The sequence below is a fragment of the Chiloscyllium punctatum genome, chromosome 36 (assembly GCF_047496795.1).
Source record: "Chiloscyllium punctatum isolate Juve2018m chromosome 36, sChiPun1.3, whole genome shotgun sequence".
Lineage (NCBI taxonomy): Eukaryota > Metazoa > Chordata > Chondrichthyes > Orectolobiformes > Hemiscylliidae > Chiloscyllium > Chiloscyllium punctatum.
In genome coordinates this window covers 7,921,062-7,979,683 of record NC_092774.1, presented here as the reverse complement: position 1 = coordinate 7,979,683, position 58,622 = coordinate 7,921,062, and the positions used below count along the sequence as shown (strand labels likewise).

The 58,622-nt window shown below is 43.0% G+C and overlaps 3 gene segments (V, D, J or C); all 3 read left to right on the top strand.

The window, feature by feature from the left end:
* Window positions 1-16,404: 16,404 nt before the first annotated feature.
* On the top strand, window positions 16,405-16,773 carry LOC140459963 (T cell receptor alpha variable 26-2-like). The segment is given in 1 exon segment: window positions 16,405-16,773. A coding segment is annotated over 1 exon segment (369 nt).
* Window positions 16,774-24,228: 7,455 nt separating this feature from the next.
* On the top strand, window positions 24,229-30,840 carry LOC140459962 (T cell receptor alpha variable 26-2-like). The segment is given in 2 exon segments: window positions 24,229-24,296; window positions 30,522-30,840. Coding segments are annotated over 2 exon segments (387 nt in total).
* Window positions 30,841-51,075: 20,235 nt separating this feature from the next.
* Window positions 51,076-52,015, top strand: LOC140459961 (T cell receptor alpha variable 19-like). The segment is given in 2 exon segments: window positions 51,076-51,127; window positions 51,654-52,015. Coding segments are annotated over 2 exon segments (414 nt in total).
* The last annotated feature ends 6,607 nt before the right edge of the window (window positions 52,016-58,622 follow it).

The window sequence follows — 58,622 nt, the reverse complement described above, 5'->3', positions numbered from 1 at the left end:
TCAGTCCGCAGTAATACACCGCGCTGTCAGACAGCTGCAGCTCACTAATGGTGAAATTGCCTTGGCTGTTCGAAGTATCCAGAGACGATGAAAATCGAGTCCCCACTCCGTCTGCTCTGAAAGGATCTCCATAGTTTGGGATGGATATCAAGAACGTGAGAGCTTTTGCGTGGTACTGACGATACAGCTGTAAGGAATATGACGTCAATTTGGTCGAGTATCTGAAATTAATGGTCACTGAGTTTCCTTCGAATACTTTTGTTGCAGTCAGCTCTTCTGAAATCCAGTCTGCACAATTAACACCTGAAGCAAAATTGAAAAGCAACAAAAATTAAGCTTCACATTCACGTGTTAACCAAATAATGTCAACAAGATGCGAAAATACATCGCACCTACAGAGGAAACAGTAGTTACATGGAAGGTCACCATGTATTGACATTCTCAATTATCAGCAACATTTTCAACTTCTTGTACATACCAGTTAAGAATGCTGCACATGTCATCAATGCATAAAATGTAACACACAACATGTTTGCCAAGCAAATGGTAAGTTTGAACAGTGGGAACTGGAACTGAATTATCTCTGCTCTGTGGTGGGATTGAACAATCCGAAATGAAGTTAAGGGACTTTAACAGTTGATATTCTGTCATATCCGGTCTTACTGCCGACTGGTTCTTTCACATAAGCGTCGCCAGGCAGCATCCAATAAGCTCAAGGCATTTCGTTCTCCTGCCTTGATATCAGAGAGCTGTTCACTTCGAATGTTTCCACGACTTAATTAGACCATGATTCGCCACCAAGCATTCATTGCGCAGCACAAATCGCAAATATATATTTTTCCTCGAAGACACACTAACCTTTCAAAATCATTGAGAATGAAATTCAAAGACAATGCAATGGCTCCTCTTCTGATGTACTGAATATAAGTAAAATAGGTTCTTAATCTAATTATGGGGCGTTTACCGGAGACAGTCTTTAATCTCAATCAATGATTTGTGATAGCTTATCGTAACAGTGCCCTAGCTCGCCATTAAGAATATTGCTTGCCAAGTACGAACAACACTTAAACCCAAACTAAGGAGGGATTTAGGGCAGAACACAAAGTTGAAGTTCAGAAGGAAATCATTCTCAACAGCTGATCTTTGTAGTTTGCATTTGAATGTATTAAGAGCTTACAATAGTGCTCATAGATCTGTTTGTATGTGTGCATTGGGGGTGGGGTAGAGTATGATTGCTTTGTCGGTTTTTGTCCAGAGTTCCAGTGACTTCCTGTCAGTATGGGGTCAGCACACAGTAATATACAACAGCGTAAGAGACACGCGCAGAAGCGATGTTTAAAGAACATGTTTTGTTTTCTTTTTCAAGAGTAGCAGAAATCCTGTGTGAGCAATCTGGAGACCGATCGCCCTGTTCATTGTCGAAACTTCTCAGTAAATATCTCGGAGTTTCCACAGGAAACTGAATGGACAATTTGGCTGATGATGTACTGTATTTTGTTGGGTAAAGATATTTCAGAACCTAGTCTGACCTTCCTGAAACGTAGATTCCAGGAAAGCGAATTTAGGCAACACCTTCCTCTAAAAAAGTATAAGGTGTCAAACATCAGCCATGCAACTGATGAAATGCATTTTGACCTAATTAACTCAAACTAAACAGTTAGCACAGCCATTATCATCAGCAGCAAGATATATATGGAATACGTGGATAATGCTCGAGAGTAAACCATTCATTTCTTGATTTATTTTGACGTGACTGAGCCCAGATCAAAAATAGGCTTCAATTCCGAGGCAATTGAGGATTCTTTTCCTTGTTCCGATTGACTGGTTTTTCTTACCTCAACAATATATGACTCGAAGTTAGTTCATGGTGAATTGCAGTTGAATGTCTCCAGTCATTTTCCTGATATCGTTATGGTTTTCTCACCCCCTTGTTCAGTCTCAAACTATCAGACATTATGTTTCTGTCTTGGTTCATTTCAATTCCATTTCAAGCTTAATGGCTACGTCCTCAAGGAAGCAAATAGCTCTCTGTAGGTAAACTGAAACAGGAAGTAATGCAAAATTTATTAAATACTCAGGTCTAAGTCAACGTCTGCAGCAAAGGTGCTCAATTAAGCATTACAGTGAAAAGACCAGGAAGGAAATGAAAATTCGTCATGCTCCTCCAAACTGTGGAGTCTTACACATGGAGCCACCTTGCTGTGGAAAGTTCATAACTTCTACCAGTCTCTACTGTGACCCCAGAGGTTTGAAATCCAATGTCCCTAGTCATGCTTTAGAATTACATCACTTTCAAAAGATTGCAGACTTTTGATGGAACATGATCCAGACGTTTTAGAAATTTTAAAAAAAGCTTACTCACACCAAAGTTCTATAGAAGTCGGAAAGGCGCAGCAGTATGTCATTCATCCCTTTGACCCCCCTTCACCATTTCAGAATATCACAGCTGCTCTGATTGTGACCTCAGCTCTTCTTCCGTGTCTGGTCCCAGAATACATTTCTCCCTCATAAATCAATTTTCAGTGTAATTCCACCTTGAATACATTCAATGGCCCAGCAGCAATTTTATGACAAATATGAATTCCAAAGAGAAACGACGCTCTAACGTAGAAGTAAAACATGTCATCATCTCCATTTTAGTGGCGGTGTGGAAATTTTAAAAGGATTGCCTCATATTTCCATTGTCGCCAAGAAGTAATTTCATCTACTCAACATCCAAAGGTTTTTAACCACTTAGGATATTTCATGTTCGACACTAAACCCCGCCTATGAATCTCACTGTTTTTCCAATGCGTTCGTATTTTTCTCTCCTGGTGCCCTTGATTGTCAACCTGACACAGTTTTTGTGCAGGGCACTAGGCACTCCCATTCACTGTGGGTCGAAATGCACAGTAATACACGGCACTGTCTGTCAGCTTCACATTTTTCACTGATAAGTGGAAAGTGCCTTTGTCCCGGTTGAGATTTCCATGGAAGCGTTCAAAACCGTGAACGGTCTCATTATATCCAAAACTATCGGCTCTGAGCAGATATCGAGGAGCTTCCTGTGAATACTGGTAGTACCAGAACATGCCGTAGCTTGCAGTTGCAGCAGATACCGAGTAATTACAGGTTATTGCTGAGTCTTCACCCGTTAATGCTTCGACTCGTTGTTGTGACTGGGACACTGAGTCTGCATTACTCAACTCTGAAATTAAAAAGCGGACACACAGTGGGTTAGAGACAGAATGGGAAAGGGCTAATCCCCTGTAGATTGAATGTGTACAATGTGTATTTGGGCATGTCGTCTGTAGATTCAGCTGAACAAACCTGTGAATAAGAGAATACCCAGAGCCAGGCAGAGTTTTAATCCCATTATTCCCATCTGATCTCCAGAAGTTGCGACACTAATCACTCTCCGTACCATATCTGGAAGTGGAGAAATTCAAACAGCCGGGGATGTGGTGTTTGATTAGCCTTTATCACCCCGCCCATTTTCATTTTTTTCGAACAACCACATGACGGGAAATAATGATCTTCAACAAATAATCATAGAGTGCCCTCCTGTGGCCAGCAGCCAACCTTTGGTAAACACTCAGACACAGTCATGACCAAGTGACAGATACGTATCGACGCATTCATGCATGCAGCCACAAATATAAAATAAGGCACCAACATCAAATGTGCTATCGAATTTTATAAGGTGGTAAAGGAACCTTTTACCTGAGCAGTATATCAGTGCTAGTCAGTACCTCATGTTCAATGAATGTCTCCTTGGAAAAACTGAGTACTTGTTTCAAATTGAATTCATCAGAGAGTTTCAGCCCCATCCCCACTCGCTCACGTTTGTGAGAGTCCCTTTATACCATATTCTATCAAATACCTTCCTGATGTGCAGGAAAACAATTTTCACACCCTGTCTGTTATTTTTGTACATTTGGAAAAAGGATGCAATAGGTTAAGGAGCCGAGTGGACCTGGTGGAAGGCACTTGAGCATCATCTTCATGGCCAGCAGAGCCCACAAGACTTTCGGATGTATTGAGAATCGACAAGACACCGGCAGGGCATCCATTATCTTGCCCTTCGCAATTTCATGCAGATTTCCACTACGGGTTAAACTATACCAGATGTTTCCTCCACGTGCGGGTTTCAGATGTTATTAATCTTTTGAACTCACATCCTGAACAACCGTCAGACGCTGTGTATTTGAACGTTTACAAGGCTCAAGTAGATAGGTTATTGATAAACAAGAGTGTGAAAGGTCTGAGAGGTTAAATTGGAATGCGATGTCTGGTTGCAATCAGAACAGTCATGATTTTATTTAAAAGGGAAGCACACTCTACGTGTCACGTAGTCTAATCCTGGTCCTTGTTCCAATGTTCCCTCATTCATATTACAAATAGACATCGCACAGTAATGCACCATGGTGTCAGACAGCCAGGGCGCCGATTTTTAAAATCAGTACATTGGATGATATTCCCAATTATCAATTGGTCTGATCCGTGGTGGTGTTCTTTTAATTTAAACTGCAACAAAGATAAATGAAGGCCCGATTGCAGGTCACAGGCAAAAGAGGTATCATGAGGAATAAACCCCACAACGTCCTAAAAATCTATTCCTTCTGTTTGACCAGTTAATTCGCATGAAATAAATGTAAACTCTGATTGCTATAAATCTTTGTTGTTAGTTGCGAAGTAATTAATTTTGATAATGATAACGTTGATTAGTCTTCTTTGAAGATTTTATATCACGTGATGAAGTAGCATAGCACGTGATAAATGAAAAACAAAATGAATATTTTAACACTAACCAAGCTTATGGTAGGCAATGGCCTGCCGATTCTAATTGCTTGGTGCAATATCTCGCACTTCTAAGCAATAATTGAATACAATGGCGTTTATATTTGTGTAGGGATTCTGCTACATCTTGAATGCACTGTGAGATGCATAGCACAGAATTAGACTAGAGTCAGAAGTAAGTGTATTGTTGATTGTCAGTTTGGTCGTGTTGACACTGCTCTCAAACGTTGACGAGAAACATTCAGTGACGTTTGGATTTCTTTTTATATTCCTTCCTAAAATATGAATAACATTCCGTAGAGGTTGTCTAAGATGAAGACATATTTAGTACATCTACATTTGATTACAACTTTTTTTTGAAGCTGCAGGTTACTGCGACCCTTCTTCCAACTTGAACCATCATTTCAGGGACCAGCAGTTCCAAAGTTGCTTGATGGTTCCACACAAAGCGAAAACCACGTCCAATAATCATCATGGTCGTCACTATTTACTACGTTCATATCCAACCTGCAACGATACTTTCGTCACAACACTCGAAGAGAATGGATATATGCTGGAAAGGAGATACTTACTGGGAAATAACAAAATGGTCAGGAGCAGAAAAAGAAGCTTCTGCATATTGCGGTGTGATTCCAGAGTGCCGTCCAAATTGCCCATTGTCAGAAGAAAAGTACATTCGCTCACCCAATTCATGTCTAATCTAATGAATGACAAACTGAGTTGGCAATCTGGCCAGACCGAGGACAGCAAAGGGAAGCTGAAGAAGAGACTGGCGATGTTTTGCTGCTCGACTATTAGCTGAGAGAATGTGATATATGCGTGACTGTGGCGTCCTCTTGTGTTGTCTCTGTGCAAATTATGCTGCACGACAAAGCATGAAGTATTGGTGAATATCGTTATCTGTAGAGTAACTGAGAGAAGACATATGTTTTTTTGGAGATTGTAGAAGCAATTGTGTTTTCTGCTCACTATTTTCAACCATTTTATGCTTATTTCTCCAGTCGCATTTTTTGTGATCCTTTTGCAATTTCTCCTTATTGGTATGCGTTGCTTGCTTACCTTCGGATCCCTCAGTTTGTGATTTCTCAGTCTATTTATTTCAGGTTGAATCTAAATGTCTATTTTCTGATTTCTTTTTCTTTCTCTATATCTTTCAGCGACTTGATTTGCCCCCTTTCAAACACCTCTGATTTTTATTTGGAGAGACAGTTGATGGTTTCAGGACGTACCAAAGAGAGTTGGCTGACAATGTCCGTCACTTGGTCGTCTCTCAATCGGTACCTTTCTTCATAAACCCAAATGCATATTGCAATGTAAATCAAAATAAAATTCATGATCTGAATTAGGTTTGTGCGATGAAAACGAAAAGAGTGATGCTCAAGGTGATGGTCATGTTCCCCAAAAGACTTACGTTTCAATCATCTTCCTGTACAATAGCATTCAGATTAGAATTTGCCACTACCTTAATTTAATCGAGTGAAAACATCAATCCATTGTCCTTTCTTTTTATCCATGTGGAAATACGTTCGTAAGCACAACACAGCTTTCTGAAGCTGACATTATTAAGACACGTACTTCATTAAGTACGTATTTCATTCATCTCATTTTGTGCTTTATTTCTTGTTTTATTGTTCTCTAAAGGCACTTAGTAGTGAGATACCCCTTTTATATTTGCGTGTTATTTGGAGCTTGTCTACAATATTTTTGCTTATCCGTTTGCCTTGTAAAATTCCTCATTTCGTCTTTATTTCTGACGATGAAGATGTCAACACTTCGTAATTGCTGTGCAATTATAATCTCTGCATGCTGAGGAAAAATGGCATCAACAACTTCGAAAATGACATCTTGATTGAGCGACAATTTCTGGTTTTGTTTATGAGATCATAATTCTGGAATTTAGTATTGATGGCTTGTGATTGATGCATGCATCGGAAGAGATTGATGTTTACATTGTTTGATGTAGCATCGAAGAGCCTGGAATTACTATATGAACATTTTGATGACATTTTTGTGAATTGAGTTCTCTATTGTGCAAACAATAACAGCAATGAAACAGTGGCAGCAAAATTGCCAGTAATGCAAGCGGGTCAAAATGACATCAGCAAACGGATGGTGTAGCCAGAATAACTGCCGACTCAAAGCTTAATGAATTATTGTGATGGCTCCCAGATGTGCTTGGAGTACATGGATTAGAAAGAACGAAGGTTAAACCTCGAGGTCTGTGTCCACCCTGCACGTGCTTCCTGTTCAATTGATTGCAAAGATGCTTGGAGGAATCAGAATACCGAAACATTTCGTTTGGAGTGAGGCACATCAAACTCCTCTATGCTTTTGAAAGACTTGTCGATTTCTTTTAACCCTAACTGCAGCCTGATGCTAGGAAATTCACTGCCAGATACCCTCTAGCATGTTTCTGATCATATTGGTGCTTGTGTTGGAAAGTAAGAAAATTTTAACCAATGTTGTCATGCGCATTTATACTTAGATTACTCGAAAACCTAGTTATTTTAATCGTATTTGATGAAATTAGCGATCAGTCCTAAATATAGGTATAGAGGAATGTCATAGAAATACAGATAATATGCATATACAATGTCTATCAGAACGAGCCAACGCACTATGACGGAGGGAACAGTAAGTAATTCTAGGTAGTATTCACTGAAATGATGGTAGGTCCTTTTCACATACTGTAACTTCCTGTAAAATAATTGACGGAAGGATCAGGCCTGTGAAGTTAATAAATGGCTAACTGAGACATGAACTTATAGCGAAAACACAAGCGAAAATGCAGAAACAGATTTACTGGCCTGGACTACACAACGATGTAGTGGAATTTTTCCCAGGCGTGTCATAAATGTCAGATAATTGAAAAACCACAGCTTGTAATAAAACCCGCACGTTTAATATCTATTTGTGCATTTGAGTAACCTTTTTAAATAAATATTTCGAATGAAAATATTTTAAAAACTTTTACAAAACATTTCCTATTACCAGTGTCTTTTTTGATTGTGCGGGTCCCCGACCAAAGACAAAATGTGGGAATCAGTATTTGCTCACGATAATGCATGTGTCGGCTAGATTCCCAAGGGTGTTCCAGTAAGCAATATCATATGTAAAAGTATTGGAAAGGAATTACTCAAATTTTTCATGGGTTACGGACTACCAACAGAAATACAATCAGACCACGGGTAAAACATCACATCAAAATTATGTAAGGAAGTTATGGACAATTTAGGAGGTTGTTTTCGTGGATTTTGGAAATTGAAGGTTGTACATCAGCAGTTTATGATACTATTTCAACTCAATGTCCATTTCAAACCTGAATTCACAGCAACAGGTCATATTGTCTGTAGAAGTCACTTGTGCTCCACCGATTTTTTTTAATGTCAAAGAAATTGGTGTCTTGGGACTGGGAGATCACATGAAGAAATGACACAATTCGGATCTTAAGGCTTGAGGTCAACATCATTGCCTTTGTCAAGATTCAGTGTTTGGATCGCCAGGGCCTGAGTATAATTCCCTGCCACAGAAGCCATGGTCACGTGTATCAGGCATTTTTGAAATTGGGTATCAGAGTAGCACATCAAAGGCTACAGCGCCATCAGCTTTTTTTTTGCTGTTCTCAGTCTGACCACATTGCCCATTCTATGTGGATTGTCATTAGTTGCACTCCGCTGCAGGAGGGCAGTTATGTGTATGTTTGCTCCAAAGGGAATAGTGTGGATTGCAATGCTTCGCAATTACGTCGCACTACCTCTTTCTTGTCTCTCACTGCTCCTTAACATGCTATAATTTCACAGTAGGTATCTCCTTTCCAGCATATATCCGTTCTCTCCGAGTATTGTGACAAAGTTATTGCTCCCATTGAGATCGTAACCGATGTCCTGGTGATAACGATGATGTTTATTAGACCAGGTTTTCTATTTGAGTGGAGCCACCAAGCAACATTGGCACAGCTGGTTCCTGAAATTATGATTGAAGAGGGAAGAAATGTCACAGTCACCGACATGTTAGGAATAAGTAGCAATCAAATGTATCTACTGCTGTCGTAATCACGTGGACAATCTCCACGGAATGTCATTCATATTGTAGTAAGGAATTCAAAAATACATTCAGACATCCCTGAACGTTTCTCTTCAACATTTGACAGCATTGGCCAGATTGCCTAATGCATGATCAGCAATACACCTACTTCTGACTCTGCAGTGCAGTGCTGTGCTATGGAACCCACGGTACTCCACAGATTTAGCAGATTTCGTGCAAGTAAATGCACACCAAACCCTTCTGGTTAATACTCAGTATATCGGGATCTCACAATGGGAAACACAATAGACGGGTCATTATTTACTCTAAGTTTTCTTAGTGTTAAAAATAATCTTAATATGTGTAATTTGCCGCTGGACCATTTGCGTTAAATCTTGATGTAAACTATTCCAAGATGACTAGACAGCGTTATCATTGTCACCATTAATCATATCGTAAATAACAATGAAGATTTACAGTAATAAAAAGGAGGACGTGATTTACATTTATTTCTTGCGAATTGCTTGTTTACTGAGAAGCAACGAATGCAAAACAGTATATTAATGGCAAGTTGTGGGGCGTCCCCTCATGGAATCCCTTTTTCCTGTGAACCTGCAACTGGGGTGTCCTCCTTCCAAGCTGCAGTTTAGATTCCCAGAACATTCCTCTGTCGATCAGACCAATGTCAAATGGGGAACAATATGGCTTACCGTCTCGGAGCTTCAGCTATCTGACACTGTGGTACGTCACTTTGCACTGATTCTCTCAGCAACAAGAAAGAGGTAGTATTGAAACAAGGTACAGCAATAGAACGTGGGTCCCCTCAAGTCTGCTTTGCTATTTACTGAAACTATGGCTGATCTGTTTGAAACCAAACGTAGCATTCCCGTTTATCCCCGATGATCTTTCATCCTGTTGTTTAGCAGTAATATTTTTACTTCCTTTGAAAAATATTCGAAGAATTCACTTCTATCACCTTTTCTGAAAATGAGTCCTCATGACCCACCCATAGAGAATAATATCTAAATATATCATATCTTTTATGAGTGGGCGTTACACTCCTTTTAAGAAGCGGCCTCTCCTTTTGCACTTTCCAATCAGAGAAAACATCCTCCACATGTCTACCCTCCAAACGACCCCTCAACAGAAACCTGTGCAGGAAATGCTTCAGGTTCCAGGGTCATAAACGTTTGGCACAGATGTGAACACTGTTCTGTTTCTGAAAACATGACCATGGGACATATTACGTTTCACTGGACAGTTTTAATGCAAGTTGGGATTAAGTAACTCATCCATGAATGCAGCGCCTTTTACATTCCAGTGTTCTTTTAATATGGACCATGGAGAATCATGCAGCTTGAGACTTAGGATTCGAAATCCAATCTTTTAGATTTAGGTTTGAAGGAGTTTCATATTTACTCTGAAGTTCTAATGGAGTATCATGATCAGAATATTACGTTCAGGTTATCATTCACGGACTAAATTACTCCTTATAGAGGGATACAACATCGACCTATTCAGTTCTTTGCCCAGAGTGTAGTTCTGGAAAGGCACTGCAGGTCAGGCAGCATCCAAGATGCAGGAGAATCGCGGTTTCGGGCATAAGGCCTTCATTCAGATCGAGGCTTATGCCTGAAACTACGATTCTCCTGCTCCTTGGATGCTGCCTGACCTGATGTGTTTTTTTTTCAAGCACCACACTCTTGTATCTCATCTCCAGCATCTGCAGTCCTGACTTCCTCCTTCTTCAGTTCCTCGCTAAACTTGTGAGATACCATGTAAATAAGGGCGTTGATTCAGAAACTGAGCAACTGGAGAAGATCCATCATTTCTTAAAGGATGTACCACGTCTCACTGAAATGAGGTCAGTGAGGTTTCACTTACCTGAAATCCGAGGAGCAGGAAACGTCTGACATAGATCACTTCACAGGAGGAAGCTTCATGAGATGGGGAAGAGCAAGATAATGGACGTCCTGCGATTTGACAGTTCTATATCTTGTCACTTCTCGTAACACCTCAGCCTCTTATAGGTTCTGCTGGCCTTTAAGGTGATGCTCAGGTGCGTTCTGTTCTATCCATTAGGCTCCGAATCTTATTACATCCTTTGTTCAAACTTGCAAAAATGCAGAAATGTACTGAGAGTCATATTGCTTCACCTCAGGAAGGCAATTGGTCGAGTAAGGTCTAAACAGGCACTCGTAAATGGGAAAGGTAAAAGGTAAAAACAATGTCAAAAAACACCTTGCTCCCCTTCCTGGAATTCTCCATCTCCATTAGTGACGACCGACTTGACACTGACATTTTTTACAAATCCACCGACTCCCATAGCTACTTGGATTACACCTCGTCCCACTCTATCTCTTGCAAACAAATGCCATCCCGTATTCCCAATTTCTCTGCCACCGCCGTATCTGCTCCCAGGAGGACCAGTTCCACCATAGAACACACCAGATGGCCTCCTTCTTTGGAGACCGCAATTTCCCTTCCCACGTGGTTAAAGATACCCTCCAAAGCATCTCGTCCACATCCCGCACCTCCGCCCTCAGACCCCACCCCTCCAACCGTAACAAGGACAGAACGCCCCTGGTGCTCACCTTCCACCCTACAAACCTTTGCATCAACCAAATCATCCGCCGACATTTCCGCCACCTCCAAAAAGACCCCACCACCAGCGATATATTTCCCTCCCCACCCCTTTCCGCCTTCCGCAAAGACCGTTCCCTCCGTGACTACCTGGTCAGGTCCATACCCCCCTACGACCCACCCTCCCATTCTGGCCCTTTCCCCTGCCACAGCAGGAACTGTAAAACCTGTGCCCACACCTCCTCCCTCACCTCTATCCATGGCCCTAAAGGAGCCTTCCACATCCATCAAAGTTTCACCAGCACATCCACTGATATCATTTATTGTATTCGTTGCTCCCGATTTTGTCTGCCTCCTAGCAGAGCGCTTTAGGGAACATCTCCGAGACACCCGCACCAATCAACCAAACAGCCCCGTGGCCCAACATTTCAACTCCCTCTCCCACTCTGCCGAGGACATGGAGGTCCTGGGCCTCCTCCACCGCCGCTCCCTCACCACCAGACGCCTGGAGGAAGAACGCCTCATCTTCCGCCTCGGAACACTTCAACCCCAGGGCATCAATGTGGACTTCAACAGCATCCTCATTTCCCCTTCCCTCACCTCCTCCTAGTTTCAAACTTTCAGCTCAGTAACTATCTCCTTGACTTGTCCGGACTTGTCCGACCTGCCTATCTTCTTTTCCACCTAGCCACTCTACCCTCTCCTCCTTGACCTATCACCTTCACCTCATCCCCCACTCACCCATTGTACTCGATGCTGCTTTCTCCCCACCCCCACCCTCCTCTAGCTTATGTCTCGACGCTTCAGGCTCACTGCCTTATCCCTGATGAAGGGCTTTTGCCCAAAACGTCGGTTTCTCTGCTCGTTTGATGCTGCCTGAACTTCTGTGCTCTTCCAGCACCACTAATCCCGTACTTGGTTTTCAGCATCTGCAGTCATTGTTTTTACCTTATTGATTTTAACCCTACTGCGAATCCTCTTGCAAGGATGCCTGCCTTGAAGAAGTTTTCCTCCTCTCTCTACAAGAATCTCAGGGAGTCCCTTTCCCACTGCAACTCCCAGGTCATTTCCTCTGCTCTGAAGCTCTTCAACCATGTTGTGAAACAAACTCAGTACCACAGCCACATTTGCTTCCTCAGTGCATGCCTCCGAAACCAACTCATCCCACACGGACTCCAGACCACCTTTATACCAGCAGATTTCGGACCCGAACAGGACAAACAGTACAGACTACAGATTCAAAAACACCAGCAACAGTTCTCCTTCAAGATCCTCCGCTCCACGCTTGCAGCAATGCACCGTCACCTAACCTCTCTACAGTCAGTCCAGCCTTAGCTGAGGGCAACACTCTCTCAGAATTGCAAAGGACCCACTCTTTACTACATCCTCAGGAGAATACATACTCTCAACAAACATTATTTCAATTCTATCTCAAACATCAAAAACTGTAAGTACAACAAACTTTTATCCACCCACCTCCACAACCAGCGCTCCTCAAACATTCCAGAAGATTCCCCTGGCCTCGGAAATGCCATTAGCCATGCGGCTGACGCAGCTACCACCCCCACGCTGAGTGATGTTGTCACTTCCGCCCACATCATGGCCACTCCCACATCCACTTCCGGCCCTCACATCATCGCTGATGCCACACGCTCAGTGACTTCTGCCACCCCTTCTGCCATGATCAACACCACTTCCGCCTCCACCTGCGCCACTCACCTGCATTCTTCTGACACGCCCCCCACAGACCCCACTGTCACTATCCCCACACCCCAGAACCCCGAGGGCAACATTACCCCAGTTCATGCCTCCACCCCCATTCCCCCCACCATCACACCCACTCCAGGTACTGGCTCTGACCCCAATTCCACCTCCACACCCACACCAGATCCCAGCTCCCGGCCCTGCCGAGTTTTCACCATTCCTCCAGACCTCCCACTCACTGAGGACGAACGATCAATCCTCAGCAAAGGACTCACCTTCATCCCCCTCCGTCCACGTATCAATGAATTTAATACACGATGTGGCATCGAACAATTCTTCCGTCGCCTCAACCTCCGAGCTTACTTTCACAATCAGGACTCCCGCCCACCTTCCGAGGACCCCTTCGCCCACCTCCAACACACTGCATCCAGCAGGACACCTCGCGCTGGCCTATTACCTGCCTTTGACTTCTTCATTTCCAACTGCCGCCGGGACATTAACCGCCTCAATCTGTCGTCCCCCCTCCCCCACACCAACCTCTCACCCTCACAACGCGCAGCCCTCCAATCCCTCTGCTCCAATCCCAACCTCACCATTAAGCCAGCGGATAAAGGGGGCGCAGTGGTAGTCTGGCGCACTGACCTCTACACCGCTGAAGCCAAACGCCAACTCGAGGACACCTCTTCCTGCTGCTCCATCGACCATGACCCCACCCCCCATCACCAAACCATCATCTCCCAGACCATACAGAATCTCATCACCTCAGGAGATCTCCCACCCACAGCTTCCAACCTCATAGTCCAGGAACCCCGCACTGCCCGGTTCTACCTCCTTCCCAAGATCCACAAGCCTGACCACCCTGGCCGACCCATTGTCTCAGCATGATCCTGCCCCACTGAACTCATCTCTACCTACCTTGACATGTCCTATCCCCCCTAGTCCAGGAACTCCCCACATACGTTGGAGACACCACCCACGCCCTCCACCTCCTCCAAGACTTCCATTTCCCTGGCCCCCAACGCCTTATCTTCACCATGGATATCCAATCCCTCTACACCTCCATTCGCCATGACCAGGGCTCCAAGCCCTCCGTTTTTTCCTCTCCAGACGTCCCCAACAGTACCCTTCCACTGACACTCTCATTCGTTTGGCCGAAATGGTCCTCACCCTGAACAATTTCTCCTTTGAATTCTCCCACTTCCTCCAGACCAAAGGCGTAGCCATGGGCTCACGTATGGGCCCCAGCTATGCCTGTCTCTTTGTTGCCTATGTGGAACAGTTGATCTTCCGTAATTACACCGGCACCACTCCCCATCTCTTCCTCCGCTTCATTGATGACTGCATTGGCGCCACCTCGTGCTCCTGCGAGGAGGTTGAGCAATTCATTAACTTCACCAACACATTCCACCCTGACGTTAAATTTACCTGGACTATCTCTGACACCTCGCTCCCCTTCCTGGACCTCTCCATCTCCATTAGTGACAACCGACTTGACACTGACATTTTTTACAAACCCACCGACTCCCATAGCTTCCTGGATTACACCTCTTCCCACCCTATCTCTTGCAAAAATGCCATCCCGTATTCCCAATTTCTCTGCCACCGCCGTATCTGCTCCCAGGAGGACCAGTTCCACCATAGAACACACCAGATGGCCTCCTTCTTTGGAGACCGCAAATTCCCTTTCCACGTGGTTAAAGATGCCCTCCAACGCATCTCGTCCACATCCCGCACCTCCGCCCTCAGACTCCACCCGTCCAACCGTAACAAGGACAGAACGCCCCTGGTGATCACCTTCCACCCTACAAACCTTTGCATCAACCAAATCATCCGCCGACATTTCCGCCACCTTCAAAAAGACCCCAACACCAGGGATATATTTCCCTCCCCACCCCTTTCCGCCTTCCGCAAAGACCATTCCCTCCGTGACTACCTGGTCAGGTCCACACCCCCCTACGACCGACCCTCCCATTCTGGCACTTTCCCCTGCCACAGCAGGAACTGTAAAACCTGTGCCCACACCTCCTCCCTCACCTCTATCCAAGGCCATAAAGGAGCCTTCCACATCCATCAAAGTTTTACTTGTCCATCCACTAATATAACTTATTGCATCCGTTGATCCCAATGTGGTCTCCTCTACATTGGGGAGACTGGACGCATCTTAGCAGAGCGCTTTAGGGAACATCTCCGGGACACCCGTACCAATCAATCACACCACCCTGTCGCCCAACATTTAAACTCCCCCTCCCACTCTGCCGAGGACATGGAAGTCCTGGGCCTCCTTTACCACCGCTCCCTCACCACCAGACGCCTCATCTTCCGCCTCGGAACACTTCAACCCCAGGGCATCAATGTGCACTTCAACAGTTTCCTCATTTCCCCTTCCCCCACCTCACCCTAGTTCCAAACTTCCAGCTCAGCACTGTCCCCATTATTTGTCCTGGCTGTCTATCTTCTTTTCCACCTATCCACTCCACCCTCCTCCCTGACTCATCACCTTCATCCCCTCCCCACTCACCTATTGTACTCCATGCTACTCTCTCCTCACCCCCACCCTCCTCTTGCTTATCTCTCCACGCTTTAGACTCTCTGCCTTTATACCTGATGAAGGGCTTTTGCCCGAAACGTCGATTTTGCTGCTCCTCGGATGCTGCTTGAACTGCTGTGCTCTTCTAGCACCACTAATCCAAAATCTACCTCAAATTGTCTAGAACAATGTGGCCATGAGCCATTTACTTGACAAACTGCAGTGCAAGTGAGAAAGATATAGGAGTTACTTTTACAATAAGGTAAAGTGAAGGTAAATAAATGCGATTGCAATGTATCTGCTAACATTCGAATCTACTGCTTCATTCATCAAAAATTGCCTTGAGTAATAAAGCTTTGGTTACAATGCAGGAGGAACATCGTCTGAAATCATTGGATTCTGCAAATGAAATTGAAATGTAGATTCTCAGCTGCTCACAGTGTTCTCCTGGGGAGGAGGACAGATCTGCTTTTATTGAGCAGTTTCGCATGAAGTGTGATTGGATGTCGCAACGATTTGTACTTGCAACGAGATGGCAGTGTGAACCTGGGATAAATATTAACGAAGTCGGCTGAAGGAGGAGTGACCTTCCAGACATTGAGCAACTTTCAATGTGAGAGGCTTGTTCCAGGAACAAAAACCAAGACTCAGCTTTTTCTGCAACTCCATTCGCAAGGCTTGTCTGAGATAGATGTCAAGAGTTACTTGTGTAAATGTAACAATTGCGTCCAGTTCCTCAACAGAACCTTGCGGACAATTGCTTTTGCCACTGTTCTTGCAATCTGATAATGTTCCGAATTTGCAGAATACTCCTGGTGTTTTCTGCTCTGACTTCCACGGATGTGACTGGAGAAAGTGATGTAATGCAACTTCCTCCGTGGATGGTTGTTAGTGAAGTTGGAATTGTGTCCATGAATTGCTCCATTGCCACTATGTTGGGCGCAATACACTGGTACAGACAGGTCCCGAATCAACCACCCCAGTATCTGGTTATGTCCAAAAGGGAAAATGAACAGCCCGAGAGGATCACTGCTTCGATCAGTGGAGATTACAAATTCAGCACCCTGACTGTGAAAGACGCCAGACTGAATGACACTGCCATCTACCTCTGTGCAATGAAGGCACAGTGTGGCAAACAGATGGAGAGCGCGTCCTAAAACCAGCACAGAGTGGGAGTTCCAGTCTGGTGAGTTTGAAGAATCGGTGTTACTAATTCTGGGCGCCAAAATCTGAGATAATGGAAATGAGAGCAAAATACACCAGAAAGTATGGAACAGGTTAATTTAAAGATGGCCAGAAGTGAAGGCAATTGGAGAAGCTGATGGAGGTGAAGGAAGTATATGATTGCAAACCTGAAAGAATGATGGAGAAAAGGAGCACGGGAGAGATATTTCAATAATACTTGCAGAGGACAGAACGATGAGAAACGATTGAAGAAGAAATGGAAGAAAGAGAAAAATAACAAGGATGATGTGAAAGATCAGGTCAAATCACAGGTGAAGGAAACATGAAGGAAAAATAGTAGAATTTCCTTTCATGCAACGTAACTTCACCGAATCTCCCGCTTTCTACCTCGTGCGGGTTTTAAAGAATAAGAGCTCAACTGGACACAACACAGAAACGTAGTAACAACAAGAGCAGAGACTAGGATTAATGCAGCGAGTAACATATACCTCCTGCCTCCTGAAAGCATGTCCACTATCGACAAGGCACAAGTCTGTAGTGTGATGGAATACTCCCCACTTGTCTGGATGAGTGCAGCTCCAAATATTCTGGAGATTCTTGACACCATCCAGGGCAAAGCAGCCTGTTTGATTGGCACAACCTTCACAAGCATCTACTGCCTCCACCAGCTTTTAGCTAAGATCCTCAGATAGCACATTCTAACCTGCAACCACTTCCACCTAGAAGGACAAGGATCAGCAGACATATGGGAACACCACCGTCTTAAAGATTCTGTCTCAGCCAATCACCATTGTTATGGACTAGGCCAGTCCGCTCAAAACATTCTTAAGCAGGCAGCCCAGACCAAAACTTTACAATTTGCTTCGATAAGCGATCAGTGAAATCTACACGGAGTGAGTTAGCTAGGTTGACTGCCAGGTTTTAAAACAGGCAGAACTTTATTCACAACATTACGGAATGCATCACAAAGAAGAGAATATGGATGACCCACCGCAGTCTGTCTATCCAAACTAAATTAATTATGCTTTTCCAAATATACACAACAGTCCCAAGATACAACCCCCTTCAACATAGAGTAAAATAAAACAGAGACTTTCAGATCGAAGTTAGAAGGGCGAAGGAAAGAGAAATTAGCAGCCTGTTTCCAAACAGTTCACTACTGCTAAACTGACGAACACCAAGAATTCAGCTTCCAGGACTGACCAGTACCCTTTCATAATACGTGCCACTTCTAAAACATAAAAGCTTAGGCCTAAAGTCTTATTTGTTTACAGATAAACAAAAAGGCCACCACCCGCCACCACCCCCCCCCCCCCCCCCCCCGCCCTCCACACCACAAAATCCTTTTTATCTCTGTACCAATTAGGTCCATTTGGAGCCCGGACAGTTTGACAGAAACTCTGAAAAAAAAGCAAGGACACAGGTTGAGAACAGGAACAGCTTGTAGAAAAAAATGACCACCTTTGTGACATCATCCTGACTTGAAAATATATTGCCATTCCTTCACTGGGTCTGCATAACAATCTTGGATTTCCCACTGTGGCAATGTGGGTCAACCCACAGCAGGTTGACTGCGGTGGTTCAAGAAGGCAGCTCACACCACTTTCTCAAGGGCAACAAGGAATGGGCAATAAATGCTGGCGAACCAGGGATGGCCACGTCTCACAAATGAATAATAAGTAAAAATATCATTAGTTATAGAATCTAAGCATAGTCCAAACAGTATGGCAGTGGGGCATCCGGCCCACTCAATCTCAGTTGGTCATCACACCAGATCGACCCTCACCCGACATCTCGTGTTGCTAATATTCCTGTCCGATCCATTATTGGACCGTGGGAGAATTCCGGAGCAAATATAGGAAACTCATGCAGACAGGGAAAAGTTTAAATTTCATGCAGACTGTCACCTGAAGCTGAAATCGAACCTGGCTCTTTGGTGTTCGGAGGCAGGAGTGCCAACCACTGAGCCAGCATAACGACAGCACGCGAATGCTTCCTTTAATTCATGATTTGGTATTGCCGCACTCAGAAAGTGTTCATTTCTTGGCACTGTAAATTTCCTTGAGATGTCGCCAGAGTACGATATAGTCACACTCACTGGGACAGTCTCCAACGTGGTCTTCTTGTGAGCTGTTTGAATCATCAAGGCCACTTGCCTTCTCGTTTACTTTCGTGTCATCTATGGTACATTCACTTCAATCAGGATTTGGTTGGTCTGTTGACATGTATCTCTGCTCTTCCACCATTCCCATTCAAATGAAGACGGCTTACAACAATTCGTTTCCTTTTTCTTCAGAACATTTGATTACCTTGTATGGGTGCTGCTGGCAATGCTAGCATCTACCAGTAATCGTGCATGACAATGTGGCGGCAAGCGCTAGATCTAACACACTGCAGGGCATCTGATATAAACACAGTAGTTTTGTGAATAATGAGACACGGTAAAGTTAACTAATTCCAGTTACAATGGATCGCATCAGTAAGTGTAGGAGCAAAAACATTTGATTTCACTGCTTCACTCATTGGAAATTTCGTTGTGGAATAAAAACTAGTTACAATGCAGAAGGAACACAGTCTGAAATCGGTGGATGTTGCACATGAATTTGAAATGCAGGGTCTCACCTGTTCTCAGTATTATACGGAGAAGGAGGCCACGTCTGTTGTTTTGAGCAGTGTCCAGTGAACTGCAGCTGGTGTGAGAAGTTGAAGATTGCAATTACTTATCAGCACCACTAGATGTCAGTGCGAATCCATGATAAATATCGAAGATGAGGGCTGGAGCAGGAATGAACTTCCAGACAATGTGAACCACTGTCAGTGTGAGAGGCTTGATACAGAACCACGCATCAAAATTCAGATTCTTCAGCAACTCCAACAGGTTAAACGTGAGATCGTCGTCAACCGTGCATTTTTCTAGTTATTTACTTGTATGAATATAATAATTAATTGCAGTTCCTCAACAAAACTACATGGACAATTGCTTTCACCATTATTCTTGCAATCAGATGATGTTCCGAATTTGCAGTGTCCTCCTGTTGATTTCCACTCTGATCTCCGAGGTGGTGACTGGAGAAGGCGAATTGAAACAACTTCCTCCCTGGATGGTTGTTACTGAAGTGGGAATTGTATCGATGAATTGCTCTTTTGCCACTACATTTAACACAGTGCGTTAGTACAGACAGCTCCCGAATCAGCCACCCCAGCATCTGATGATAGCGAAAAGGGAAGGTAACCTTTCCGAGAGGATCACCGCTTCAATCGGTGCAGACTACAAAGTCAGTGTCCTGACTGTGAAAGACGCCAGACTTAATGACACCGCCACTTACCTCTGTGCAAAGAAGGCACAGTGTCACAAACAGTGGGGGAGTCTGTACGAAAACTTGCATAGTTTCGGGGATTGAAGATTCAGTGTTTCTCCACAATCAGAGATAAGGGAAATAATTGCAAATTACACTGGAAAGTATGGAACATCAAAATGTAAAGATAGTCAGACGTGATGACAATTGAATATGCGGATGGAGTTGAAGAAAGGGTATATGTAGAAATCAGAAACATTAATGGTGAAAAAGAAAAGAGGATGGGTGCAGTAATAATATTTGCAGAGGGCCTTATGGGGAGTAACTGTTGATGACGAAATGAAAGTAAGTGAAAAATAACGAGCATGATGCACAGAGGTTAAAGATCAGGATAAAGCACAATTGAAGCAAATTTGATGAACACATGTTGTTAGCATCATTTAATTCACCACTGTCAACATCCTGGAGGTTTTATTGACCAAAGACTCATCTGAACCCATCACATAAAAACAGTAGCGACAAGAGTAGGTCAGAGACTTAAACATTGCCGCCAGTAATATACTTCCTAACTCCCCAAAGTCTGCCACCATATGCATGGCAGAAGTCCGGGATGTGAGATGAGAGCAGTCTGAACAACCCCCAGGAGACTGACACCATCCAGAAAAAAAGCAGCTCGCTTGATTGGCACTGCATCCAACAGCACCCACTCCCTCTACCACCACAGCTCAGTCTGTACTACCTACAAGATGCAATGCAGACGTATGCCGAAGATAATCATACACAACCTTCCAATCCCACGACCACTTCCATTTCGAAGGACGAGAGCCGGGAGATATATGGGAACGCCACCACCTTCAAATCAAATTCCCTTTCAAGCCAGTCACCACCTTGATTTGGAAATAAATTGATATTCCTTTACTGTCACTTGGTCAAACTCCGATAATTCCCTCCCTCATGGCAATATAGGTCAACCGAGAAGAGGTGAATTGCAGCAGTTCAAAAAGTCAGCTCAACTCCACCTTCACAAGGGCAACTAGCGATAGGTAATAAATACAAGCTAGCCAGTGGTGCCTACACCCTACAAATAAAGTCATTTTTAAAATGTCAATAATTACACAAACTAAAAATAGAATTTGTGCAGTGTGGGTGCATGCCATTTGCCCCATCGAATTCACACCGAGCCACTGAAGAACATTATACCCAGACCCAACCTACTCCTGCATCTCCTACGTCTAATTTACCTAACCTCCCGTCTTTTGACTGAAGTACGAAACCAGAACAACCTCATGAAACCCATGCAGACGCAGGGAGATTGTGCAAATCCCATTCTGAGTGTGAAATCAAAACTTTGTCTTTGCTGCTCTGAAGCAGCAGTGGTTCAGACTAAGCGTCCGTGCCTTCATCTCGAGAACAGTGGATGAAAATTCATGACTTGCTTTTTCCCCATTCAATAATTGTTTATTTCTCTTTGCTGCAAATTTCTGGGACATCTCGCGAGAATATGTCACTGTCACACTCATTAAACAGCCTGTAACTTGGTTTCCTTATAGACTCTTTGAATCATTATCACCAATTGCTATGCCATTTATTTTTGTGCCATTTGTAACCCTGGTCATCATATATCGACTTCAGTCAGGATACAGAATTTGCATTGGGATGTACCTCTGCTGTTTCACCATTTCCATTGAAATGAGGGAAGCTTTGACGGAATGTCTTTTGTTTTCTTTGACAAATCCGTCAGCCTTGTATAGTCTGAGACAATGTGGTAGTGAGCTGTGTGTTCGATCTGATATCCACACAAGAGTCATGTTTACAATGACACAAAGTAAAGTCAGTTACACGGATCATACCATTAAATGCATCAGAAGCAACATTCGATTCAATGTTACATTCTTTGGAAAGACAACAAAAGGCCAGGTATTTGGCTGCCCTTGAATCGCTTTCTCTCATCTCTGTTTTAAATTACTTTTAATCCATGGATCATAGTTTTAGCTCCGCTGCCCCCAAAAATCCGAAATATAATCCACGTTAAATTCCCACCAGGAGCCCTCATAAAAATTCCTGACTAAGCATGCGTCACTTGTACAGTAGCGTCGATCCTCCAGCAGGTGGTGACATTATGACATTTATTTTGAGGCGACGAGATCAACAGGGAGATAATTCATCCAACGTGCACCGACATTTCTCCAACTAAGCGCAGAAATGAATACACAGACAGAAACGCACGATGACAGATACACGGAGAAAGACAACCATACACAGATGAATGCACACAGGCAGAAACACAGATAGAAACCTAAAGACCCATACATACAAGCACACAGAGATAATATGCACAGAGGTGCGCGCACCTACACACTGGCACACGTATTCAGCTTAGCACGTACCTACGGGAGACTCGATCAGATTGGGATAGCTGTACTGCACAGCTGGGTTGGACTGAAGGCCCTGTTTCAGTGCTATATGATTGTATGAGTTCGCATTTAGAAAGACAAATTAAATATTGGCATTCATATTGAGAGCACCAGAATTCAAGAGTAGGGATGCATGATTGAGGCTGTATAACACTCTAGTCAGAAAGCAGTTGGAATGTTGTGAGCATCCTTTAGCCCGATTTCTACGGAAGGGTGTGCTGGCCCTGGAGGGGATTCAGAGGAAGTTTCCAAAAATCATCAGAGGATGAATAGCATGTCATATGAGAGATGGTTGAAGTCTCTGGATCTGAACTCGATAGAGTTTAAAAGGATGGGAATCTGATTGAAACTTCCAGAATACCGAGAAGACTGAATAGCGTGACCCTTTAGAACTGAAATGAGGAGGAATTTCTTCAGCCAGAGGGTGGAGAATCTGTGGAACTCATTGCTGCAGAAGTAGTGGAGACCAACTCATCGGGTGTATTTAAGACAGAGATAGACAGCTTCTTGGTTAATAAGGGAATCGAGGGTTACAGTGAGAAGGCAGAAGAATAGGTCTGAGTAACATGATCAAATGGCAGGAGAGATTCGATAGGCCAAATGGCCTGATTCTGTTCCTCATACCCTACACCCTTCCAGTTTCCACACTAACCATGAGTCCATTTCTACTCCAAGCTTCAGATTCCACGTCCTTGCAGACACCGTTATAAAGTATGCATTACATCCTTTAGCAGAAGGAGATGAATGAAGTGTGTGTGCATATGAGAGAGACAGAGTAGAGTGAGTTCTGACAGATCCGAACAGAGTGATTCACTGGAACGAGCTGTCAATGTAGCTCTTCCTATTGTACACAACAGAAATAAATAAACATTCGTTATATTTCAAAATATTCTTCATTCATTCAAAATCTCTGTCTGTATGCATTATCACAAAAGCAATTCAGTTCTATACAGTTGCACATCAAGTAACAATAACGAAAAAAAAATTGAATCTATCAAAACAAAACCCAACACTTGTCTTATTCGTTAATTACTAATGTTTACTCATTCTGAAGTCATGGGTAGGCTCCAATAACAGAACAGACCCCCATTGACCTTCAGCAGAAAGAGCGCAGAAGTGGTCTTTCCCCAGTGCACCTCGGCAGCAGCTGCCTCAAGCTTGAGTGCATCCCTTACCATGTAAAGGATGTGTCAGTCTGCAATACTCAGTCGGGGGCAATTCCTTGTTCTGGAAGACCAACAAGTTTAGGGCAGAACAAAGAGCATCGTTCACTGACCTGACGGTCCTCCGTGTGTGTCCCTGCGTTATGGAGCTGCTCTGGGCGAAGTTGTCACAAATCATTGCAACTTCCTCCAGACTTGCTTTGCAAAGGCACATTCCAAAAGGAGAGGTATAAGAGTAAAAACCCTCCACAACCACTTCAAAGGCAGCGTGCGGTGATGCAGGCTGACCGGGTGTGCAATGTGGATCTGACAGTTAGTGTCCTTCTCTCCACCAGACTACTTGTGATGTTTCGGTGATTGTTAGAATGTTCTGGTGATGAGGAATTTTGCCAAATTACTTGAAAGTCTGCTCAGTGAGGCCCCCCCCCCCCCTCAGGATCCACCTTTGACTCAGGGTCTCGAGGATGCTCTGTGCTGACCACTTCCTGATAGACTGGTGGTCAAAGGTGTTTCAATTTGCAAATTTATTGATGCAGTTTAGGTGATAACACGGGATGGTCCGACGATTTGGAGAATTCTATAGAAGCGAGGGCAGGCCCATCGATACCAACACCGTGGGCAGGTAAAACCTCGGTGCACAGTGACACTTGGTGTTTATGTTGCGAGCATCCACGCACAGCTTGATGCAGCCACACACAAAGGTGGCTCTCAGGGTGAGGGCAACGCTGGGTAAGTTTTATCCCTTCCTTATCCGGCGTTTTGTACATGTGATCCCTCAAGACCCGGACTACTTTAGGCTTCCAGATGAAGTGGAAAGTAGCTCTGGTGACTGAAACAGCAGAGGTTCAGGGAATGGGCCAGACCTGCACCATGTCCAACACAGAGAGAAAACCTCACCCCTGATGACCAGGTTTTTACCCACAATGGAGACGGAGCGGTGCTCCCAAAACGCCAATTTCTGCTTCCTTATGGTGATGTGCTCCTCTCAACATTTTGTGCATGCTCTGAACAATATCCCGTGCACCTTCAGGTTATCTGTCCTCACGGTGAAGGGGATGAATGATCAGTCAGCCCAGTTCCCAAAGAACATGGCCTCCACTCTTGCCTTGACTTACCTTGGTTCCCGAGGAGAATTGAAGCAAAACATCATCCAAAGGAGGCCTTGACCTGCTGGCCTCCGCTGCATGGAATAGTCACCCCTCTCATGCTAACATTCTTCCTGACGGACACAGCAAAGACTCTACACAACACACAAACAAGTCAGGAGAGTGGGGATAGCCCTGCCTGACACCCAATCTGATCAGGAAACTTTCTAATTCGCACCCATTGATTGAGACTGTGCTAATGATGTTGGCGTAGAGCAGTCAGATCGAATTGCAGGTTCCCTCCCCAAAACTGCTTTTGGAGTGCATATCTCGCATGTATGACAATAGACAATAGACAATAGACAATAGATGCAGGAGTAGGCCATTCAGCCCTTCGAGCCTGCACCGCCATTCAATATGATCATGGCTGATCATTCCTAATCAGTATCCTGTTCCAGCCTTATTTCCATACCCCTTGACTCCACTATCTTTAAGAGCTCTATCCAATTCTTTCTTAAATGAATCCAGAGACTGGGCCTCCACTGCCCTCTGGGGCAGAGCATTCCACACAGCCACCACTCTCTGGGTGAAGTAGTTTCTCCTCATCTCTGTCCTAAATGGTCTACCCCGTATTTTTACGTTGTGTCCTCTGGTTCGGCACTCCCCCATCAACGGAAATATGTCCCCTCCTACCAGAGTGTCCAGTCCTTTCATAATCCTATACGTTTCAATCAGATCCCCTCTCAGTCTTCTAAACTCCAGGGTATACAAGCCCCGTCGCTTCAGTCTTTCCGTGTAAGGCAATCCTGCCATTCCAGGAATTGACCTTGTGAACGTACGCTGCACTCCCTCAATAGCCAGAATGTCTTTCCTCAAATTTGGAGACCAGAACTGTACACAGTACTCCAGGTGTGGTCTCACCAGGGCCCTGTACAGCTGCAGAAGAACCTCTTTGCTTCTATACTCAATCCCTCTTGTTATGAAGGCCAGCATGCTATTAGCCTTCTTCACGACCTGCTGTACCTGCATGCTTGCCTTCATTGACTGGTGGACAAGAACACCCAGATCTCTCTGAACAGCCCCTTTACCTAATTTGATACCATTGAGGTAGTAATCTGCCTTCCTGTTCTTGCCACCAAAGTGGATAACCAGACATTTATCCACATTAAACTGCATCTGCCATGCATCTGCCCACTCACCTAACTTGTCCAGGTCACCCTGTAATCTCCTAACATCCTCATCACATTTCACCCTACCACCTAGCTTTGTGTCATCAGCAAATTTGCTAATGTTATTGCTGATACCATCTTCTATATCATTTACATATATTGTAAAAAGCTGCAGTCCCAGCACGGATCCCTGCGGTACCCCACTGGTCACTGCCTGCCATTCCGAAATGGAGCCGTTAATCACTACCCTTTGTTTCCTATTAGCCAACCAATTCTCTATCCAATCTAGTACTTTGCCCCCAATCCCGTGCGCCCTAATTTTACTCATTAACCTCTTGTGTGGGACTTTATCAAAAACTTTCTGAAAGTCCAGGTACACTACATCCACTGGATCTCCCTCGTCCATCTTCCGACTTACATCCTCAAAAAATTCAAGAAGATTAGTCAAGCATGATTTCCCCTTCATAAATCCATGCTGACTGTCCTATCCTGTTACTATTATCCAGATGTGCCGTAATTTCATCCTTTATAATAGACTCCAGCATCTTTCCCACCTCAGGTGTGTGTGTATCCATCCAATCATAGGCCTTCTCCTGGTCCGGGCTGATGATGCAGATATCCACCCCCATATCTTGCATTTAAGCGATTGCATCCCTGAGGAGCATTAGGGACTTCTAAGTTGTCATGCTCGGTACAGCACAGGGTTGGTCGGGGTGGTTCACGTTGACCCAATTGGCAATGACCTCAACAGAATCAACAGATACCAATTTCTAATGTGCTCCCGTTCCCCCTCCTCTGGTAGATCAATGTGATACTGCCTTTCATCATGGATTTGTACATGGTACCTACCAGAAACAAAATGGCACAGTCCGCCAGCATGTCCTGGCCAAGCTAGGCTGTACTGCATATGTCAGGTAGCCTTGTTTCCCTTCGATCACAAAGCCTGACTGTGGGTGGAATATGTACCCACTGGCGTACACGCTGAGAGTCACTTTTACCTGAAGATGGCTGGGTCCAAATTCCAAAGGAGTCCATTCTGTCGGTTCTGCCACCTTGCAGCTGCAGGTGCGTTTCCCAGGAAGTTCAGGCCATCTGCTTCTGTGACGTGAGGGTTTGTGCAAATTGATTGTCTCAATCTGACTCTTCTGTGCAAGGAGAATCAACAATTATGCTGCGGACAGGAAGCAGAGTGGAGCCTCACCTCTTTGGACCCAGAATAACATCAGCAGACACCCACATTGCTTCACACTCCTGAAGGTCATGTTGATGTAGACACCACTGGGGGAGTTCTGCAGACAGACCATACCTCTTGTTTGGGATCCACAGCAATGAAGGAGGACTCTCTTCATGAAGAAGACCCAGTGGATCAGCGATCGATCCTCCAAAGTCTTCACAGTCACACTGACTGAACTGTGAACCCCTGAGCAACAGAAAGAACCATCAATTAGTGATTCGCTCCAACTTCCTGGAAGGTGCAAATAAATTTGAAATGCACAGTCTCACCTATTCACAGCGTTTTACCGGGAAGGATGACAGGCCTGTTTTGATTGAGCAGTATCCAGTGAACTGTAACGAGTGAACGTCGTAATTACATGTACAGGCCACTAGAAGGCATTGCAAATCTGTGGTCAATATTGAAAATGAGAGCTGGAGGAGGAGTGACCTTCCAGACATTGTGAACAACTGTCAGTGTGAGAGGCTTATGGCAGAAACAAAAACCAAGACTCAGCTTCTACAACTTTAAGAGGAAGGCGGTTCTGAGTTAGATGTATTCCAGTTATGTTCTCTTGTGAAAATAACATTTATCTCTGATTCCTCACCCGAGCTTCAGGCCAATTGGTCTAACCACTGTTCCTGCAATTTTATAGTGTTCCGAATTCGCAGAGTCCTCCTGCAGTTTTCCACTCTGATGGCCACGGAGGTGACTGGAGAAGGTTAGGTGAAGCAACTCCCCCGATGGATGGTTGTTCGTGAAATGGGAATTGGGTCCATGAATTGCACTTTTGCCAGTACAGCAACCAACCTGCGTTAGTATAGACATTTCCCGAATCAGCCACCCCGACATCTGGTGATGGCTAAAAGAGATGATGATCAGACCAAGAGGATTACCTCTTCCATCAGTGGAGATTACAAAATCAGTACCCTGACTGTCAAAGGCACCAGACGTAGTGACACCGCTACCTACCTCTGTGCAATGAAGACACAGTGTCGCTAACAGATGGACAGCACGTACTAAAACCTGCATAGATTGGGAGTTCCAATGTGTTGATTCTGAAGTATTTGTGTGACTAAGTCTGTGACCCAAAAGCCAAGATGTGGGAAATGAGAACAAAATACACCACAAAGTGTAGAACAGCTAAAGGTAAAGATGGTCAGCGGTGAAGACAATTGGAAATACGGATGGGGGTGAAGGAAGTGTTTGTTTGCAAATCAGAAAAAAAATAACAGAGAAATGTGGAAGGGTAGAGAATCTTTAATAATACTTGCAGAGGGCAGAATGTTGGGAACCTGTTGAAGAAGAACTGGAAGTAAGTGAAAAGTAACAAGCATGATGCGCAGAGGTTAACGGTCAGCTTAAATCACAATTCAAGGACACATGAAGGAAATATGATGGCCTTTCCTTTAAACTGATGTCACCACCACTGACTTCATCACGGTCAACATCCTGGGTGTTTTAATGACAATTAACTTAACTGGACTCACCTCATAAACACAGTAGGTACAAGAGCAGGTCAGAGGCTCGGGTTACTGTGGCAAATAACATACTTTCTGACTCCCCATAGAATGCCCACCATTTACAAGGCGCATTGTTCGGAGTGTGATGGGATTCTCTCTACCTGCCTGAATGGGTGCGCCCCCAACAATACTCAAGAATCTTGACACCATCCAAGACAAAGCAGCCCGTTAGATTGGCACAGCATCCATAGGCATTCACCCCTCCACTACTGACATTCAGTGTGCACTACCTGCAAGTTTCACTGCAGAGGTTTACCAAGGATTCTCAGACAGTACCTTGCACACCCACGACCAGGAGATATATGGGAACACCACCACATTCATGTTCCCGTCGATACCACTCATCATCTTCACTTGGAAATTTATCGACGTTCCTTCACTGTTGCTCGGTGAAAATCCAGGAAGCCCCTCACTAATGGCATTATGTGTCCACACACAACATGAGTGCTGCAGGGGTTCAAGAGGGCAACTCACTACAACTCCTTAACGTGGCCGAGGGATGGGCAATAAGTGCTGGCCAGTCAGCGACACCCACGTCTCACAAATAAATTAAAAAAACAGGCTTAACACTCTAACCATAGAATCCCTACAGGACGGCAGCAGGTATCAGAAGAACCTCACACCCAGACTATCTCTGCATCTTCTCTGGCTAATTCACCTCGCCTTCCGCGTTTGGAATGGGGCAGGATTCCAGAGCACCCGCACGAAACTCACACAGACACGGCGAAAATGTGCAGACTGTCACCTGAGGCTGAAATCAAACCAGTGTCTTTGGGGCTGTCAGGCAGGAGTCCTCACCACTGAGCCACAATGACATTTTCTATGGCATGCTTCCTGGGGATTCATGATTTGGTATTGCTTCAACTCATAAGTTGTGCATTTTCTGCTGCTGCAAATTGAAAAGAGATCTCATCAGATTATGCATTAGTCACACTCACTGGAGCAGGTGGTAACCTAGTCTTCTTGTGGACTCTTAGAATCATCATCAGTACTTACCTTCCCATTTATATTTGTGTCATCTGTAAACATAGCAGGATTTGCATCTCACATACACGTGTATCTCTCCTCTTACACCATTCCCTTTCAGATGAAGGAAGCTTTACCATAATGTGTTTTTACCTTTTAAAACACTTGGTAGTCCTTCATGGGAGTGACTAGCAATGCTGACATCTACCTCTAACTGTCCAAGACCAGGTGGCCATGAGCCATTAACTTGACAAACTGCAGTGCATGTGATATCGATATAGGAGTTACATTTACAATAAGATAAAGTAAAGTTAAATAAATGCAATTACAACGTATCTTCCTAGTAAATGCAGCAAAAGCAACACACGATTCCACTGTTTCATCCACAAAAATTGTCTTGAGGACTAAAGGTTTGGTTACGATTCAGGAGGAACATCGTCTGAAATCTTTGGATGCTGCAAATGAAATTGAAATGCAGATTCTCAGCTGCTCACAGTGTTCTACTGGGAAGGAGGACATATTTGCTTTCACTGAGCAGTATCGCGTGAAGTGTAATTGGCGCGAGGCTGTGCATGTCGCAACTATTTGTACTTGCGACTAGATGGCAGTGTGAACCTGGGATAAATATTGACGACGTCGGCTGAAGGAGGAGTGACCTTCCAGACCGTGAGCATCTTTCAGTGTCAGAGGCTTGTTACAGGAACAAACACCAAGACTCAGCTTCTGCAACTCCAACAGCAAGGCTAGTCTGCGTTAGACGTTAAGAGTGCATTGTTCTCGATATTTGTCTCAACAGGACCCTGTGGACAATTACTTCTGAGACTGGTCTTACAATCTGATAATGTTCCGAATTTGCAGAATCCTCCTGATGTTTCCCATTCTGACTTCCAGGGATGTGGCTGGAGCAGGCGATGTAACGCAACTTCCTTCGTGGATGGTTGTTAGTGAGGTGGGAATTGTGTCCATGAATTGCTCCATTGCCACTATGCCGAATGCAATACACTGGTACAGACAGGTCCCGAACCAGCCACCCCAGCATCTGGTGATGGCCAAAAGGGAAAATGATCAGCCCGAGAGGATCGCTGCTTCAATCAGTGAAGACTTCAAACTCAGTACACTGACTGTGAAAGACGCCAGACTGAATGACACTGCAATCTATCTCTGTGCAATGAAGGCACAGTGCAACAAACAGATGGAGAGCGCGTACTAAAACCAGCACAGAGTTGGAGTTTCAGTGTGCTTTTTTTGAAGTACCAGTGTTACTAATTCTGGGCGCCAAAATCTGAGATAATGGAAAAGTGAGCAAAATACACTAGAAAGTATGGAACAGGTTAACTTAAAGATGGTCAGAAGTGAAGACAATTGGAGATGCGGATAGAGGTGAAGGAAGTATATGTTTGCAAACCTGAAAGTGTGATAGAGAAATGGAAAAGTGGAGAGATACTTTAATAATACTTGCAGAGGGAAGAATGATGAGAAACGGTTGACGAAGACATGGAAGAAAGTGAAAACTAGCAAGCATTGTGATAAAGATCAGGTCAAATCACAGCTGAAGGAAAAATGAAGGAAAATTGTGGCATGTCCTTTCACACGATGTTAACAGCACCGAATCCCCCCACTGCCTTTTGTGTGGGGTGCTAATGTTTAAAAACTCAACTGGACACAATTCAGAAACGCAGTGGCGGCAAGAGCCACTGTGTTAATGTGGCGAGTACCGTCCTCCCTGTCTCCCCAAAGCCTGTCCACCATCTGCAATGCACAGCTCGGTATTGTGATGGAATACTCCCTAATTGTCTGGATGAGTGCAGCTCCAACAATTCTTAAGATTCTTCACACCATCCAGGACAAAGCAGCCCCGTTGAATGGCACAGCAATCACTTGTTCAGAAACCTATAATTCCGTCCCCCCAATGGCATTCTCGGTCAGCCCAGAGCAGGTGAACTGCCGCAGTTCAATACGGCAGCTCACTCCCACCTTCACAAGGACAACTTGGGACAGGTCATAAACGTTGGCCAGCCAGCGGTGCCTACATCCTACAAATAAAGACATTTAAAAAAGATTTATAACTACACAATCTAAACCTAGAATCCCTGCAGTGTGGATGGACGCCATTCGGCCCATCGAGATCGCACCAAGCATCTGAAGAACAGCACACCTAGACCCAACGTACCCCTTCATCTCCTACGTGTCACTTGTAAACCTGGTAAGCGTACATTGAGATGAGTGAGGATTTGGAATTTACGTTAGCAAGCACCTCTGCCGTTTCACCATTCCCATTAAAATGAGGGAGACTTTAACAGACTATCTTTTGTTTTCTGTGAGAAATCAGTTCGCCTTGTATAGTCTGAGACAATGTGGCGGTGAGCCGTGTGTTTGATGCACTGTCGTGTATTTGATACTCATGCAGGATTTATGTTTATGATGGCACAAAGTAAAGTTAATGAAAGGCAGTTGTAACGTATCATACCAGGAAATGCATCAGAAGCAATATTCAATGGTACTGTTACGTTCTTTGAAATTTTATTTATTTATTTGCTCATTATTATATCAGAATCTCCCACATCCCCTGGTCCTATGCATCCGCTGATGAGACTGTTGAAGGCCGAGACCAGCTTTGTTACCTGAGACACCACAGTTCTCAAACTCGAACAGGATGAATTAATTCCCATTTGTACAAGTACTAACAGAAATATTAATCGACATGGGACAACGTTTGGTTTAATCTCTGTCCTTACCATTGTTTATAGATGAACAAATTTACTTTGCTCTTGAAATAACTGTACAGAGACTGACATTTCGTCACCAAGTCACCCTTCGTTTATATGTGGACAGGACACTGGCCATAGATAGCCTGTTTGGAGTCTGTCCCTGAAGTGAGGCGCCTCAAAATCTGCTATTTATACTTATTGCCCTGGGCTCCATCAATTTAACAATCCCAATGAAGGATCTCATAGTCAATGAGATCCACCTGATTCTAATCACTCCCGTTGATGAAACAATAATAACAAAGAACTGCAGTTGCTGGAAATCCAAGACAAAAACAAACTACCGGAGAATCACGCAGGTCTGACAGTAACTGTGATGAGAAATCTGAGTGAACTTTCCTGATCCAGTAAACTGTATTCTGAACTTTGTTAGTTTATCACATCAGTCATAATATGAAGTGGGGCTCAAATGAGCTTGAAGCTGATTGGCTCATCTGAAGAACAAAGGAGCCTGGTACTCATTGGCTTTCACACGATGCCTTTGCCAACAATGCTCCAACGAGCAGAGGTCCGGAAATTACTCAACCTGAATTATCCAACTCTCGACGAGAACCGTTTTAGCTTCAGCCAGTTCTTTTCACATTCACCGTGAACTCTCTGCAAACATGTTGCCAGGATCTCTGGGTTTACTCCTCACAACTGCGGCTCTTCTAACTGGTAGGTTGAACACTTGTCTTTGTATGTACTTCAGCTCCTTGCTGAGAATTGCAAGTTATTCAAGTATGTTGAGCAACATGGAAGCAACAACACATTCTCCCAAATAAAAACTATCTGGATCTAAACTTGCCTCAACAATGAGCAGAGTTTGGGAGAAGTTAGCGAATGTACATGAACGAATTCAGTGGAAGATTTCGGCTGGAAATCCAGACAGGACTAAGTCCTTTCAGATGACTCGACCGAGGGGGGAGTTTTATGTCCAGCAACAGATTTTCTGTTCCCCTACGGGGTTCGGGAGATGAAATGGGAAATGATCACCCCATATGAAATGGAACCTAGTTTAACTTCCCTCATTTATTTCTCGGTTTCTTGATGAAGGTAAACGGGCGAATTCTAGGCGATAAATATATTGTTGTGCCTTATTTAATTTTGTATAACTCCTGGTTCTTCCAGGACTTTGTCGTGGCGATTCTGTCTCACAAACACCGGCTGCAATCAAACTGAATGAGGGGGACGATGTGCTGTTGTTCTGTAATTACACTACAATAAGCAGCAATCCTGACCTGTATTGGTACCGTCAAACGTCCAACGGATCCGTGCAGTTTCTGCTACAGAAAAACCAATACAGCGAGAAAACAGGGAGTTTTCCACTGGGCCGGCTTTCCTGCAATTTTGATCCTACGAACCGCACTATCAAGCTGAATGTGTTGAATATAGAACTAACAGACTCCGCAGTGTATTACTGCGCACTGCGTCCCACAGAGAATGAGAACTGGGCTGACCCTGTACAAAAACTCTAAGAGCATCTCTGTACATGATAGTGTGTTCAGCAAACAGCGAGATCCGGGGTATACCTGAAGTGATTCTCAAGCTCACAGTGATATCTGACACTTGTCATTCGGACACAAAGCTTTAATTATTATACATCCATTATTGAAATAAATAAAGAGTTTCGTGACTGTAAAACAAAAACAAAAACAAAATTTCTTGTGCATTTCATGACGTTGGAAAATGTTGTGACAGCGATGAGCTGCTATGGAAAACTCAACAACTTTGTTTGATCCAGCAAAATCCTCCAGTAAAACGGAACTGCAGCATTCACTTTGAGAGAATAACTTGCCACAGGACTCTCAAAATGAAAGTTTAGAATAATCCGAACAATGTCAAACATATTGTACATTATTGAGTCCTGCCCCTGTACCTTCACGTTAACCATTCCAGAATGGCACGTTATCGATTCCCAGGTCAAGGATAACGCTGACAACCTTTAAAATATCAAGAAGGCGATATGATGTAACTCACATCTGAACCACACTAACCAATTAGAAGCATTGAGTAGTGGCTGACTAATGAGTCAGAGCCGCCTGTAAAAGTCTCAGTCACTTCAGGTTTCTGGTGTTAGGCTGGACGGAAATGAACGTGGTTTATGCTCTCAGCAAATTTCTTCATTCTTTTTTGTCTGCAAATCACATCTAGATATTTAAGATGCGCATAGACCATTGGGTTGTTTTTCTCGCTCTGGCGATATCTGAGAGAAGAAATGTCGCATTTTGGTAGCGTGTTACGAAAGTAAAGTTCCTGTGTTTGGGCATTCGATCCCATAAAATGTGGTTCTGCTGAACAGAGGATGCACGTGGGGCTTATCATCCCTCAGGGGTTAGTACATTCTGCCAGACAGTATAACCCTTTTGTTACAGAAGAGGTGAAACCTTTTGACTGGGATCGCAAGTGAGATGACATATTGAGTAGTCGACAGTGATGAGAGTTTCTGGTGGGCAGCTGCAAAGATGGTTTATGGGAGTGCTCAGTCTTTGTGTTAGTACATCATTGTACATTGATATACTGCAGTCTCCGACAACTCAGTACCATCGTCAATAAAGTAATGAACAAAAAGAGAAGTTGCTGCAAAAGTTTGGCAGGTCTGGCAGCATGTGTGAAGAAAATTCTGAGTTTATATTTCGCCGTGATGATCCTTCCTTCGTATTCGACCCAAAACCTTCAGTCGGATTTTTCTTCACCAATGTTGCCATACCGACTCAGCTTTTCCATAACTTCTGCTTTTGATCCTGATTTTCAGTATCATTGTTCTTTCTGTTTTTATTTCCCAACACTCTCATAATTTATTATTCATTCAGTCAAGAGGGTGAACCGACAATCATAGTCGGTCAGAGAACATTACAACATAGAAACAGACGCTTTGGCCCATCATGTCTGTGCTGACCAAGTGATGATGAAAATATTTATCATAAATGCACCCGATAAACATTCTGCAGGCTTTCTCTCTCACTTTCTGCATTTGACTTTTTTCCTTGGAATGCCAAACAGATATAAATACAACTGCAAAACTTTTACTAATGGAATTTGTTCAAGATGTTGACTTCAAAATACCTCGCACTAGGCATGAAGGCGCATTTCCCGAGAATGAATTATGAAATGGAGGAATAACTGTGAATGAAAAGGGGGAAGTTTCCAACAGGGAAAGAGATGACAGAGAAGCAGCCATATGGAAACAAATATGGTTTGTTTTTCAGAAAATGCAAGGCTTTTTAAGACTCAGTTGAAATAGTAGCAGTTACTATCTTTGCGTTTTGTTCAGGTTGGGACGTTTACTCTTCCCGCTCTTGACTCTGTTAACATCTCAACTCTGCAGGATATCTGGTAAAAAAAGACCTGGGCTGGCAATGCGATGGACGGCGTATCTGTCTGCTGACCAGCATGACGTAGGTATGACTCGACCACGTTCTGGTGCATGTTGCAATGTGTCTAAACTGATCATGGTTCTCAAATCACTCGTTGCAGCATTCGATTTCAAACTAGAAAATTCCTTGTCATGGAACACAGTTTCTGTGGGTTCAGGCATAACTCATGTCCCAAGTTCAGGATCCCCATTTAAGACCACACACTTGGCTTGTGCTGAGGGATTTGGAATTACCTTTTGGCTTCGACATTGCTGGCAGCCCTATCTCCAATTCCTGTGCCTTGTTTGAACTTGTGGGTGGCTGTTCTCAAAGTGTGTCCCTGGAGGCAATAGATTCCTGATGAAGGGCTTGTGCCGAAAACGTCGATTCTCGTGCTCCTCGGATGCTGCCTGACCTGCCATGCTTTTCCAGCACTACACTCTCGACGACAACTGCAACAGATTCAAATCAGTTCTTCCTGAGCGACGGTCTCCCACGTGTTGACATCGTTTCCATTTCTGGACGGAAGCCTTGAAGCTGTCTTTTCAATTTCGCTTTGTCGTTTGAGTACTCCTATGAGCTCAGTGAAGATGATTTGCTTTCGTAGTCATAACATAGGCATTCTAACCCATGTCTAGATTAGCGAAATGTGATTTGGGTGTTCGCAACTTGGATGTTGGGGTTATTGACGGCTTGAAGGACGTTGAAGTATTTTTTGATGCTCTTCACACCTGGTCACTGTTATAACTGAACTCAGTGCATAAACCCCTGATCACGAAAATATCTGGACTGCCCCTTGGAGGATGTAACAACTTTCGATTGTCTGTCTGTACTGTAGGAACAAACCGAACTGTGCGGCAGATGCAACACAGGAAAAAGTAAATTCGTGCATTTTGTCAACTCGTCGAGTTGCACAAACAAAAAAAGTGTGGATTTTGTCAAAGTCCACTGTATGTTCAGAACTTTCAAATGCATTATCAGAACCATTATTAATATTTATCTCATATTATTTTCTGCAGCAGAACAACAAAATGAAGACCTCTGGATGCTGAAATCTGAAGCCAACCACAACTTGCTGTTGAAACTCAACAGGTCTGGTAGGAGCCATTAGGAGAAAACAGTTAAAAATTTGAGTCCGGTGACGCTTCATCAGAAAAGTGTGTGTCCCAATTGACTTTCAGAGGAATATAAGAACATACTAACTGGGAGCAAGAGTAGGCCGTCCGACCCTTAGAGCCTGCTCCAACCTGCAATAAGGTCATGGCCGATCTTTTCGTGGACTGAGATCCACTTAGCCGTGCTCTCAACGAGAAGAACATGGCAGATTGAAGGTAGGGGTTCAATTCATCTCTTCTGTTACATTTTCATCCTGCACGAATGTTGAAACTTTTATCAGTCCAAACTCTACTTCAGCATGAAGAATACCCAGCAAACTAGATGGAGATGTTCAATTCGCAATAATATATGACATACATTTAAACATATATATATATATATATATATATATATATATATGTTAAGTTATTAAGTGTCATTCAAAAAAGATAAATAACAATGAAGATGTCCACAATACTTACAATGAAGAGGCAATGGATTACCATAATGATAATATAATCTTTACTGCAGAATTAGTACCAGAACATTAAATTTCAGTGACTGAAAATCGGCGCACATAATTTATCTGAATGCACCACCAGATGGTGTCCTTACCCCATTAAGATTATTCATAGAGGGAAAGGAGAGGAATAACAATCAGGACCTGACAATTGTGTGAATTGTCTGAAACACAAGCAAAACATCGTTTCTGCTTGTCTTAAGGAATAAACGAGAGACGAGAGTAAGATTAGAGTCAATCAAGGATAGTAGTGGGAAGTTTTGTGTGGAGTCAGAGGAGTTAGGGGAAGCACTAAATGAATATTTTTCAACAGTATTCACTCTAGAGAACGACAATGTTGTCGAGGAGATTACTGAGATACAGACTACTAGACTAGGTGTGATTGAGGTTCACAAGGAGGAAGTATTAGAAATCCTGCAGAGTGTGAAAACAGATAAGTCCCCTGGGCCGGATGGGATTTATCCTAGGATCCTCTGGGAAGCCACGTAGGAGATTACTGAGCCTTTGGCATTGATCTTTAAATCGTCATTGTCTACAGGAATAGTGCTAGAAGACTGGAGGATAGCAAATGTGGTTCCCCTGTTCAAGAAGGGGAGTAGAGGCAATTTTGGTAATTATCAACCAGTGACCCTCACTGCAGTTGTTGGTAAAGTGTTGGAAAAGGTTATAAGAAATAGGATTTATAAACATCGAGAAAAGAATAATTTGATTAGGGATAGTCAGTACGGTTTTGTGAAGGGTATGTCGTGCCTCACAAACCTTAATGAGTTCTCCCCACAGTAGACTATTGTACAAAATGCAGAGGAATGGGATTGTGGGAGATATAACAGTTTGGATCAGTAATTGGCTAGCTGAAAGAAGACAGAGGGCGGTGGTTGATGGGAAATGTTCATCCTGGAGTCTATTTACCAGTGGTGTACCGCAAGGGTTGATGTTGGGTCCACTGCTGTTCGTCATTTTTATAAACGACCTGGATGAGGGCGAAAAAGGGTGGGTTAGTAAAGTTGCAGACGACACGAAAGTCGGTGGAGTTGTGGATAGTGACGAAGGGAGAGACATAGATAAGCTGCAGAGCTAGGCTGAGAGGTCGCAAATGGAGTTTAAAGCGGACAAGTGTGAGGTGATTGACTTTGGTCAGAGTAACCAGAATGCAAAGTACTGGGCTAATTGTAAAATTCTTGGTAGTGTTGATGAGCAGAGACATCTCAGTGTCCAGGTACACATATCCTTGAAAGTTGCCACCCAGGTTGACAGGGTTGTTAAGAAGGCATACAGTGTTTTAGCTTTTATTAATAAAGGAATCGAGTTCCAGAACCATGAGGTTATGCTACAGCTGTACAAAGCTCTAATGCGGCCGCACTTGGAGTATTGTGTACAGTTCTGGTCACCGCATTATAAGAAGGGTGTGGAGGCTTTGGAAAGGGTGCAGAGGAGATTTACCGGGATGTTGCCTGGTATGGAGGGAAGGTCTTACGAGGAAAGTCTGAGGGACTTGAGGTGGTTTTACTGAGAGAGAAGAAGGTTGAGAGGTGACTTAATAGAGACATATAAGATAATCAGAGGGTTAGATAGGGTTTACAGGAAGAGCCTTTTTCCAAGAATGGTGACGGCGAGCACGGGGGTTGGGGGGTGGGTGGCATAGCTTTAAATTGTGGGGTGATAGTTATAGGACAGATGTCAGAGGTAGTTTCTTTACTCAGAGAGTAGTAAGGGCATGGAATGCTTTGCCTGCAACGGAAGTAGATTCGTCATCTTTAAGTACATTTAAGTCATCATTGGACAAGCATATGGACGTACATGGAATAGTGTAGGTTAGATGGGCTTCAGATTGGTATGACAGGGTAGTGCAACATCGAGGGCCGATGGGCCTGTACTGCACTGTAATGTTCTATGTTCCATTGTATAATATTGATCCACACATAACGTTGGGAAATCATGAAAAGAGCCTTGATTTTCATGTGGTTAAAGGAAAGACATGAGTTAATGACGAATCTGCTCATGTTATTCACCTCTTGTGTAAAATGTCACATGCCATCTCCTTAACTGATTGACTTTCTATTAACAGTTTGCAAAGAAGAAACAAGTTATGTTCGACCTGCTTTACTTAAAGCTAGAATTCTTCCGTGAATATGATGTTTCCTTATAAACAGTACATTGTCAAGCAAGAAATACTATTTAATCTGGCAGATTCTGGATAAAAACAATACCGCTCAAACTCACCCAAATCCCGACCTCAGAGTCCAGCTCCTCACGCCTCCACCAACATGATTGTGTACAGCTGTCTCTACGCTCTGTGACACTGATTGTTTGCCTGTTATGCACTGGGCACTATCTTTCAGATCTCCCTCAATTTCAGTTACTTTGATTGAATTATTGTATTCTGGGTGGAAATCTTTTCAGTTTTATATTAAAAATGAAGGCAAGGTCATTCAGCCAAACTGATTTATGGCTGTATATTTGTGCCAAAGGTCACTTCTGCCCGAAATCTAATTTACGTTGCTCATTCAACACACTGTGTGGATATATTCCATTCTCCTCCCTATGATTTCAAAACGTTCTATAAATGACTCAATACAATGTGCTCCAACTTGTCTTGTGGCAAGTTCCACATTTTGCACATTTCTTCACCTTCATTACTTTATTTGTTCTGCTAGGGGCCTATGAATCTCATTTCAGTCTCGTCCATCCCAGTTTCGAGGCCATCATATTTAAGACTTGTGTGCAGTGTCTTCATGCTTCGTTTTTACCCCAATAAAATAGAACCAGTGAAAACAGTTAACGCTTGGGTCTGCACTGCTTTCTGAGATACAGAATGCCACTAATTCAAGACAATCGATCGTCTGAAAAACATTCTGCTCTTCGTAGTCCAAATTGCTGTTCCTTAATCGCAAATTGTGACCGTTGGATAGACTTTCCTTTTGGAGAAAATTCTATCTAATGTCAACCCATTAAAGTTCTATATGCTCAAATTAGAACACTCCTGCTTCTTTGAAACGATAAGTAATGCAGCTTAGGCCTCAGAATAGCTTCACAGAAGACAATAACGCTATCCCAAGGGAATGCCTGGTGAAGCTTAGCTTTACTTGCTCAAAAACAAATCGAGTCATTCTTAATTAAGGAGAAAAAATTTCTAACTATCATTTCAGGTTAGAACCCATTCCAGCCCTTCCCTCTGTATAACTCACTCAACAGCCTGATGGGGAGTTGTAAGTTGATCGATGGCCCAGAAATTGTCAAATATTCCTCTCGATGAATTGTTACTTGCTGTCTCGAACGAACATTCTTCAGTTTGAACTGGTTCCAATTAGCACCTTCATTACAACAAATCGATTTCTCAAAATACCTACATTAAATAAACCAAAATTCCTTCCCAAAAGTTCACGTTTAATTCGGAGGCTGGTAAAATGGAGATAGGATTGGTCAGATGAATGCATATATGAAAGGAATTGAAAAGAAGTAGCAAATCGATCATTCCTGACACCCATTCCTCAAATAGGATAATTCATCTTGACATACAGCCAGTCCTCTTATACCTGAGGTTCGCTGAGTAGTGTTTCTGATTTTCTTGTGGGTTAAATGTTTCTGTTGAACATTCGGAATTCGGGCTTGAATCTCTGCCTGGTACAAAGTTCTTTCTTATAGACCTAAGACACAGACGGAGCTCCCTCAGGAGCAGGTAACTCGTAGAATGGATTCCAGACAGTCGGCATTCCTTCATTTAAGCACCTGTTCGCCATGTTGGTGGTATCCCTCTACTGACCCGCTGGGCCCTTGATACCACAGGTACAGTGAAACCGCTGAGTCAGGGCGAGGTGTCATTCATGTTTTTCGCCTGATGAAACAAAGACCTGACACCCATATTCTGCTGACACACAACATCGGCATTGGAGCAGAAGCGATTTTTTTTTTCTAAGATATTTGTTTACTTTCTTTACGTTCAAACTAACAAAAATGAATCGATCGTTCAGCAACAATAAGAATAGCAAGATGGAATGCAGATTCACTTACCAGCTGTGACAGTCACCGCCGTTCCGGATCCATGTACATGGTCATAATAACACAGCAATGCTCCTCTCAGTCTCCTCTGTACAAGAACCAATGGTACCTCAAAGCATCAAAAAAATCATCAGCACGCTGCTTGAACAAACTGATTATTCGCGAGATTAGATAAATAGGCCACGTCCTCTGTGTCCAAGTTCCCTTTGGCTCAAGCTAATCTCTTGTTCTTCTCTCAAATGGCACAGGAATATATGAGGTTGGATTTCCACTTCATATCAGCGTAGAAGAATCGAGTAAAGAAATTCGTGATGGCTGGTGATGGTAAAGAGATCAACCTGTATTACAGCGAAGTGAACTTCAAGCTGACAGTGGACTATTGGGGCTGTAAAGTTTATAATTAAAGTGTAAAGAGGTATGTGATCTGGCTTCTTTCACTGTGTCTTAGTCCAAAATGACACAGTGTTATAAGTCTGTGTAAAACGTCCAAGGACTTGTTGGGAGTTGGACATGACAGCTGAACTGCAATCCCGATTCCAGTTGTTAGACTTCTCACGTCAGTCTCCTTTCATTGTGATCAATCATTCCTAACTCCGATTCACCCAAACAAGCCTTGAAAAAGTCATCACCATCAGAACGCACTTGGTATCAGTGAAACACACTTTTTAAAAACAATAATCCAGCCCAATTGTAAATTGGTTGACTTGCAGCAAAGAGGCAGAAATGTGGGATTTTCTGGGCAGATTTCCTCAGTTTTCAATTTGTTTCTGTAATAATCTTCAGTGAGAGTTTTTGAGCAACGTGAACCGAGACCTGTCACTGTGTGTGTAGTACCGGAACTGAGCTTTACAGTAATAGGTGGCGGTGTCTTCAACTCTGACATCCCGAATTTCCAACGAAAATAACTTTTGTGCTTTATCTGTGGACATAACGAATCTCCCGCCACTGTAGATCCGCTCCCATTCCGTTGCTGTCCGCGTTTGTCTAAAGAAGTGTCCACTCTCAAAATAATAATAAGAATAACTACTTTTAAACACACAGTTGATGGTGAGAGACTGACACTCCTTCTTACTAACCGTTCCTGGGCTCTGTGTCACTGACTGACTGAAATAACCTGGAAATTAAACAGAGAGAAATGAGCGGACATTAGAACTGACCGACACAACGCGGTGAAAACTGCAGACCATCCCTGTAATGTGTACAAAATCGGCAGCAGTGTATTTTAATTTTCATGCAATGTTTGTTTCTGTGATCGATACTCACAGGGTAAACCAACACACAGGATCAAACCATGGAGGGTGTCCATCATTCCCGTGTTCGGAGCTGATAGTTTGCTGATGGGAAGACAGATTATTTTGGGATTTTCTTTTGTGACCTGCACTGAAGCATTTCAGATGAATTGGGTTGTTTTGCAGTGTCCACGAGGTGATCAATGAGTCCCGTGGAATCAAGGTCTCTGGGCGTGCACTGTACGTGTTGAGGAGGGAACGTACAGTTTTATGTCACTTCACAAGCTCTGTGAGCTAGATATGTACCCACCTCCCACACTCGCGCAATGGACAATGGGAGGGGTTTGAGTTGAAAGTGAGGACATTTTCTGTCAGCCATCGTGCAATCCTTCTTGGCCCCGCAGTAATGAGCTGGGTACCCGATCCATGTTTATTTAGTCATATGTGTTGAGCAAAGAATTTGGAGGTATGATGCTGCAAGGAGTCAAAAACAGCGTTCCCCACTCCACTGTCCCCAGCATCAGTTTCTTTAACTCACCCCCACCTCAAGTTAATTCAATAGTGCTGGCGATTATTTAATGTTGAGCAAATCTGTGGGACGCTAGTCAAACATCTGATCAGGAAATCTGAACCTTAAAGCACGTGGTTTAACTTAGCCATGCAACTGAGGTCAGGATAACAAAAATGATATCGTCCAGTCAGAATGTTGTGGTGAACGCACAGAGCTTACATGATGAATTAACTTTCTCAGACATTTAAACAAACCGTTTATACACAGTCCTTTCTGACTGCTGTCATAATTTAACCCGAGAAAGATTTTCCATGTTTTAATAAGGTTATCGCCCATTTTTCCATGCAGTAGAGGATTCAGATGTAATTTACTGTAGGGACAATCCGAGCATTCCAACAATTAGTCTGACGAAGTATCATTGCTCTCCCTCTCTGGACGAGGGTTTAGCGTTGGTTGTGGATTCTGAATGTTTTTCATCTACGACTTTACCAATAGCTAATGATGTGTAATCTCTTGTGAATGTTCCTATTTTTGTTCTATGTCTGCACTTTGTTTATTTCCCCTTTAACCTCTGCTAAAACCTCTTCTGGGTGAAACACTGAGATTCAGACTTTTTAAAAGTTGGTTAAAGTGAATCCCTATCGATTGCACAGGTGGATTCAGCTGGCGTTCTCTTTACAAAATGTCAATTAACAAGAAGATTGTAAGATTATTAAAAGAGCAAGTGCAAGAGGAAGTCGGCAGCGCTGGTAGCATTCACAGAAACAGAGACAGTTAATATTCCGATTCCAAAGATTCACCTTTGAAACATGTTCTACAAATGCTGCCAGATGTGCTGAATCTCTGAGGAGGAGCACTTTGAGGAGGAAATGCCAGAACTTCTGTCATGTGCAACTGAAAAGAATGGCCCCCAGTCATGAAGCAATTTACATCAAGAATACACAACAGACCTGAATGAGATGAGTGCAGATATTTTCGAAGTTTGTGCTTCTGCAGAGATTATTTCGATAGGGTTTGTTACAATCATTGAGCTAAACAAAAATGCGAATCTTAAAATATGGTGGCTTCCAATCCCAGAACGCTTACACTTTCGGGAAGACATGTGTGCATTGTAGGACTATGTAAAGGAAGCTAAAACAAATTGAATTATTTTCAGGATCACTGATATTGAAGATATGTATTGACATTGTAAGTGACCTTCTCAATTTTTGTGATATATCTTTTGAGTTTCCCCTCCACCACCCTGAAAGGCAGTGAATTGAACTTTCGCCAGTCATTTGGTTAATGTACTGTTCCTCATGTCCCCCTAAAACTCCATCCAACTACCATTAAAATATACCACCAGGTAATCGATGTCCCCGATATAAATAAATCAAATCACATAAGATAAGTGGAAAGCTCTTTCCTGGTGACACCCCTCCAGCCACAACATTAGGAACTGTTGTCTGCACGAGTGGAAATTGCGTGGTCTGTCTGACAATTTGGATGTCTCTGTGGCCACCTTCTCAATGACCAATCTATAATAGACCTTCTTCAAAGTATTTAGATTAGATTGCCTACAGTCCAGGAACAGGCCTTTCAGCCCAACAAGTCCACACCGGACCCACGAAGAGTAACCGACCCTGACACAATCCCCGACATTTACCGCTAACGCACCTAACACAATGGGCAATTTAGCATGGCGAATTCACCTGATCTGCACATCTTTTCATTGCAAAATGTTGGATTCTTTTTATACGCCAAGACATACAACAATGTATTATAAGATATGAATGAGATCTCATTTGTGAATGTGTTGCTGTATGACCAGATTGAACGAGAATGAATCCTTTCCCACATTCAGGGCCTAAGAACGACGTTGTTTTCGTGTGAAGATGCTGAAGCATCAGCATTTCAGATTAATTTGTGAAACTATTCCCCCACTCAAGACAGGAGCGTGGTCTACTCACAAGTCGAATCGTTGGTGTGCCAAACGTTCGGATGAAGTGGTAAATATTTTCCCACACTCATGGCGGGAGGATGGTGTCGCGTGGTGTGAACTCGCTCATGTACAGCGAGTTGAGATGATCACTTGAATCTAGTCCTTTAGTGAGATAAGAAGAACGGCCTCTCGTCATTATGAACACGTTGATGAAGATTCAGTTCACTCGAACTTTTATAAAAATTCTCGCAATTTGGATATTTAAAAAGTCTCTTTTCTTCTCAGTGTGAAACCGCTGATGTATCAGTATATGTGAACACCCAGTGAATCCCTTTCCATACTTCAAACAAATGAAGGGCCTCGACTCAGTGTGACTGCTTTATTACATTTCTAACTCGGACGCGTATTTGAAACCCTTTTCACAGTCTCTGGCGCGGGTGAAATTGAATCTGTCCAGTTTGGATGATCTTTTAGAGGCTTCTCCACACTCAATACATTTTCGTTTAATTGCACATTTATTGGTTACATGCCTGTTGAAGAGCCTTTGCTGCACAGCCAAATTAGCTTTGCCATCTTTCAAAACTTTCGTTCTGCTTCTGAAACTTATTTATTCGTTTATCCCAGAACAGTCCAAACTTACCCTGGTTACCATTGAACTACCAACTTCATGTTTGTCAACAAATGTCTTTTGCTTGGGAATCTCAATTTCGTTCTCTGTTTTGTCATCAAAACAGGTTTGGCTTTGCGACCACTGTCTCCACCATTGATGGGGACGTACTTTAATCTTGTCATAACTATTTCTGCTTGAAAGCAATACAATGTTCACCCATCATTTTGATTGCAATTTATCTGGCTCCAATCCATTCACACCCATTGAAATTGGCTCTCCACCCAGTGGCTCTCATTCTCAGTTGCAGCCTTTGCCGACAGACAGAATAAATGAACATTTGTGTTCCAACTTCAAAACAAATGATGTTCAGACGTGATGATGTTCACGACTCTGTGTCGTATCTTGATGTGACAGATGAGCTCGGCTTCTCAGCTCTCAATTCCCTGCTTCAAATGTAATGCAGAAAAAAGTAATTAAAACCTTCAATACTTGTTCAGAATAGAAATGCAGAAGTGACAAATATATATCTTGAGTAAATGTGTAATACTTCAAATGCTGGAGATCTGAAAGGAGTAAGATAGCTGGCACAGCAGCATGTGTAGAGAGTAAATTAGGATGAACATTTCAACTTCAGCCTCTCTTCTGCATTGTTGGACTCGCTGCTTTTCTCTCCAAAAATTCTACCTGACTTGAGTTTCTTTGCACTTCCAGTCTTCCTTCACTATTCCTCTTGGTTTAAATTCCCTGTGGGTAAATCCCCTGCAAAAAGAATTTATAAACTCCATCCCTGTCCATTTTGCACATATATTCATGGCTTTTCTCTCTGAACTCAGAATTGGCGTGCTCGCACGCTGTTGGCTAATGCGCCCCACCAAAGAAGATGTCATCAATTAGTCGGGGTTTGTCGCTGATACACGTGGCAGAATAGCTTCAGGTTAGTTCAGTGTCAGTGTAGGACCATGAGCGTCTTTTTCGAGGTTCGAGGTCTGCACTCGGTGTTTGTGAAAGCTCCAGTCTGGCGCAACCACCTCCAATGACCCTCCCACATTCTGCTTTCTTTCACATTTAGCAGAGACCAAGTAACCTTATTGTGCATGCGCCCTTCACAATACTTACGGCTCATGATCAAGCCGGTATTGCATTGTTGATGATCCTATTGCTATGGTCGGGACATGGACAGGGGATATTGCGAGATATTGCAAGATAAAAGCTTATGGTTTTAAATTTGATTCAGCGTAGTTTCAGGGCATATGCAGAGTTTGTGTTTATTTACGCATTTTCCTTACCCAACAAAATCTCGGTTTACAGTCTGGCCTCTGATACGTTTTGTGAAATAATAAAAGCGCAATAAAAAAGGTGTGTGGATGGTGCATGAATGTCATTCGCTGCCAGAGAACGTTTTGGAGACGGGTACGATTATGACGTTTAAAAGTCATTTGGATGGGTACATGAATAGGAAGGGTTTAGACAGATACCGATCAAATGCCGGCAAATGGAGCACAATCAATATATGACATCTGCTTAGCATGAATAAGTCAAGCCAAAAGGTCAGTTACTGTGCTGTGTAACTCTATGTATGATTTTAAGAAGTTGATTTCAAATTTGATGTCCATTTTAAGACAATGTTCAAGTCAAATATGTCTTAATTTATATCAGTCGACGTTCAACATAATCTCCGTTCATGTACAACGTGTTGTGGTGGCTGTGATAGAGAAAATTGAAAGTCAGGTTGGCTGCTGCTTTTCAAAACCCTAGTTAAATCATATAGGGAACACTAGGTATTGTTCTGGCATGGCACATTAGATAGAATTCGTGTTTACATCGAAGGTTTCAGAGTAATTTGAAAATTGAAGTCGGCCACCTCATTGTTAACTTCATGTCCACATTTACTTATCTGAAGCAATTATTATTACATACTTATCCTGTGATTATACTAAACATCTCATGAGTGGGCACTTCTTATCCGTTCGCTTGGATATCATTGTCATTGAAGACACTTGCCTTTTGTTTTTGCAATGCAATTATTAATTGGCCAAGACTTTCTTTCCTCTGTTCTGTGAATACTTTTGCTTCTTCTATTCCTTTCTGCTCTCTCGTCCATTTCAAGTTCATTTGGACTGATGAAAAAGACAGAATAAAATGCAGAGTGACCATGGAATTTTGTGCCAATGGTACAGACCGGCTGAGCAAACCACTCTCTTTTCCTATCGTCACGATTCATTAATTTCACATCAAGAGTAAAGATGTGTATTTATGTCGTGTAACGGTAGTGAAATTGCTGTGTTGATTCATTACAAATTTCATTTAGAATTACAAAGTTTCACAATCCTTTGTGCGAATCAATGTTTCTCACTTCATTCCTAAATTGCTGACACCTTTTCTGGAGACTGTGAGCTCAGTTATCAACACTCCTGCCCCAGGGAATGCCTTTCATGAACTCTAGTCTTAAACTGTCTTCGAAGTTTGACGTTTTCAAGATTTTACACGGGAAATTCGAGAGATGGATTGTCAGAGAGACCAAGACAGTGAGTACAAGCGTCCATGTATTTGTGTTTTTGCTTCTCCAACTGTATGTTCCTTTTCTCTGCTCCTGACTATCTATGTGTGTTTGTAAGTACGTGTGTTTGTATTTAGTGTGTATTCATATGTGTTTCTACGTTTGCGTATGTCTCTATATCAGTATCGGTGTGCAATGGACTGTGTTGTTTCGGAGGTTTGTTCACTGAAAAGTGTCAATATCCCTTTCTCTTTTCTGTCTCACTTGCTGTTAAAGTGATGAAATGTTACTGCTCGCCTTGAAGTTTGTCTCGATACGTGCGTGTGTGTGCGTGTGTGTGTGTATGTGTGTGTGTGGATGTGTGTGTGTATGTGTGTCTGTTTGTGTATGTGTGTGCGTATGTGTGTGTGCATTTGTGTGTATGTGTGTGTATGTCTGTGTGTACATTTGTGCATATGTGTGTGTATGTGTGTGTGTATGTATGTCTGTGTGTGTATGTGTGTGTTTATGTGTGTACGTGTGTGTGTGTGAGTGTGCGCGCACGCATGTTAAAGAGAGATCATCTCTGCCTGCAATGGGAAAGTCCTTGTCCTGGAGGGACGTTTGAATGAATGACTTCCAACCTGATGAATAAGAAGCTCAGAATCTCTCTCTCTCTCTCTCTCTCTCAATCTACTCGACTGTCATCCGTCTTCTGTTTATACTGATACGGTGACACCCTCTATTGGATTCCCCATGCCACTGTATTGTATTTGGCATGATTCTGGTTCTTCCAGTGTTTCATTATTAGAATCATGTGACATTTCGATGTTGTTCGAATGAGTGCTGCAGTTACTTGCCTCACAGTAAGAGTTTACTGTAACAAAACTGGTTCTTGGATTTTCTACAGCACCCATTGGTTTAACGGTGAAAGCATTCGAGACATTTCAAAAGGCCTGAAATACGTTCTTTATTTTTCATTCCCTAAACTGGCAGCACCAATTCATTTCAAGAATATATTTATAAATACTATAGTTTGGCTTGAAGATGTATGATCGAATTGTGAACCATTTCAATTCTGCGTCTCTGAGAGGAGCAATATTTTGCAGAGTGCATGAGTTCTGTTTTCAAAGGTTTCACCTGGAACGAGTGGTTCACATGATCAAACTCAGAGGAAAAGCAATATCACCGAAATCTTCAGAATTTGTTACTGGTAAAGGCAGTATTTTCCCCTCCTTAATTGCCCCTTGAATTTTGTGCATTACAAAATATATTCGGAGGTCGGTCAAGCATCAGCCACTTTGTCAGGTCTGGAGACAAATGCGCACCAGGGAACACTGGCAATATACTTCCTCGAAATGATATCAAAGGTTGTTTTTTTTAAAACATACCAATTGATTACTGTTTCACGTCCGCCATTATCGTGAGAAAGTATTGAAGGAGAATGGCAAGAAAGTGCAAAACAGTGAGCATGTGACACAGCATGTAAATAACAGTTTAAATCGTAATTCAGTGAAACGTGAAGGAATTATGATTGCCCATCCTTTGACATCAATGGTTATGCAATCCAATCATCTCGAGAACAGGCCCGGAAAATTCATCATCTGTCATTGCCCTTCCAGAAATTGTTCATTTCAAGGCATTGCAATTTTCATACCGATCCACCAGAGGGTGCTATACTCACACTCACTGTTATCATCTACGTCTTTGTCTAATTATGGATTCATTAAGTCACCGTCACCACTTACTTTTGTGTCATCTGTAAGCTTGTCAGTTGTACGTTTACTGTAGTCAGGATTTAGATGTGTGTTAGTTTGTATCTCTGTTCTTTCACCATGCCCTTTCACATGAAGAAGTTTGTACTGCAACATTTTTAAAAATGGATCAGTTGTCCTTGTATGGGCGCTCGTGGTAATGGTGATATTTACATCTAATAGTGCCTGACAATATGACGGCGAGCAAGCGTTTGGACACACTGCATCACACAGAGAAACATAAAATACATTTGCGATGATTAAAGGTAAAGTTAAACGCAATCCGCTTTTGACAATACATAAGCTCGACAGTATGAAAGCAGGTCATGCAGCCTATGGAAACCAACCCCACCCTATCCTGTCCCATTCCATTAACCAAACATTTCCCACGGCTCATCCACATAGCTTGCACATCATTGAACTGTGTGCAAAAGCCTGGAGCGCAGCAAGAACGTGTACTCTCCAAAAATTGTTCACCCGAAATTGGAATAGAAGTTGTGACCCTAGTGCAGTGCAACAGGCTTGCTAACCACTGTATTACCATTGCAGCCAATGGAGTTTGCCACCAAATGCCAAGAAGACAGCATTTGATTCTGCCATTATATACGCTGAAGTTTTTTTCAATTATTTATTTATCTAGTTATTGTATTTCAAATCTCTCTGCCCCTCTGGCCTTCCATGTCAGTTGCAGGGAACTCTCATCGTTAGAAAGCAACTGGGGAACGCCAGTTCTGATCGTCAAACAACATGAACTACTTTACTTTTCTAGCGTTGCCTGCAGAAATTATGACCGTTTTGGAACAACATTTGGTTTAAACTCTTGTCCGTCGTCGTGTTGTCAGGTGAATAAATTGACTTTGTTGTTCAAACAAATAACAAAGAACTGAATTTACTAGATATCTGAAAGAAAAGTGAAATTACTTGGAGAAAATCATCCATCCTAGTACTATCCGTGAAGAAAAAACTACAAAATCAACGTTTCAGTGCCGTATCAATAAACGTTTTCAGAATCGTGTTCATAGTCATGGCACGAATTGAGGATCCCACGAGCTTAAAAGTGGCCCAATTGAAGAATGAAACAGCTCCAAGTTCCCTGGCTGTCACCTGATGTCTTTGCCAGTAATGAACCAATGAGCAGAGATCCGGAAATTACTCAATTGTTCCCAACTCTTCACGTAAACAATTTTAATTTCGTCCAGTTCTGCTCATATTCAACGTGATATCCCAGCAAACATGCCGTCGCGAACTCTCTGCTCATTACTCACGGCTGCAGCTCTTCTCACCGGTAGGTCCACAGCTAGTGGAACATTATGCGTCAGCTGTTTGCCGGGATACACATTGATTCACACTGTTCTGGCACCACAGAGGCAGGAACACATTTTCCACAGATGAAAATAATCTGGGTCTAAACGTGTCCCAACTCAGCAAAGATTGGAAGAAATTAGCGACTGTACTTGCAAAATGACAGTGGAAGAGTTAGGCTGGGAATCCACACAGGACTGAAGCGACTGAAATGACTGGACAAAGGCTGGACTTTTAAACTAACCGACTGTTTCCAGGTGTCCACTTGGAAGGGAATTGGGAAATCACCTCGTAAAATGCGTGGCCTGTGTTTCTTTTTTTACAAAAAAAATTTATTTCATATGTTAAAATCTTGTTGGTCCCAGTCGCTGAGTTGTACGAGTTGGATTCTTTTCCAGCTTCCCTGCCTCTTCTTTCTCTGTTTACTGATCAACGTGAACGGGCTGCATCTGGGCAATAAAAATCATGAATCAACTTTCAAAATTTACTCTCACACTTGGTTCTTACAGGGCGCTGTTATGCAGATTCTGTCTTACAAAGACCCGCCGTAATGGCAGTGAATGAGGGGGATGATGTCCTGTTATTCTGTATTTACACTGCTACAACAAGCAGTGATCCTTTCCTGTTCTGGTACCGGCAGCATTCCAGCGGCTCCATGGAGTATCTCCTGAAGAGAAACCAATATATCAGCACCACAGACAGACTTCCAGGAGACCGGTTTTCCTCGAAATTGGATCATGTGAACCGCACTGTCCAGCTGAATATATTGAAAACAGAACTTTCAGACTCTGCAGTGCATTACTGCGCACTGAACCCCACAGAGACTCGGAACTGGGCTGACCCCGGACAAAAACTGTCAGAGAACAGTTGAACATGATAGCACGTCAAGGAAACAGTGAGATCAGGGGAGGCTCGGAAGTAGTACCCGCATTCACACTGAGTTCACATACTTCAAGTTCGAACAGGAAACTTTAATGATTAATAATCTACTATTAATAAGAACTAATACCATTAGTTCAATATATTGCATATAAATAATTTGTTTTGTGTGTTTCGAGATATCCCAATTTATTTCACTGTTCTAGTGATGCTGTTGTGCAGAAAATGCAGGAAAAAGTTTCGGTTGAAGAGAATTCACCAGCGACATATGGAATTTCAGAACTCGTTTGATATACAATAACGTGTCACATATTTCTAATAATCAAACACTTGTGCAATGAGAACAGCGTCAACCACATTGCGGGTTTGTCAGTACTACCGTGTTATGTCTGTATTTGCAAATGCAGAATTCAGAACGAAAGGTTCAGTGATCCAGAATCACGCAGATTTGGTTCACATATGAATAAGAAAGGGGGTTCTAATTTATATCTTAACAATAACAACCAATCAAAAACATATTGTGATGACTGACTCGTGATTCTGAGCCGTCCAGTCACGTGAAGCTTCTGCGGTCAGTCTGGATGGAACTGAGCATTTTTCATCCTTCATGTAAAGGTTTCCTTCTTTACCAGCGGGTCACTTCTAGAAAGTTGAGTTCTATAAAGACTGATGGGTTCCTTTTCATCCTCTGGCGACAATTGAGAATTACATGAACCCATTTTGAAACTGAGTTATGAATGAGACATTCCTAATTCTGGAATAAGGACTGTCATGGGAATTGGGACCATTCTGGAGTTAATACATTCTGCACAGTCAGAGTAACTCTTCCGCTATAGAAGAGATGACACCTGTTCATGAAAAACATGAGCAGTCATGCAAGTTCATGGTAACCAGTTGCATGGATAGTTTATAGGAGCGCTCAGTCGTTGTGTCAGTACGCCATTGTGCAGTGATGGAAAACAGTGTCTGACAACTCAGTAACACCAACAGCTATAATGTCGTAACTTCTTGTTGATTGAGTCAAGACTGTGGAGCGACAGTTAGAATCAGTAATAGAAGAATGCAGCACAGAAACAGGTCCACGGGTCCTTCATGTCTGTGCGATAGAATGATAAAAATGTTTCTTGTAACTGAACCTTGGCTGAAATGCACTACAGGCACAATGTCCACTTTGTGCATTAAACTTTCTTCATAGAAGTTATTTGGAATGCTGAACAGTTATGACGGTCATCAGAAAGCAATTACGCAGAAAATGCATGTCCATACAGTGAATGACTCCTGTAGTTAAAGCAGAATATATTGTCAAAAGGTTTACAAGGATGTGAGAGGGTTGGAGAGTTTGAGCTGTTGTGAGAGGTTGATTAAGCTGGAGCTGTTTCGACTGGAGCTTTGGAGGCTGAGGTATGACCTTATAGAGGTGTACAAAATCATTCAGGTCACGGATATGGCCATTGAATGAGATTCGAGAGTGGGGTGCTGGAAAGCGCAGCAGGTCAGGCATCATCCGAGGAGCAGGAGAATGGACGTTTCGGGCACAAGCCCTTAATGAAGAATGAGATTGTCTCAGTCCTGATAAAGGGCTAGTGCCCAAAACGTCGATTCTCCCAACCCTCGGACGCTGCATGCTTCTGTGCTTTTCAAGCACCCCACTCTCGAATCTGATCTCCAGCATCTGCTGATCTCACTTTCTCCTCATTGGATAAGATCACTTCACTTGGGTGAGGGAATCCAAAGCTGAAAGATAATGGTTTAAGGCGAGAGGGAAAAGAATTAAAAGGGACCTACGCGATAACTTTTTCATGCAATGTTTATGGAGTGGGCTCTGCGAGGATTTGGTGGAGGCTGAAACACTTGCAAAATTTAAAAGAAACCTTGATGAATCTGAAGTGTTTAGAGGGATATGGGCAATCTGCTTTCAAATGGAATTAAATTTGTTTGGGGTATCTGATTTTCGTGGACGAATTGGCTCTCTTCCTTTGCTTTATATCTCTAAGACTCTCTGAAAACCAGTTGTCCAATTTCTCTGAACGAGGTGAAAGAAATTCTAACTGGCTGCCACCACAGGGTAGTGGTAGTTTGAAATGTGAACATTTGCGTATAAAATCAGTGGCAGCGACTCTGGAGAGAACTTGAGAGTGTACTTTTCATGACAATAAACCTAGAGCAGAATTTCATTAATAATCATTAGAGCACAATAGACAATAAGATGCAAAAGCAGAGAGTGGCCATTCAGTCCACTGGGATACTACATTTCAATGGAAATATGGATGACTTGAAGATTTTAAAACCCAATTTTCTGCTTTACTCCCATAACCCTTCACTCTCTTATGGATTAGACGTCTGTCTAAATCGGCAAAATGTTAGAGGAATGTTTTGTTTCACGGTTCACAACACTAGCTATTCCGAATTCGTGTATAATTATATTAAGGAACCGACAATGATATTTCTAGATTTGTCTTCATTGCAAGGGGGTGTAAGTAGCACGCCAAGGAATTGATTGCATTTGCACAAGACATTGTTGAGAGTACACCAATGAGAGCATCACAGTCATTTCCCGGTGCTAAGCCATAACTCCATATTATGAGAATATGGGATCAAATACCTCCAGATAGAATGAAGGGTCCATGACATCTAAAACCTCATCAGAGCAACTGGATTGCGATAGCAGTTACGCTACCAAGATGCCACAGACTGCCAGTCTGGTAAAGGTACCCCCAATTGTATAAGAAGGAGAAACTCAGGATTTTGACTTTGTTTCTGTAAGAGAATGATGATAAGATTCAAACTCGGCGTAGTGTGGGTGCTTTGGCGAGGACGTTGTAGTTTCTGGTTCTCCAATAGTTTTGCTGCCTTTGCGGTAATTGTAGAGTTTGTGTGTTCAGAAGTTAATGATGAAGAAGAAATTGAACAAATGTATTGACAAAGTAAAACTGAAAACATCGAATTAACATGGGAGCTTGCAGTTCTGATAAACAATGACGACATTCTATGAACTCAGTTGCTTGTAAAATAAGTGTGATGTGAAGATTTTCTATGATTGCTTCACCTCAAGATCACTGAGCCCACGTTCCTCTTCTGATCGAATTTACCAAACAACAAAGTCTACTCCTCCCATTTTTATTAATCGGAAAGTAACATGCATGCATTTAATAATTTTGTTCAGACCCACAATGAGCAAGTTACTGTGTGTAACGGCTGCATGGATTTGTCATAATCAGTGAAATGCTGTTTTGAATGGGCCTCTGGATCTGAGACGAGAACAACATCATTGATTTCGCTTGTCTCTGTCTCCATCTCCAATATCCAACGCATTAAGTTCACTACTGAACATAGAACATAGAACATTACAATGCAGTACAGGCCCTTCGGCCCTCGATGTTGCGCCAACCAGTCATACCAATCTGAAGCCCATCTAACCTACACTATTCCATGTACGTCCATATAATTGTCCAATGACGACTTAAATTCACTTAAAGTTGGCGAATCTACTACCGTTGCAGACAAAGCATTCCATACCCTTACTCCTCTGAAGGGTAACTAACTTGTTAAACCAGTCGATACTGTTTTGATTGTTGCTTGCAGTGTACCTCCACTTTCTAATGCTTTTTGTTAAAAGAAAAATAACTATCCTCTTTCATGCATCTTAACCTCTCTCCCTGTGATTTTTAATATTTTTTCATTAACCTTCTGAGTTAACCATGACTGGTTTAACATCTTAGTAGAATCATTCTTCCTCACTGGGATAGCTTTGCTGTCAGTCATGAACCATTTTTTTCCGTGTCTGCCATTGTTATTGACCACATTATCCAATCTGCTCTTATTTTTTCCGAAGGAAGATATTCAACTTGAAACAGTTACTAATGAGTCAATGAGTGTGGTACTCGAAAAGTACAGGCGGTCAGGCAGTATTCGAGGAGCAGTAGAATGGACGTTTCAGGCATAAGCCCTTCATCATTCGACTGCTCCCCCGATGCTGCCTGACCGACTGTGCTTTTCCAGCAACACACTCTTCGACTTTGACCTCCAGCATCTGCAGCCCTCACCTTGTCACAGTTAATTATGAACCAGGTTTCTTCACCCCAAACTGAGGGCCAATTTCAGGAACAGCATAGTCACTCTTCGCTTGTGTATGAGCTGTATATTCAGTGAACGCACTCCTGCCTCACAAGCTTCAAATTCATCATGGACTGTAGGTGGCGACAAAGAGGAGATGACCTGCTGGTTTTATTGCTCGTCTGTTAATCCAGAGAACCAGATGAACTTCTGGAGACACTGGTACTAATCCTGCTCTGGTAGATGGTGGAATTTCAAATTGATAAAAAATAAAACTGAAATTAAGAATCTCATGATAATTATGAATCTATTGTCGATTATCTGAAAAACCCACCTGGTTCACTGATGTCTTTAAGGAAAGGAAACTGCCATAATTTCCTGGTCTGTCTGACACGTGACTCAAGACTCACAGAAATGTGGTTGACCCTTAACTACCCTCTGTTCGGGATGGTCAATAAATGCTGCCTTACCCGCGACGTCCTCATGCAGTAAATAGGTAAAGAAAATAAAGTATTCTTGTTTGTTCCTGTATTCACAGCCGAAAATGTGTCGATCCTAAGACTGGTTTTCTGAGGAATCCCCAAACCCGTTGATACTCTTCATCCTTCATTCTCACTCTAATAATCATCCTATGGCAGGATTAACGAGCGGGAGCTGAATTACATGGAAGGATAGGATCAGACCGAGACGAGGCCTGGTGGATTCGCCTTTTTCGCTGGTGGGATCCTTGTATGATCTCAGACGAACTTTAACAGTGTCCATCTGGTGACTGTGGCCGCAATGTGAACGCAACAACAATGCTTTCATTGCACATGTTCAAATCCTTCCAGCTACCTTTCACATCAGCATTTTTTTGGTGAACTGTTGAAATAGTATAAGAAAAGCCATCTAGTTTGGCATGCAATGAACATTGAGTTTTCAAAATGCATTAGAGGCATGTGAGGATGAAACATGCAATCACACTCTAATCACTTGAGGTTGCAAGATTTGCATTATCTGTTGTGCTAGAGAGCACGCCGCACATTATTATGCATGCTGCCAGTTGTGCCCTTCGTGAACAGGGACATGAGCTGGCATGGTAAAATTTACAAGCTGTGTAATCAGCAAAGTTAATCGTTATTACTGTTCCATTTCAATGGCTCAGATGGAAAAAAGGAACGGTGAGATTTACAGACAAAAATTGACCAGAGGAATCGGGGCATTCCCCACTCTTGTCTCCACACAAAAATGACAGACTTTGACAGCTTCACATGGAAGAAGATACTTGTAACGACCAGTGCAGGGACAATTCGGACGTTCATCTCCTGTGGGTTTTTTCCCTCTCTCTCATGCACAATCTCACTATCTATCTCTCTCATACACAAGCTCACTTTCTTTCTCTCACATAGTCATTCTTATTATCTCTCTCTTTCTTGTATGCACAATCAAGATTCGCTTTTGTCTCTAAAGGCATCACAGAATATCTGGCACGGGATATGGGAAGAGGGTTGCATGAGCGCATTGACCTCCATGATTAGTCAGGGTCACATTGAATAGTGGAACAGACTCGAAGTGTCGAATGACCTGATCCTGCAACTATTTTTTATATGCGTATATTTCAACTGGTTCAAATTAATACCGAATGAGTTACTTTCCACCACATATTATGCAGGGCTGGCACCTTTATCGTACTGACAGATGCATACACACCTGAGTACATTTTGGAAGGCATTTTTTTTTTGCATAAGTGAAGACTGCAGATACTGGGAGCCTGAGTTTAGATCAGAGTGGTGCTGGAAAAGCACAGCAGGTCAGGCTGCATCCCAGGAGCAGGAAAATCGACGTTTCGGACAAAAGCCCTTCATCAGGAATGGAGGCAGGAAGCCTCCAGGATGTAGAGATAAATGGGGGTGGGGTGATGGGGTTGGGGAGAATGTATCATAGAGTACAGTAGGTGAATGGGTAGGGATGGAGGTGATAGATCAGAGACGAGGGTGGAGCAGGTAGATGGGCAGGAAGATTGGCAGGGAGGAGAGGTCATGAGGACAGTGCTGAGCTGGAAGCTGACTGATGGGAGGAGGGGAAATGAGCAAACTGGTGAAGTCCACATTGATGGACTGGGGTTGAGGTGTTCCAAGGCGGAAGATGAGGTGTTCCTTTTTTTTCTATTCCTATCTACCAGTAACTTTGTCAGACATTCCAGATCTTCACAATTCGCGGCATGCAAGTTCGCATTCTCGCGCCCAGTCAACTATTTGGCTGTGATCATTCTACCCAGTCAGAACAGAGACAAATATTTTCCAGCTAAGTTCTGATAATGTAGGAGTCTCAGACTAAATGCTTTGATTGAAGATCGGCATTTCCACCAACGTAATGGAATATGTAAAAATGTTTCAGTTGGGCGGATGATTGTTCAGTGGTTAGCACTGGTGCCTGACACTACCAGTGACCTGAGCTTGATTCGACCTTTAGGCGACTCTCTATGTGGAGTTTGCCCATTCTCTTTGTGTCTGTGTGGCTTTCTCCCCACTGATCTGGTCTCCTCCCGCAGTTCAAAAATGTGCTTG